Genomic DNA, 72,089 nt, shown 5'->3' with positions numbered 1-72,089 from the left:
AAAAAAAGAATAAATAAATAAATAAAAAGAAAGGAAATAGTTTTGTGTATAGTCACATACTTATGTAATACGGTCATAGCTCTACACTTTTAAAAATCTTTTCAATTGCTACTGCATGACTGAAGATTTACCTTTTCTTTGCCAAAAATGGAATGAATGATCTCTCTTTTTTTCTGTATTTATAGAGCACTTTAAAAAAATCAACCTGAATGGACTTACCATTTTTTATTCAAATTATTCCTGCTTGTGAATGATATGTCAGATTCCTTTGTGAGTCCTTTCAGGGGTCACGCTATATTTTGTACAATTATGTGCTCTTGTTTGAGCTAGGTATTATGTACACAGTGCCGCATAATAAAGTGCCAAATGAGTTCAGAAGCAGATGATAATACAGGGCTAATACCTACCAGGGTTTCTCAACCTCAGCACTGTTGACATTTTGGGCCAGATAATTCTTTGTTGTAGGGCTATGCTGTGCAATTATAGGATATTAGTAACAACTCTGACCTCTATTCACTAGATGCCAGTAGGACCCTTATCTCAAGTTGGAATAACCAAGAGTATCCAGGCAATATCAACTGTCCTCAGCGGGAAGACAGGAGACGGGCACATTTAATGTCACTGATTATATATATATATAAAATAATATATATATAATAACATATATATATATTTATACACACACACACACACACACACACAGAGATATATGTGTGTATGTGTGTGTCCAAAATGCAGAAAGAAAGGCTCCTATGGCATTTCTGAAGGAAGTCATAAATTATAAACACAATCTAAGAAGCATTTATCCCTATCAAATCACCTCATTGGTTATATTCACAAATCCTCATGTCTGTACCTTTCCCTCCTCCACACCTCTGTCACTGGTTCCTGGTAACACACTCATTTGCCCAGGTTTATGCTAAAATACGTCCCCATTATATTCTAGTGCTGTGAGTTTTTCGCCATATGCGCTTACCCTCATGTGATTTTGGGAGTAGAGTCTTAAGAGTAAAACGAGGTTGGCTTGGCTGGTGTTCTGTAATTGATATTGTACCAAGATAATGTATTTCAAAGAGGAATTAGGGTTTAGTGTCTGTGGAGTTTTATTTTTTTACATTTTCCCGATTTAGACTTAAGGATGTCTATATTTGAAAGAATTTCTAATACTGATTATAACATTAAAGAAGAACTGCGGAGATTTCAACAAAGGAATAATATCTGGGGAAAGAAAAATTAAGACAAAGAGAAAATCAGGAGGAAGGGAGAACTGGAGAATGTCTCATCAATAAAAATTAGTCATGCTTTGTGTGTCTTCCACATTCTTTCACAATTTCTCTCTAGCTTTAGCCAGATGCTTTTATCAGTCTCAGTCTACTCAGCAGACCCTGTTCCTTGCCTTTTGTCCTTGTTTAGAACTTTCAATATTATTATTGCTGTTATTATTTCTATTATAATATTTTAAAATATCTTTACAACCATAATTTTTAAAATCATGATTTTAAAATGAGAAAATAAATAAAAATGAGAATTTCAGAAATAATTTTAAGAATAAATGTAACAAAAACCTTGAATAGTCATTCAAAATTATTTATCTACTCATTGATTTATTCTCTGACTCTAACCTTAAAGAGAGAAAAGAAAAGAAAGGGGGGATCTAGGATAGTATATTTGACCACGTAATTAATGTTAATGTTCTCGTCATTAATGACATGGTCAAATATAATTCCTTAGACTTAAATCGGAGAAATCTAAAAGCAAAGAAGGTGGGTTGTGAAATAGATCTAGCAAGTATAGTGAACAAAATGAACCCTAGTACACTTTAAATACTTCCTGAAGATGAAGTGTAAAATTCCTTCTACCTTTCTTGCAGGTAATGTGAAAAGGAAGCCACCATGGATAAGATTCAGTGGCCTTTGGATGAGAAACAGATCATAGTTTTGGAAAGGCAGAATGACATTTTGTCCTGATATCAGACATGCATTTTTTCTTTTGTGTGAACTAGTTATAACAATAAAGGACTAAAATTAGTTTTGCACTTTTTAACAGCCAAATAATAATGAAAGCACTTTGGATCATATGTATGTTAAATGTCTTCCCAAAAGCAGAATGCAAAATTAACTGGAGAGAAAAAAAGTATGTCCCTGTCACTAAATTATAGGAAAAATTTGTCACATGAATGCTCATATAAGAGACTTCAGGTTACACGATGTTCAAAGTCTTCCACTAGCTTTTGTAAGATACAGAATGGCTCTCCAAATGGATGAATGACTATTCTTCAAAAATGACCTTTTATAAAAGCTGAGGGTATAAAATTAAATCATAATTCAGTGAAGGCATTTTTCCAGAAAATAAGATAATATAGTCCAGGTATATTACTTTCATATGCCCTCACCTAGGTCAGTAATAGCATTTCGAGAACTTTGAAGGAATAGAAAGTTAACATCCTTTACATCAATGGCCCTCAAATATTCGTCTCCAACCAGTGCTCAATAAATGAACAGGCAAAACATTTGAGAAGAGGAAGACAGGAAAGCAGAAAAATCTGGAAAGGAAATACACTGTTATAACTTCTGCATATATGTAAATTCTGCCATTCTGAATATTTTCCTTTTTACTTAGAAAGTTAAAGTTATTATAATATTGAACTCATGTCAATGGAGACCACAATATTCTCAAAGATTTAGGCTTCTTGTGGCCTCAACAAACCTGACAAACAGATTTTCTTTCATAAGTAATGGTCATAATGAAAATGATTCTCAACCTGGGGAGTTAGACTGGAGTGGAGTGGGGAATGTGAGAGAATGAGGAAGGGCAACGTTGGCAGGAATGGAACCATCTGGAATGTTCGACTTTCTGCCATTAGGGTAGGATCCGCAGAAGCTCTGAAGGTGATTCTCAAATGCTCTCCGATACTGCTGATCCCCCTACCCACTTCATAGTTTCTGCTTTCCTCTCAAAAATCAGTTCCTCAATTGAGTTTTTGGAAAATGGTCTATACCAGTCAAATCAAAGCTGAACTCATCAAGGGCTAAGGTGCCCATCTTTTGAGCTATTGATTACACGAAGATGCACATTTTTAACTAACTGTTCAAGTAGCAAATCAGGTGATGTTTGAAAAATTAGGAATTTCATAGGAACCCTCGCTCAGGTGACAGAAAACTCATTGTGGGCAGTGTAGAGGTATGTGTCTGGACAGGACATGATTTTTCTCAAAGAATGTCTTTAACTCTTCTGAAGAAGATACCTCCAATGAACTAGTATTCCAAGACTCCATACCATAAGCACAGATAAATTATAAACACCTAAATCACAAAATGAACAATAGGTAGAAATTATTTTGAGTGAGACTTTATTCTCACTGATTTTTCCAACATGAATCAGTTGCCAAATTTACCCTTTCATGGAGAGCTGGTACCCTACTGTGGGCGTCAAGCATGTAGAATTTATTAAAAATTCATGAACCTTACTAGAATCTTTTTTTTTAAAGGAATACTGTATGTTCCTGTTTATTGTTATTTCCTACTCTCTATTCTTGAGAAAACTGATTATTGAGTCAGAAAAAGATGTCCTAAAGTAAATACTAGAAGAAGATGGGCAGATTTTATGATTCTTATTACCATTCTTAGAGTCTTACTACCATGATACCCTTATGCAATGAATTCATGTTTGTGTAAGTAACTGATGATCTCCACATTGTGGTTAGGGCCTCTCAGTTTAAACTGTGTACTTCAAAAGTCAGAATTAATATTGAATTTTAAAAGAAAAATGTTAATGGAGCTATTATCTTTTCTGTTATAACTAAGTTAAACTTTATATGAAAAATTTTTAAAGGAAATGTTAGTCTGGCAAAAATAAAGTGATTAAGTATTTATTTTACATTCTCAATTTGTAAACACAGTTTACTTGTGGCACAATATATATTTTCTCACATGTATCAGAATTACAAAGAATAACACAAATCTTTCATGGGCAAGAAATATTGAAAGAGAACTTGTGATTTTCATTTTTTTTAAGACAGGTTCCATATGTTCTATTTCTGTCTGAGTTCCCTGTTCTGGGTCCATTTGTCTATGATACTACATCTCTCTCCACAGTTTCTGCTTTCTCTTTCTCTGGCTTGAGTGGAAGCTCCTGTTTTTCCACCTCTCATTCTGCTCTGGCATTGAACAGGTTGCCTCCCGACACTTCTGAATTGGAGCCTGGTCCAGTCCTTCCAGATCTGCCCATCCTTCAATCTTGACAACTGCCTGTCATTTTGTTTTATTTCCATGACCACTGTGAACCCAGAATTGTGGTGACTGGACCCCTTCTGGAGATGGGTTTCTGTTCTTCACATCCACAAGCCACATTCCCAAGGAATGATATTCTTGAAGAAATAGGGGAATTTCCGGACAGAACAAGAACAACAAAAAAAGATGTATAGAATTAAGACAGATAAATAAAAATCAACTGAAAATAATTGGGATCTCATCCTGGAGATCTCATAGTGGAAGAGGAAAAAGATAGACCAAGAAATTTGAGAAGTTTAAAGTGATCTTCAGAAGGTATGCTGAGTAAACGCATAGGGTTATAGAAACATTTAAGAAAGAGGGTCACTTTGTCAAACCACAGGCAAGGTAATGACAGCAGTGTTGGCAGTTATAATATAAGTGATTTCTTTATTGACTTATAAATATTACAAACAGTATTTTAAAGGTAAAATTTTTATAATATACTTTTGCCTCCTATGATGATAACTTTTCCTTCCTTATGGGACCTGGAATTGGAGAAATACTGTAAGTGAAGCATGCTTTTCTTCCTGCTGGGTCAAAACAAAGCATTATAGTAGCCTCTTAATAAATGTCAATTACCTTTCCTTTTCCCTGAGCCTGGTATTATGCTAATAACGTGCTCCTGAATATTCATAGACTCATAGAATGTTTGATCAGGAAAGGAAGTTAGAGATGCTCGCACCAATTCCCTCTGATAAGGATGAAGACATTGTGGCCAGAGACTGAAAGTGACTTGCTCAAGTTTGCCCAGCAAGTTAACACTAAACACTAGAAGCCAAGTGTTAGTGGAAGGGAGAAACACAAACAAAGGCTGAGATTGAAAGAAGGGATCCATTCTAGGGTATAAGAACCATGTTTCTCAGCTGGAGAACTAAGTAGGTCCTAGACCATGCAGGGTCTTAAAGGCCAAATGAAGACATTAGAGGCAAAAAGGATGGTTGCATTGTGTTGGCATTTTGAAAAGATACCTTTTGTTTGTTTGTTTCCACTGAGTAATGAGATCCTCTCCTTCTCATATGCCCTTCCTCAATTTAGCCTACAATCAGAAAGTTTTCTGTTCTTGTCCTAATGATGATTCCTCCCTTGTATCTTTCCCACAGTTCTAGTTATCCTCTAGACAGACCACTCTGCTTCTAGGTCATTTTCACCCTAAGTCCAAAACACAGGTAAGCTTTCCGTACCTGACTTCTCTACCTGCACAGGTTTTGTCTGTTCCCATTCTTTGGTTGATCCTACTTTACTTCAGAAAATTTGTTAGACTTCACTTCATCCTTAGACCCCCTTTTACAGGGATTTATAAAACCTCCAATACAGTCATTAAGTCAGATTCTGAAATTGAAACTTCCCCATGAATATCCTTCCCAACTAAAAAACTAGGAAAAACTGTTTTTGCCCATTAATGTGCAATTTTCATGTCCAACTTTTACTTCAAGTTTTTGGTAGGCATTTTCCCTTTTCTAGATCCTGGAATTTACATATTTAGCAGAAAGGCATTTGTAGTGATCCTTTTATTGCTTTGTACTATGTTCCTAACACTTCTATTGCCATACTCCTGAGGGTTCAGATTGCATTGCTGTTAGCTGTGTCAAGGTCCCCATGTAGCACCAGGGTTAGAAAAGGCAGTTAGCAATTATTCAATAATTGCAACCTAACACACTGTGCTGAGTTGAGCCAAAGTGGGATTCAGAGTCTAGATTGGCAAAATGTATGCAATAGTGATCTTTCTAGGTATCTTTCTGGGAAATCATTAGACAAGGGGACTTGTATTTTTGCTAAAGGCAGAGGGATGGGGTGGAGAGAAAGAAGATGGGAAGAAGAAGCAAATGGACCATGTGCGCAGAGTTCAGCCATCTGTCCTCTGCTAGCTGGGAAAACTAAGTTTTTATCCATAGCACGAACATGAGATGAGACAGAGATGGACTCTCAGAAATAGCCGGAAGGATTTCAAAGGAAGATCGTGTGATGCAGGTGGGCTCCAGGAGCCAAATGTGTTAGTATTATCTTATTTCTTTCAGAGAATAGGGTCAGGTGACATATATATTAATATAATTTAATTCTTAACTCTTTTGAAAATAGGTTTCTTAACCTCATTTTCAGATAAGGAAATAAATGCTTGGGTAGATATTTCTCAAGGTCACATGGTAGTTGTTCAGTGGTGGTCCTTGGATTCACACTCAAGCCTGGTGAATCCCTTTGTGGGTGTTCCTCATGACCATACTATATGCTTCTGACAGTTGGTCCTTGCTTTCTCATTGGTTGGAGTTCCAGGTGGGAGTTGGCCTGAACAGAATAAAGGATATATAACAGCTCTGATTACTTGTTTATTTATTTACTGAAAAGCACCATAGAATTTCAGGAAGAGCGTGAGCTGTGAAGTCAGGCATGCCAGAGCTCAGATGCCAACCTTGCCATTTACTAGCTGCAGGTTTCTGGAAAGTCGCTTTTCCTTCCTGACCTTTGGTTTATTTGTCTGTACATAAAAATATTAACAGATTATTTTGAGTTGGAGAGTTTCAATGAATTAATGGACATATTGTTTATGTTAGAGTGCCTATTACATAGTAGGTTCCCATGGAATGAAAACTATTTTTATTACTGGCAGTTTCTACAGTTTTGCCTGAACTCCTCAAATCCAGGAAAGAAGCCATGCAGAATATGTCAGTTCAGAATACCAACATATAACATGTTAGTGCTGTCAATTCTCAATTCATCTCACTTCTTCCCTAACATGTATTTTTTTCTTCCATATAGAAAATAACATATGGGAGTGTATTGTTTTGACTCCTCCTGCTAAGCACCAAACCATGTCTTATTTTCCTGCAAAGGGAAGGATATGGTATTGACCTACATCTTTTATCTTTGGAAAGTACCCACACTACATGTTTAACAACATTTAAGAGTTCTTTCTTAAAACACCTCTTTCCACAGTTAGAAAGAGTGTTTCTTTCCCTTGAAAGGACATCAAAGAGGCATTTCTGTATAAAATTCACTGAGTTTTTTCTTAACTATGCATTGTCATGAGACCATATGGCTGTAAATGATTTAGTTTTTCATGAAAAATGGTTTTAAATCAAGAATGAAACCTGCTAAAAAGAATTTGCATACTTGATGAAAAATAAAGGCAATAAAATGTTTAATCTGGCTGTGAGAAATGTACTGGGATTTCATAAGCAGCCTTTATATAATAAGGAAATGCATTTTCATTATGATTGCTGCATTACCAGTGTTATGGAAAGTTGGCCTCTTTATGTAGTGATACAGAAAACTGGAGCTCAAACAGTGTTCACCCTAAGATTCAAGCAAATCTGGCACATTTGGAAAATTTTGAAGTAAAACCTGCCAGAGTTTATGTAAATGAGGGGCTTGCAGGAGAACACTTAGACCAAGGGAACTGGGGCAGTGGAATCCAGTGTTCAGAGAGGAGAGAGTCTGATTGTAGCACTGTACACCTCATTAATAAGGACTGGGAAGGTATATCTGTAACGTAAGAGCAAGTAGGCATGTAAAGAAGATTTTCAGTAAGTTCTCTATCGGAAATTGACAGTGAAAGAACTCAGCAGCATTGCAGATAGTAGGCCATGCTGGCAGAGTTGAAGCAAGCCATCTTGACCCAGATGTGACTTACAGCCTTGCTGCAGGCATCAACCCTGGAGGGGGTACCTTGAGAGTGCATCGGCTAAGAAAGGAGAGGTCACCCTCTAAAAGAAACAGAAGAGAAACAGTCACCAATGCTGTGTAGTACGTAACCAGAAGTATTAGGAAGTAGAGACCACATGGCCCCTGGGAACTCAGAATTATGGGAAGAAATTGAGCTCATTGAATAAAAATAAATTTGGCCTAACCCAGCCTCTGTACTTGGGTGACAAGTTTTTCCCAAAGTTTGTCCCAAAGCAGCCTCTGTACAAAGTAAACTCTACCCTGGCTTGCTGTGCAAACAAATTGTAACCTAGCCTAAAAGGACATCCTTGTAACTAAGCAACCAATTCAATCACAGAAGTTGATCTTTAGCCAATTACAGTCTGTCAACTGATCAGACTATGTCCCTGTAAGACAGATATCAACTGCATTCAATCAGGTTGTTCTGTGTGTCCCTGTGACTTCCTTTCTATGGCTGTGAATAAAACTGTACATGTGTGTGGTGGAACAGTGACTTTCTAAACAATCTTTTGTTGGGATAGAATGCCTCCTGGTTCTAGAACTTTTGTCTAGCTCAAGTAAACTTTGTTACATTGTCAGTTTCCTTTTATCAAGGTGATTGAGGTTCCAAAAAATTGATGTGGTAGAAAAAAAATTATCATAACTCTAGTTTACCTTAAGAGGGTGTCCTAAGTTACATGTTGAACTTTTTCTTACTTTAATAAGCTAGTAAGTTACTAAATCTTGCTATAAAATGTAATTCATGGTTGTGCATTTTCTTTAACGGGTACACTGCAGGTCAAAGCATACTTGAAGTTTATGGTGCCACCACTTTGAATCTGTACTGAGAAACAACATTCAGAGAAGGGAAAATATAGAAACAAAGTAAAAGAATAGCAATATTGCAATTGCTATTCACATTGTTAAAAAACTTATTTCTCGAATACCTATCAATTGGACAGCATTGCTCCTTACAATGAGGTTCATTATGTGTCATTCAATAGGCTATGCAAGAGCTACAGCAGGGACTGTGCATGCATCCCACCTACACTATGCACCTACTTACACCATGCATCCACTTATACCATGAACCATGGACTAGCTCCATGCTGGAGAATTCTTCAGAATACAGCCAGCCTGGAGTAGATTCTAGGTACCTGGGGCAACTGCACAGAATATTAGGGAAGACAAGTCATTTCTGAGTTAACTTCATGGTTCACATCTAAAAGAAATGTTCAGAATATTGCATTCTTCCCCCACACCTTGAAGATAATAATTGATTTGTGTCTCTTCTTCATTTCTTTGAATTTTTTATAGTTTGGGGTCCCTGTAGATCTAAAGATATATTGAATCTTGAAAAATCATACAGGTAATTTTTTGGCCAACAAGAATCTGGAAGAGTAGAAATATAACTAATGAGAGATACAACCAATTAGGCACAACCAGTTTGCAGTCATACAAGCATGAAGCCTGGTGATTCCAACTGCATGTGGTGCTTTCCCAGGTTAGTATAAGAGCATTATTTAGTGATACTCTCTGTGTTGGTTCTTAAATGGCAATGTAGATTCACAGTTAAGAACTGTCATGTGAGAGCCAGGCTTCCTGAGTTCATGTTCTACTGCCTCTGTTGGTCATAAAACCTTGGGTAAATTATAGCAATCACTCGAGTCTTTAGTTTTCCTACCTTTATAATTGGAATCATGCTACTACCTATGTGGTAGGGTTGCAGTAAAGATGAAATAAGAACTTGGTACACTGTAAGTACTCAGTAGCATCAATGGGTCATGGATATTTTGATATAGAATCCAAAATAGTTCTCACAGCTATTCTAAAACCAAACATAACTAAGAATTGAAATAGAAAATTACAACAAGAAACCTTTTACTGTTTAAATATTATTACCTGGGATAGGAGTCATGGTGATCAACAAAAAAATCAACAGTTTGTGTGTCAGGCTACAGAGGTCACAAAAATTCTTTACATTATCATCACATTGCATAATTATAATTATGTGGATTTACATGGGATTATTGAGGTTAAGTGCTGGGACTGAAACCACATAATTTGTAAGAGGCAGAGTTGGAAAATGTACTAAGAATTTCTAAATTCCAAAGCCAGGGCTTTCCACTTCATTGCTCACCATGGTAAATTAATCTTTTGAAGTTTAACACATGCAGGGTTTTAGCAATTTTTGAAAGATATAGTTTGCATTGGTATCTTCAACACATCTGCTTTGACTCAGAGCTATGCCCTTTCTTGTAGTGGTGGATGAAAGGTTGCTACTGATGCCTAAGTCCTTGGGAACTCATGATCGGATTCGTGGAGGCTGATTGGTAAAGGTCATTTGGGTGGGACAAACAGCTGGTTGCTTAGGGAGCCTGGAAGTAGGACAAGGACTGAATCTGTCAGGACTTATGATATTTCAAAAAAGAATAACAATAATTATCATCTAATATTTCTCTTTTGTGAAATTTTGTCAAACTTTAAGTCAAACCAGTGGGTTGCAACACAACTTCAAGGTTATTAAAGCAAGAAAAGTTTAAGAAAATGCCATAGTCAAGAGGAAGATGAGGAGACATGGTGGCTAAATGCAAGGTGGCATTTTGGATTGAATCTTGGAACAGAAAAAAGGAGACTAGCTGGATCCTGGTAAACTGTGGAGTTTAGTTAACAGTAACACATCAATGTTGGATTCTTAATTTTGATAAAAGCGCCATAGTCATACAAGATGTTAACATTAGGTGAAACAAGGTGAGAGATATATGAGGATACCCTGTGTTCTCTTCACAACTGTTCTATAAGCCTAAAATTATTCCAAACGAAAAGTGTTTAAAACCAACGAAACAAAAAGCTTTCGATGGAGCCTGAGTTGAGGGAATTCTGTATTAACTTAGGTCATGGAACAGAAAATCTTTGGCGCATCCTCTCCCCTTTTTTCTATTTTTTTTTTTTCATTATTAGGGTCACACAAAAGACCCTTGCCACATCCTTTTTGCAATTACCTCTCATGGTTTGCATAGTTATTCCTAACTCATTCTTGATCTGTCTTCTAAAAATAGCAAAGCAAGAAGAAATGCTTACTATTCTTGGTAGAGGTTCTGAGAACACCCAGGAAGGATTTTTGGATCTTTTACTAATACATTCACACAGTAATCAATTCTTGAGAGCCTACTGTGTTCCAAGTACTATGTTAAGCAATAGGGACAAAAACGAAGTAAAACAAAATCTGTGTAGGGAGGTACACAATTCACAGACAAGTAGAAAAGACAGTAAGAAGTCCAGTAAAGAGGAACAGATACTTGGTACAGTCTGAAGAAAGTCATAGTGGAGACCCCTAAGCAGTCTTGATGGAGTGTGGGAAGTAGTTGAGGAGGTAAGCAGAGGAGAGAGAAAGTGTCCAGGCAGTGGACAGTGCATCCCAGGTCTTCTAATGAAAAACCTCTGAACCTGACTGACATTGGAGACAGTGAGAGAGGACACCAGGAAATGAGGCTAAAGGATAAGCATAACCTAAAGTGAAGGGGTTCAGCTCTCATAGCAGAGAGTTCAGACTTGATTCTCAAGGAAAGGAGCAGGCTTCACCTCTGGTAATATCTTCAAGCCTAATCATCATTCTCTCCTCTCTTCTTAAGTCTTCATCATTATTACATGCAGTCTTAATGCAAAGCATATTAATTGCTGCATACCATATTTAGAGCTCAAGAGAAAACTGGCTAAGAATATGGGATTTAGGATTATATTCTACCAGTTTATAATTTGTTCTCTACTGTCTCTGCATTGTTCAGGGAGTTAGCCTGCTTTTTCATATGAAAGGCAGGAATGTCTTAGTCTATCTTTGTTGCTATAACAAAATTCCTAAGACTGAATAATTTACAAAGAGCAGAAATTTATTTTTCACATTTCTGGAGGCCCAAAACCCAAGATCAAAGGTGTATCTCTGCTTTCAAGATGGTGCTTGGAACACTGCATCCTCCAAAGGAGAGGAATATTTCTCACACAGCACAAGAGTGGAAGAGCAGAGAATGAACCCTCCCCAAAGCCCTTTTTAAAAGGCATTAAACCCACCATGAGTGCAGAGCCCTGAAAGTCTAATCACCTTCTAAAGGCTCCAACCGCTGCTACCATCATGTTGACAATTGAACATCAACACGAGTTTTGTAGGAAGCAGGCAATCAAACCATGCAGGGGATTGTAAATAATGCAATCTATTTCATTTGGTTGCTGTATAGATAAAATTGGATACAGAAAGCTCTAAATCTCTAGCATCACATTGTGGAGAACTTCAGATGACTGACCAGATAAAGGGGCACATTCTAAAGCCAGATTGCCAGGAGTTGTGTCTCAGCACACAACCGAGGTTGTGTGACCTCAGGCAAGCTTCTTAAATCTGTACTCCTGTTATTACAATGAACAGCTTATTATTAAAAGGATTGAATGAGCTAATTGCTTATAAGACCTAGGGAACAAAGTGAGCTCTCCCAAAGTGTTAGCTACCGCCACTTATGCCTGGACCTAGAGTCCAGTGCCTCTGGTGCTGCTCACCCAGGAAATGGAGACTGAACTTGAGGCCAGCTGCTGGTCTGGCACACCTCACAGGAAAGCAGGTAGTCCAGCAGAGGTCATCCATCAAAGAGATTAGTTATTACCTCCCAACTTTGTTATTGTTGACCCCTGGTTCCAAATCAGAAGAATGTACCCAAAGAAAAGTGGAGCAGTTTTCAATGACTCTCAAAAGTTTCATTTTAATTTTAAGAGAGTGTTATTGAGTTTGGAAAAGAAGTTTCTCTACTTCTGTCACAAATCTTTATTCACTTGTTAGGACAATTTTATATTAGTTATCATGCTAAGAGGAAATGTTCTATTATTAAAGTACAGTTACATGACCACGTCAAAAATGCCTCAGATGGAGTTATAATTTTGAGTTATAAATGCAAATATATTATAAATGCAAAAATTGCATTTATTTAAAATTAGAGTTTAAATAGTCTCAGACAAAAGTGAGATGATAATTTCTTCAGCATATTCATACATAATTACCGACTAAAAAAAACTTCCAATTTAGTTCCTCTGTGTTTATTTTATTCAGGGCCTAGCATACAAGATAATTATTGTCCATGATATTGAGATGTACTGAACCATATAATAATAATTCTTCAAAGATATACTCTACAAACCACTGAACAACGTGAACAGGACTCTTGTCACAAACACACACTGACAGGTCATTCCTTGGCATTTTCACACAATATTGAAAATCAGTCTGAACTGGCAGGTGTAAAGTTCCTAGATTCACACTTGACAGAATAATTCAGTACTGATACTTTGTGACTGATAATAGGCAAAAGGCGTGCAATAGACAAGCACCACAGGACAGAAGGAAATTTTATTCAAAAGCAGATAAAAACATTTTTATATGAAGTCTCTCAATAACTTAGTGTGGTGGAATTCCAATTGCCATAACTCAATAGATTATCTCAAAGCATTGCAAAACAAACTCAGCAGAACTCTCCAAATGGGATGATAATATCTTTACAACAGCTTCCTCCTATGGACATCTCTGACTTTCTAGTAGGAAAATATTGATAAAGGCAAAGATTTGCCTTTTTTCTTTACATGACACTAGTTTTTTTTTTTTATCCCTCTGATGGTGCACACCTAACATAGAAGCATACCAGCTATCTCTCCCTTCTTGTTTGCCTATGATATTTTGTAATAACTCCATGCGCAGTGGGCTTCATCTTCTCTTTTCTACCAAGAAGAAAAAATGAGTCCAATAATCAATTAGAAAATTCATTTGATAGAAGAAACTATTTATAATCATGCACCCAAAGGATCCCTTTGGAGGTCCTCTGGTTAGGGATAGTCAACTGATATATACTATGACCAAGAAGTGACCCAATCAGCCTTAAGTTTGTATTCCCAGGACCAATTACCCAATTGAGCCTCCAGAGATGCTTCTTCAGACAGTGTTTCTCAAACTGAAATGTGCAGGCACATCACCTGGGTTCTCATTGAAATATGGACTTAAATTCACTAGATCTGAGATGAGGCCTGAGATTCTGCATTTCCATTAAGTGCCTATGTGATGCTGATGCCACCGGTCTAAAGACCACACTTTGAGTATTCAGGTGCTAAGAGAGGCAGAATCACTGAAGATAACTAGAGAAGGTACCTTTCTGGATTCTATCAAGTTTTTTTTTTTCACTATAATGTATATCCTCAATGTATGGTTATTATTTTTTTAATCTTAGAAAAGGGTAATGGAGTGTGAATTTCTGCTTTTAGAAGATAGGATAAACTGAAAATTGTTTTCGTTTATCCTTTTATACAGAAAAAAAAAGCAAGTAAGGAACAACAGGATCCAAAAGAGAATTTTCCTATCTAACCAAGCCCATTTCAAATACACCAGGACCAGACTTTGATGGCTAAGGAAACTCTCTGTTCCAGATTGGTAGGCACAGTGTGACAACTCATCCCCTACCCACTTGCCACAAAGACTGACTACTCAATATTTATATGTAGGTAAATATTTAATTTTGCTGAAATAAGTTAAGGCATGCAATTAGGAATAGTTAGTACTACTTTAATTATAAATCAAACAACTTATAAAATAATTCATAGAAAAAGACATCTTTCAAATTAAGGTATTCCATTAGAAGCAAGAAATATTTCACTACTAAATGTATTAAATATTAGGTGTGCTTTCCAGGTTGCTTAATGGTACCTGATTTTTCTGGCTTCTTTGCCCCTTAGTGATTCCAAGTTAATTGGCTCATCAGGGGCTCACGAAAGAAGACTAGGGGTTCCCCCTGTCTAACAAGGCTATGGTGGGGACCCCAGAGTTCCACTATGATCAATCCTTGACATGACATTCGTTTGACAATTACTTGCTCAAACTTTGTTTGTTTTTACTTGTTAATGTATTCAATTCAATCCAGCAAACATTTATTGAGCATTATTATCAGGCTCTGAGGGACATAAAGATAAATAAGCCTTAATTTTTATATTCATGGAGCTGATAATCATGTAGATTATGTTATAAATGCTATTGTGTTAGAACGTGTGCTTTTTCTTTGATTCGGTTTGTTTTTTTCTCACCAACTAATGTGTAAACTCTTTGAAAGAAAAGGTCTTTCCTTAATTTTCTTTTGTGCTCAATATTTGTGGAGTCCCTAGGCAGGAAGTCATATTGTGATTCTGGGAGAGATGCCACAGTCACTTTCCATCATGACCAGAATCGCCCTAGAATCTTTCACCAGAAAGCATGGAATCCCCCTGCCCAGTACAGAAGAGGGGAGAGAAGAGCCTGGAAAAAGAGCATCATCTTCTCTAAACCTCAGTCAAAAGTATCCTTAATTTAATTTTTTGTCTTCTTCATTAAAATGTATGACATGAGTGCTTCAAGTTTGGTTTTGTTTTTGTTTTTTGCAGCGTGTCTTATGAGACAAACCAACATTGCCAATTGACAACAACCCTTACAGTATACCAGTTACCATTCTAAGCACCTTACCCAAACTAACTTCATTCAAATAACAAGTCTATGAGGTAGGTCTTTGCGTAGAACTGAGCAAAAGGAAGCACATAGAGATTTAAGCACTCTGTTCAAATTTGAAACAATCTCCTGAAGAAGAGTGTAGTAATTAATGACTTTGGACTTCATCCTCTGGCATTAAATTTATTAAAACTAAGAAAGATGAAAACAGTGTAAATCTAAATGCATTTCAATGCACATGTCATCTGATGCCATCCCTACAGGTCTTTCATGTAGGAATGTATACATGAATCTCTGGCCCAATCTCACTAGACAAAATCTGCACTTTCTGAAAGCACAGGTACCCAAGGAAAACTAACCTCACTTGTGCAGCCCTTGCACACTGCAGTCACCAAGACTGTTCATGCAGTTGCTGAACTAATATGCATCTGCACCCTGGATGGTGAGTTCTGTGAGGGGCCATGTGTCACCAGAGCTACATAGTGCCTGGTCCACAGAACAGGCTCTGAGATTTTTGGTTGAACAGAATTGAATGAATCCCCATTTTACAAATGAGTTCCCATTTTACAAATGAGCAAACTCAGTACCAGAAGGGGAAAAAGGGCTTGCCCAAGATTACAAAACTCAAATGAGGTAGACCGAGGAAGGCTTTAAAACTCATTATTTCCACATTCAAAGCTCACTTTCTACCCCTTTAACTAGAGCGTTTATTTTCTGAATGAAGTCATTGCAGTATGTATAGAATGCGAGTGATATATATGAAATACCAGGGCATCGATTGGAGGATATTTTCCTTACTGAAGATTGTCATAACATTTATTTCAGTAAATGTGTTTTTTTATTTTTATATCCCATACTGTAGTACCAAGAGTTGTGAAAAATCCTCCCTGTTGAGTAACTCAGGCTGCAAATTTATTTAAATGTAGTAGAGTTCTTTTATTCTTTTAAGTATATTTTTAATTTATAGCATAATCTTTCACTTACTAGGGATGTAAAATATATTTGAGGAACTGAATTAAAGAGAATACCTGGAAAGCAAAGACTTATTTATATTTAAAATATTGTTGGTGAAAGTAAATTATGATGTTAGCACTTGGGGTTGATTGCTGAGGCTGCTTTCTCATTTTATTGGAACCATTTTTTTTTAATCTGAAAATGATATTCCTAATAAGGACATAGCAAAAAACAGCACCAGTCTTTCTATTAATGGCTTAGGAATAATTTAAATTGAAGTCGGCACAGTATTACATTGTTAAACTTTATTCAAGAATTATAGGAAATATGTTATTAGGTTCACTTAGAGTCTAAACTGAAGAATTCTCTTCTGGAAGATATTTTTGATTAGAACTGAATTGTTTTTCTATGTCACCATGAAGACAATGCAAATGCTGATTAAAGCAATTAAAACTTTCCTTTGTTTGCAGAAAGAGATGTACCCAGATATGGCTTTTTGTTTGTAGACATCTTAATAAGCACTAGCAGACTGAAATGAAATCTGTCATCAGTTATATTTTTCTCTTAGACAAACTGTCTACTTCACATACATATTAAGCAAGATTTGTTACCAAAGCTTCCTTATATTTCTATTTGTTGTTGTAAAATGGTAAATGTAGAAATAACACTAGATCTATCAATTTGATAATATAATGCAATACATCTGGCAACTGAACAGGAAAAAAAATGTAATGACATACTTGGCATAGTGAATGGTTTTTATTATGGGATTTTTCTTTCTTCCTTTTTTTTAGCACAATTGTGCAATTTGTTGTAGACTAATGTCAAGGAATATAAAGTATTATTGGGGATAGGGAATTCAGCTTTTGTAGAACATAAATTGACTGCCATGTAAATATAAACATTGGCTTTATTGTTTGTTAAATATTTATTTACTAAAATGTTTTGAACAGGAAAGCTTGCTGAAGGGAACCCTGTCTGATTTTAGCTCTGTATTGCTGAATTCTCTATGGACTTTGTTTTTTTCCATTTTCATATTTTAATTTTACATTAAATTTTATGGCAAAAAATATTGTAAAATGTAAGAAATAATTTTCAAAAATTTGTAGAATAATCAATTCTAAAGACCATCAGGGTAACTGAAATTTTATTTGCTTTAATAGCAATATAAAGCCACTATTTTAATGAAATACACTTTGTGTTCAAAGGGATATCCTCAATTTATTCATTCACTCCAATGTTCATAAAACTGCCTGACTACCATGTGTCAGGCATTGGACTTGCTTCTGGTTTAATGTCTATGAGCCATGAGAAACTCAGGCCTGCTGGAGAGAGGGATACACATAATGTGTTAGGTATTACAATAGAGAAGCTTGCACTGTGTGTCCAGATACACACATCAAAACAAATCAAGATAAAACACTCAGAAAATTGTCTTTAATTTTATTTTCACTTTTAAAAGTAAAGATAATGGGTATGAAGGAATATATTACAATTAGGTTGACCTCTTATGATCTTGAGAATATTAAATTGTGTTAGTTAGAAAATATCATAGGGTTGCCTGGGAGGGGATTGGTTTGAGATTGGGACTCCAAAAAGGGAGAAGTCGTATATGTGATAACTGTCAAAAACAAAACAAAACAGGTTGCAAAAATACATGTATCAACTGATCTCAGTTTTTTTCATATAAGTGTGTGTTTATGTATTTAGAAAAAGTGGAAGGATTTGACTATTAATAGCAGTTACTTTTGAGTGATGGCTTTTCTATTTGTATTATCTGAAAATTTTTATAATCAACTTGTCATATTTATATTTTTAAAGGCTATTTGTATTTTAGAAACATTTCAGTGAAAAATTTCTTCTAAAAAACAAATGGTTAGGACATTCTTCTCTAATTGCCATCAGTAGTTACATAAACAAGTAATAAAATTATAATATGAGATTGTAGAATAAATTTTTTTGGCATATTTAATCTTATCAGCAACTGCTTTAAAAATATTTTTGAGGTAGATGGTTTGAAGGGTTTTGATTATCAAGCTCTCCAAGTGCCATAGGCTTCTAGACAGATTTGAGATATTTAAAGATTAACTGCTTAGCCTTATTAGACAAATAATAAAGATATTCAAAATTTAAGTGTATTTTTCTCCTGATTTAATCACAGACCTAATTTGATAAAGAGGTCAGTACTTGGCACATTTGAGCAAATATCAAAATGGTATTGGATATTTATAGAACTAAATTAGATTTTAAACAAATTAAAATTATAATTTAGAGAAAGAAAAGATAAGATATTTATAGCTTATTGAGTAAAGAAGGAATCGTCTGAAAAGCAATTTCTAAAAATTATCATTTTAAAACAAACACTTGAAATATCTAATAAAATATTTATTTTTACCTCAATTATGGAGAATTTAAGTTACAAATTATTATTATTGCAGATTCACTCTTGTAAGTTGTCTTGTCATAGGAAAATTTTGAACAGAATGGCACTGAAGCAACATTGAGTCAGTGAACACAGAGATTGACCTAGTATGGTGCAACTTCTGGGCATAGAGCCTTTTTTAACCTTGTAAATGAAGATTCTGGATTTGCTATAATTTTCATTGGATCTTTCTGTAGTTCTGCAAAGTAAGCTACAATAATAAGCAGGGATAACCAACATGAATTTATTTTCTTCAATCAGGATAGAATTCACATTGTAAGAACGGTAACTGAGCAATTTCAGCTAAGAGTTCATTTCAACATGGAACCAGATATTAGCCAACTGTATCATTTGTTGTCCAACAGTGTTCTAGTGCTAGATATATTGGACACAATAATGCACTGTTCTATTTTGTGCAGACCTTAAGATATTTCAAAGTTAATTTTAACAATAGGTAATATTTGTAGTGTGCTGATTTGGATCCTAACCTTTGAGTAAGACTGACTGTACTCACAGAATAACCCCTTCAAAAGCTGAGGGGAATTCCTCTTGAGCGAATTCATCCAGCAATTCTTATGTTGAAGAATTTTATTTCCAGTATACACAATTTCTGAGTTTCTTCTACTGGTAATAAACAAAAAGTCACTGAATTATTAGGAAGAGTAAAGGAAGAACAGTAAGCCACATCTTAAAGGAGAGTCAAAAAGTTATCTTAGGATAGATTAAAGAAACTAATAGAACCAACTGAATCTTTTTAGTTCACTCTCCATTTGTTAGGGAGAATGAAGCTGAACTGTTTGCAGAAGGGGCTTGAGTCATTCAGGGAGTGTCTTTAGAGAGCGTATTTGAGAAATAACCTTTCTGCATGTCAGGAAGGTTAAATAGAGGTTAACCAAAGCTTTGTTAAATCTCAAATATCCAAGTTACTTTACATTTCTGGGATTTGGGAGGTAGCAGTCAATATGAGTAAATCCTAAAACTAGAAAGTTATTAATGTTTGGTTAGAAGATCAAACCAGAGAGAAAAAGAGAGAAAAACTTCTCTGAATTAAACATCATGAAATAAAACTAAATTATATATAAACATTTCCTTTAAACTTCTGGGATGGTAGGCCCTAGACCATTTCTCAAAAGCAAGAGATGATATTCATACAATTGTCTCTATTGTTACTTTAGTAACAATAAACTTCAGTGTTTGTACAAATATTTATAAAGATTGTAACAGGGTCACTCTCAACAATATTTTTTGATCCCATAAATATTTGAACCACAATTATACTATCCTAGGGGTTTTCAGAAGCAAACCTTGGTGTTGGGCAGTGGCTCCAGCACCTGATGCAGGCAGCAGGACTTTTTGTTTGTGAGTAAGGAACAGGGGGTCCTTATTCACTTTTGCTGCCTCTATTGTAGCTCTGAAAGAAGTATCCAGTCAAGGTCATTTGGTCGTTCAGGGCATTTCACCAGATCTTCCAAACTGGTCTCCATAGTTCCTGATGCCTTGCATTGGAGTTCAGTCTTGAAGTTAAGATTTATAACTTATTTACATCCTACTTGTCCCATCCTGGAACCGAACTTCTTGCTGCTCTCAGACTAGTTCTTTTCAACTTCACTAAAGTCTCCTTTACAGACTTGGGGCACCCTTCTCGCTGTCCCCAGTACTGTGAATATCAAGCAAGAACAAGTCAACAGTCCTTCTGACTCCCAGTCTTCACTTCTGATGGCTCCTCTCTGCAGCTGATTGGTACAACTGATGTGGCAGTTTGTATATCATGCCCTCACCTCATCCCTCCATCTCTTATAACTTCCAATCCCAAATTCTCAGGTGTCTAGAGCAGTTAATGGTCCTAGCATGATACCTTTTTTTGTTTTGTCAATCACAATGCAGATATTCTGGCTGGTGGAAATGGATTCTGAGAATGATGAATTTAACTTTTCTATAACACAAATTTTCTGAGAATAATAACCTTTTAAAAAAGTTTTATAATAGTATACTTTTCCCCACACATGACTATTATAGAAGGAAATTTTACATAATTTAAAAATTCCCCTGATTCAATAGTCACTTTCTTTTGTATGAAGTCTGGAAGAACATAGAATTTAATAAGAAAAAGAAGAAAGAAATTTAGAAAACCAACCTGTATGTTGATGTTGTTATTTAAGTACCTCTCCTTAGTTGATTTTTTTCTTGTTTTTTTTTCACAGTGATTCTCTTTCATTTCAATGGTGAATATTAATTGAATAAATTATTCATTAGATTTGAAATGAGATAATTTTATAGTAGACTTGTTTCTTATAATGCACTGAGGCTATGATTCAAATACCAATTTGGCTAAAATTATTACAAAAGTTCTATTTTACACATTAGTTCATGGAACCAATTAGTAGATAGAATCTGAAGAGTCAAGATTTGAATAAAAATGTTTACAAAAAACATTTAAACAAACCATTGGTTGGTTTGTTACTAATAACATTTCCCCCTTTGGGTCAGGTGTCCAAGTTGGATTCAAGGCAAGGCTATCCCTAAGTGACTAAAGCCCATTTCAGAATCTGAACAGTTATGGATAAAGGGGACAAGTTGGTCCCCTTTTTTCTGTCCCAAGGTAGGATGAGAATGTCCTGTGTCTCTACTGCTACTCACCCTGTTTCCAGTCCTAGCTCTGCCTTCTGGCTGAGAGCTGCCCTATCCCATTATTACTCCATCTGGAAGGTTCCAATTATGGGTATCTAGGATTCTGGGCAACTACTGCAAATACCTCTTATTGTGTTTTCCTGTAGATTCCGGATATACCTAGGCAAATCAAATCTCTAGAGATGCTGAGGACATTTCAGTTGCCCCGAAGGGCCAATCCAAGTCTAATGAAAATGGCCTCTCTAATCTAGGCAACCAGAACTTCATGATGATGGTAGAAGACAGGAACATAAAGTTGCTTTTGGTTACTATTTTTATGTAAAGAAAGATAAAACACCTGTGCGCTAGAGGCCTGAGCCAAGCTTTGCAGTTCACATGGTTCTAGACAAGTTAAAGCAGGAAGAGATCTCTACAGTCTAACTCCCTGTTTCCGCTGCTCCATGCCCAGTCTGGCAGGCAGGTTTGCCTTGATTAAAGACATTGGTATTTGTGAATCTCCCAATGTACATTCTTCTCTTGCTGATCATTCGTTGGGGGACTACTGCATACCTAGAATAGTGTATCTCGAATTTACAAAGAAGAATGAATGTGGCTTGTGTATTTATGAATTTCTCCATTTTCAACTAGGTGGATGCCACTGTGAATGATAAGATAAATCATGACCGTTCTTTGTTGACTTACCAAAAATGAAATTTTCCTATTTTTAATATTTTTCCTATTTTTAGGTAAAGTGTTTTATAATTTTGCATTTGTGACACTGTAACATTTTGAGTTTCAATAAAGTATACCACTGCCTGGACAAAGCAAATCCAACTAAGAGCAACCCTGTTTGCACTTTTGGTTTGTTTTTGGCATTGGGGCTTTAACCCAGGGGTGCTGTACCACCGAGCTACATCCCCAGTCTGTTTAATTATTGTTTTTATTTTGAGACAGGGTCTTGCTTAGTTACTTTGGTCCTTGCTAAGTTGCTGAGGCTGAACTCAAATTTGTGATCCTCCTGGGTTGCTGGGATTACAGGCATGCAACACTGTGCCAGCACTGTTTTCCTCTTTTGAAAAGTTGGGACATGATAATCATGAGTCCGTGGGTTGTCATGAAGGATATATGAAATAATACACATCACAACACCCAATGTAATACTCAGCACATAGGGACAGTAAAAATTGTAACTGTATCTGAGTGTTTCCTCTTCCGTCTGTCAGTTTCTAAAAGGCAAAAGTTTACATAATTTCTTATGTACCAGATACACTGTGCAAAAATCATGTGCTACAATATTTAGAGAACTTGCAAGACGAATACCACCTTTGGTGCACATATTCTATTAAAGAATAAAAGAACGAGGGGCTAGTTTCAGCAAATCTCCTATAAATAATCTGAAATGCTTTTTTTCCCTCCCAGTGTGTGTAAGAATTCCCACTATTATTATACTGCTCTTTGCTTTTCATTTCCTTTTCTGTTCCCCAGGGCAAGTGATTCAGCTAAAATACTCATACAAGTTAAAAATACACTGACTCAGAACTATTGTGACAACATTTCTACCTCATAAGGCTAGATACTTCTCAGGGAATCCCTAACCCCCAAGGAAACTTCTTGATAAAGGAATAAACATGAGGATGTGTGTGTGTACATTTATTCCAAGTCAATACATCTGGGGCAGGTGGGAGTCTAGATTCTTGGTGCTGAGTCCATATACCCCAAAGGAACAAAAGAAAAAAATGAAAAACAAGTGGTGAGATTGTGGTAGTGAGAATTCTTATAAAACTAATTTTTAAAATATTTGCAGATAGCATAGAATAAGCCAACAAGAAATCTATCCAGGTATAGTCTTTCATCTTGTTTCATTGTAATGGTCAATATAAAATGTGGTAAAGCAAATCAATTTGGATATAACTATGCATAGCTGAACATAGCATGTACATAGAAAATGGGACAACTTCTCTTGGATTACTAACGGCTGTAATATGAATTTAACTTTTTCAAAAAGGGGAAATTAAGTGTTTGAAAATATATAGACGTCTCTCCATTGTAGATTTTCAGTATATATAAAAACCAAGGTTTCTGTTTCCATCTTAATGCCTGTTCTCTGTTTCTACACCTGACAACCAATTTGTTGTTGCACAATCTCTGTGAAGAATTTCATGAGGTCTTTTCAACACTCAAGGCTTTTTTCTTCTTTTCATAATGTGTGCCATGCTTGTGAAATTATTTAGCTATTACCAATCAGGTCACAGGAACATTTGGGGCTAACTCCAGCCCTAGTGTTCTTTTTGATAGAGTGTCAACACTCCAGTTACTTTCTAGCACAAGTTTTCTCTGAGTCGTTACTCATGGTTTGTTCAACCTCAGCAAGTAACCTCAGAGAGCAGGAGCCCTCGTGGATAATAACTGCTGCACGTCAGTTTCCAACATGTGCTGTGATAAAACAACAACACCAATTGGCTAAGGAATTTAGACTCTAATACAAAAGTGTGGTTGGGATTTTGGGTGCATATATATTACAGAGAGAAGTGATCCCTTCTGTCTGGGAATTCCACAGAGCTGATAGGTGACCAATGCAAGACCCAGCCAGTTGTTATTTTTTTGATTTCCTAATTCAGCTGCTGGCACTGACTACATTGGGCCTCTATTGTTCATGTTAAGGTAGGACTATTGTAACCGGCTTTCTTTCCATGAGGAGAAATACTTCTCTTATAGACCCAACAAGCACCATTGGCCTTGGTCCCATCTCCCTGTTTCTGTTTCTCTTTGAGAAACAGGTCTAGGCCTGGTAAAAGTTCACTTACAAATGAAACAAATGGATCGTGTTCCCACTGGGTGAGACAGGACACAATTTCTCCATGCAGGAAAATATTTCATATAGATATCACCTTACCAGTGGAAGAGTATCCCAGTCCAGATTAAGATGGAGTCCTGATAGAAAAAAGGAACATAGCTAATGGACTATTTTTATCACAGTATATTGATGATATGCTTTCTACTTTGCATCAGCTGTGTTTTCCTTCTATTACTTTCTTTGTTAGCCTAAGAGCAATTGGTGTTTATTTAAATTATAAAAAATTAAATAGTTAATAAAATATAAAGACAAAGCTACAGTTTATAATTGAATTTTTTTTCTTATTCTCATTATTACTGGTGAATACAATGAGTACCGAATTTTAAAATGTGGTTTGTGGGGCGTACCAGTTTTTCTTAGTAGACAGTTACTACTAAGTGAACACATTGTCCTTGGCCTAGTACTCTCTGCAAAAGGTAGAGGCATGAAATGCCTTGCCAGAAAAACAAAAGCAAAAACAGAACAGAAGGGACATAAATAAATAAATAAATTTATAATATGCTATTTTTAACTTCCATCTTCATAAAAGTAGAAATAGACTTCTTAAAGATCCTTAGAAATCTAAACTCTGGTTTGTGGATCAGAAAATTAGGTTGAACATCTGAGGTAACATTTAAATGCTACCTTTCAATATTATAAAACCTTTTAATAAATGCATAACAAATCAACGGCTCCTAAATCTGCTGTTGAGAAAGGAAGTTCACATCTGTTGAACCCTCATATTATAGGCCTGAACAGCTCCTCATATAGAAGCAAGGTCTGCATGATTATGCTGCCAAGCACGAGTTGAGTTGGGCTGAAGCTGTTCCCTGGAAGCCTAATTGACAATTTTGTTGCCCTTCTTGCGACTATTTAAGAAGAGTTGTGAGGTCAATGGCAATGATACTTCTCTGAGTCATAAATGCCATCCAGCAAGACTTCTTTTTTTTTTTAACCTGTTCTTTTAGAAGACGCCAGTGTCAAATATTTAAAAATAAAATGTTTTACAGGAGAGAAGGAATCTGACAACACTGCTGACCCACATTTCAGAAGGAAAATGAGAAATATAGGGGTCAGCTCCCAGCCAGTGGAAACACAATGAGCACTTACGCTGTAAATGAAGTAGTGAAATCGTCCACTGGAACAAGCAATTTTCATAACCAGTACACTTCAGTAAAATGAATTTTATCATATCCTGTGACCTCCTCAAGTTCCCAAACCAAAAGTCTTCAGGGCACATTAGACTAGCAAAAAATACACAGTAACCTCAGTAAAAGGCCGAATGAGAGGCATCCAAATAACAATTCTAAAAAAATTGATCCAAATAACATACTGAGATTAATACTTGGAGGAGTTTAATTTGTTAATTGATCATTTATTTTCCTAGTGTTCTTTTTCCTTAAGTTTGTATAATATCATTAAAATTCCTAAATAAAATATAAAAACTGGAAGATTAAATACAAACCTCAAAATTAAGATATAGATTCCAAATATTCAATGATTAATAAGTGTTCAGGTTAAATGCATAACAACGTATCAGTTACTGGATACTTTCCAAATATTTGCTATTATTTATGTATAAGAAAGTGTATTTCATGTTTTTCACTTGAAATTTAAGTATTTGAAAAACCAAGACAATGAGAAGTAGTTTTGGTACTTCCTCATAAACTTTAGAAAAATATGAAAAGAATAGAAAAAATTGAAGAGCCATTGTTCTCCCCAATTCTTTGAGAAGTGTCTTCAATTCAAAATATAGTGCCATAACATTTTCATTTATCTTTTACATTTTCTTAGTTCTAAAAATGAAAGAAAATAGATACATTTGTTTAAAAAGTCCAGTTTCCCTTAAATTGTTTGCAGGTATTTGGTTTTTTTAAATTAAAAAATATTTTGTTGGTTCTTTTTAGTTATACATTTTGAGATAATTACACAAGCATGAAGTATATCTTATTCTAGTTTTCATGTATCTTAAAGTAGATATATGCTGGAAAACATCGTAAAATTATGTAAATATGAATCATATAATAAAATCTTTTTGGAACCTGAAGCAGGTAATGCAATTTGTAGTGTACTGTCTGAATAAAACTAATAACTTTTATGATTTCTAATTCATAAATTTTATTAAACAGAACTATATCTGTGATATTATTGAATAAATGGAGTCCAAATTTCATGGATGACTGTGAAGAAGGTAGCTTTCTTAAATATAATACTTTTCATAAATGAAAGGAGCTACTTGTAGAAACATTTAGAATAATGCAGGATGAATATCATCAAACTACAGTAGGTCTGCTTTTTTCAAATCCAATACAAATTCACTAGTATGTCACTGCTTAATCTCAATGACATATTTTCTAGGATTATCTTAGTACAGGCCTTATTTTGTACCTCAACAAGAGTGGATCAAATTCCTTAAATGATAATAAAAAAAAAAGTCATAAAAGAGATGGTCAATAAGTTACAGTTTTTTCCTTCATCTCCCAATTCTGGTTTTTCATTCTGACAGCATTTCCCCAAGTACACTTCTGTGAGTACTAAAAGAAAATGTAGTTGATATGCGATCTTAATTCTTCAGAGGTAATTTGTGACTGTATTTTTGCTTCTCTATAAGCACATGAATACTACATGATTAACAATAGCGCAATAATAAGTTTATTTTGAATTTCTTTTTTATAGTCTCATAAGAACCTCAACTTATTTTAGAATTTATACCTAAGGCACGTATTAGCTAAAACTAAAAAATATATAGTCTATACACATTATTTTATTGTTTAAATGGTCCTCGTTCATGTTTCATTTCAATAATATTTCCCCAGCTTGTAAAGCTTATGTTACATTGAGCTCCTCTTTAAATTCACAATGCATAAAACTGCCAGGTGGCCTAATAACAGAGTGCATTAACAGATTGAACTATAAATCAGATGGTTGTGTTCACGTACTGTAAAAATACCACCAATTTCTTTCAGATTATAGTTTGTACACTGATTCCACAGAGTGATCACAAATGCTTTGGGAAATTCGAAATGAATAAGGAGGTCATATATTCCAGTCTAAAAAATAATATTGTCTTCATTTTTACCATATCATTATTTTATCTAACTTGTACCATTTTTGTGAAATTAAATAAAATAATAAATATGATGTCCATGAAACACTACCTAGCCCAAAGCTATTATTATTATTATTAATACTATTATGTCTGTTATAAATGAGCTATTTTTGATTAGCAATTTAATACTATGGTAAACATTTATTCATCTTAATACTTGTTGAGAACATATAGTGAGTCATGTGCTGTGTTTATCATATAAAATAATGAAAATGAGAAGAATGTGTAAAAATTGCTGGTCTCCAAGACCCTTGAATAATTTGAAAAAATGAGAGAATAATCACATTTTTTTAAAAAGGTGGAAATTTTGTAAAATATTTAAATTAAGATTATAGATAGCTATATGGACTGTAATACCTTGAAAAATGAATTAAAATGAAACATCGTGGTATCTAATATATCAATAAGGAAACCAAAAACCAAAGAGTTGACTTAATCTATTTATGGCTGTGCAGTTCAGTGGCAGCAAAAACAGAGCAAGAGACCTGTCAGCATAGTGCATCAGGGTTTACAAAGTGCATATATAAACTTCATCTATCTTACAATAATAAACTGGTACAGTTGTACTGGGACCCAGTTTTTCTATCTTTAGATACAAAGCTCAAAGCGCTGTCTCTCTTCTTCGATCCAGTGCTCTCTCTATAACTTTATGGTACTTCTGTGCCCCATGAGTGTTTTCATGCTAACAGAATATATTTTACAAACCAACAGAAGCAAATAGAATTAGATTCACATTGCAAATTGAAATAAATATAACACAATTGAGAATGAGCATATATAAACTACATGTGAGTAGAAAAGGTCAAGTCAGTAATATAACCTTATTCATGAGTGTAATGAACTCCCAAAACAAAATTAGAATAATAAGAGATTAGGAAAAATATCAAAGATTGTTAATTTAAAAAATATATTGATTCATCAGCAAAATGAATTCAAGGAACAACTTCATGTCGGAGAATGGTTGGTTAATATAAACAAAGAACTATCGAAGTTTTAACAAAAACATTGACGTCATAAGTGAAATCATGCTGAGATAGATCAGCATTTTAATAGTAAGCAGAATTTAACTTGAGATTTTGAAAAAATATCCCTATGCATATGGTACTGAAAAATTGGTGTGTAGAATTTGATTAAGCAATGAGTACTTGAGCATATTACATATCTTTCCTGTGTTGGATGGAACTTATTTTGGATCCAGACTGATTTCATCAAGGGGCAGAAGAGAGAATTTCAATATCTCACACCAGCAATTCAAAGTTCTGGTTCAGAATGACTCATTTCTACCCATAACATGAGGGCCAACAGTAATCGTTACACTAAATTGCAAAGTGAATGGAAGGTATGATGTTCTTATTAGCCTGGAAAGGAAATCATGATAAACACTGGAAGACTCAATTGTGGATATTATTAAAATTAATATTTCCTTCCTAAAGGTAAAACCTAGTGACTCTTTTAGGTATTTCTGCAATCTGGTCATTACTAAATGTTGAATACATTACTGTCTGCAGAGCATTAAGGTGAACATTCTCATTCATACACTACAGCAGGTTTTCTCAATCCTGAGAGTATTTATACTTTGGGATGGATGATTCTTGGTTATGGGAACTGTCATGTGCTTTGAAGGATAGTTAGCAGTATCCCAGATTATACCCACTGGATGTCAATAACAGTCCTGACCCTTACAATTTTGAAAATCAAAACTGTCCTCGGATTTGCCAATATATAAAGTGCAAAGTTGTATACTTTATAGAGATGCAAATATAATATGCCAGATTAATCATCAGGGGTTTAAAAACATATTCTGGGATTTCAGAAAAGGAGGGGTTAATTTTGACTAGAAAGTTCTGAAGACTTTTGGAAAAGGTGAGACTGACTAAGAATTATGAATAAAGAATGAATTCTTTTTAAAAATTTTTTATTTGTTCTTTTTAGTTATACATGACAGTAGAATATATTTTGACATATACCTACATGGAGTATAACTTCCCATTTTTGTGGATGTACATGATGTGGAGTTATACTGGATGTGTATTCATATATGAACATAATAAAGTTATGTCTGATTCATTCTACTGTCTTTTCCATTCCTATCTCCTCTCTCTTCCCCCAAATTGCCCCTGTCTAATCCAGTGAACCCCCCCTTCTCCATACCCTCCCCCACTGCCTATTGTGAGTTGGCAACCACATATCAGACAGAACGTTCAGTCATTGTATTTTTGAGATTGACTTATTTCACTTAGCATTATAGTCTTTAGTTCCATTCATTTATCTGCAAAAGCCATAATTTCATTCTTCTTTAAGGTTGAGTAATATTCCATTGTGTATATATACCACATTTTCTTTATCCATTCATCTGTTGAAGGGCACCTAGATTGGTTCCATAGCTTAGTTATTGTGAAGTGAGCTGCTATAAAAATTGATGTGGCCATGCCACTATAGTATGCTAATTTTAAGTCCTTTGGGTATGTATTAGGGAGTGGGATAACTGGGTCAAATGGTGGTTTCACTCCAAGTTTTCTGAAGAATCTTTATACTGCTTTCCAGAGGGATTGCACCAATTTGCAATCCCACCAGCAATGTGTAAGTGTGCCTTTTCCCCCACATCCACGCCAACACCAATTGTTCCCATTCTGACTGGAGTGAGATGGAATCTTAGTATAGTTTCAATTTGTATTTCTTTAATTGCTAGAGATGTTGAACATTTTTAAATTTATTTGTTGACCATTCATGTTTCTTCTTCTGTAAAGTGTCTAGAACATATTTTGATAGGGTGAAATGAAGCTGGCCAAGGCATCAAAAGAGTTGAACCAAATGCTAATTCACACTAAGGGAGGGGATAGGGAAGAACAGAGTTACTTTATATTAGGTAGAGGGGAGTGAAGGGAGGGGAAAGGGTATGGGGAAAGGAATGACAGTAGAGTGAAACAGACATTATTACCTCATGTACATGTATGACTGCATGACCAATGTGATCCTACAATATGTATAATCAGAAAAATGAGAGATTATACTCCATTTATGTATGATTTATCAAAATGTATAAATGCATTCTACTGTCATATACAACAAATTAGAACAAATGAAAACAATTTTTAAAAAAGCAGTATATAGCAGGAAGAGTTCAGAGAGCAGCAAGCAATGTTGAGAGAGCTAGTCTGAAATTACCTTTGGTTATAGAAAAATGATAAAATGTCAAATCCACATACAGATATGTAAGTGATTACATTTAGCTTTTTATTATTTTTTTTCTAGAAAACTAACTTAAAATTTAATTTCCCTTTATGGATAGAATGGAGATCCATTGCAGATGGTTCAGAGAAGGATACTCACAAGGTTTGAAAATAAAATATGAGAAATTAAGTTTTGAAGGAAAGAGGTGTTTTAAGAAACAAACATATGGGAAAATTTGTAATGTGCCTTGAACTTTTGTACATCCTACATGGAAGGGTATGGCAGAGAAAATGGGATTCACCAAGCATCCCATGTGTTTCCTGGTTCCACACCTCTACATTTGGAAAGCTCAGTGACCTGACCAAGATGTGAAGAAGTGGTGTGCTGAAGTTTGTAGGGCCAGTATACAACTGCACAGCTGGGTCTTCTTTTGCCAAAGCAACATGGAAGAACAAGTATTCCAGAAACAAGTATTTCCAGAAAATGCAGCTGAATAATAAGTTTTCTTGATTAGCCTGGATCCCTGAGTGAAAATGGGAAGCAAAGTCCCCAGTGAACCCACAGTACTCTACTTTGAATGAGAAACACACTTTGGATGTTTTTAGCCTCTGATGTCTGGGATATTATCTTTTTACCAGAGCATTCATTAGTTTGTTGTGACTCATATGAAGCAACCCACAGGGCTGTATGTATTCAACACTGAGGAGAAAATGAATCCAAATAAAGGTAAGAGAAATGGGAGTTAATAAAATCACCACTTCTATAAAAATTACAAAGGAAATAAGTCTTCATCTAAATTTATCTTTTAAAAGTGTTATCTTAATCCAGAGGTATTAGAGCTAGATTCTGCACTAAGATTCTGAGATTGGTTTTAATCTTCCTCTTTAAATTTATTTCCTACCACTCACCCCCGTATGAACCACCTTCTCCAATCAATGACTTGCAGAATTTCCCCACCTCCACATCTGTTCATTCTTTCTTTTACTCTTAAAATCCCTCCTTGTTATCTCTACTTACTCCATTTCTAACTACTTCTGTAGATCTAATTAATCCCAACCCCTGGACCATAAGATCTTTCCATACCCTGACTTAAAATAGTTCTTCTGGGTTTACTAATCTTGTAATTTAATCACTTAATGTTTGTGAAAATCATTTATTTCTGGCTTAGCCTCTATTTCTCTTAATTTTCACACCATCTACAGAAATGTGTTAAAAATTCCTGAGAGAAAGATGTCCATTTGCTTATTTCCTTATAGTTCATCGCAGTAGACAACTTATTTTGTGCATAGTAGATACTTAATAAAGAAATTATAATAGATTGCTACTGTCCTGTGGTTTTCAACTGCAAGTATCCAATTTACATTCTATTTTTAAATGAAGCTTATTCATTTCCATTTGTTATCCACATAGTAAATGTAATATCTAATGTTGTACCTAATATCAATGGGCAGGTCAAAAAGACCATTCATAGAAAACTTTCTATATGTTTCCAATTTCACACAAATGGAATTGAAATATGCATAATCTGGACAAGGTACCTTCGTGACCCTTTTTTGCTCTTACATCATAACTGACCCTCTTCAAAGAAATTTATTGTTTATTTTCATTTTTTTATATTTAATATGTGTCTGACCACCCTAATATTGCTTGCATTTATTATCAGAATATTTTAAGAAAAACACTAATAAGAGGAAGACCCACAGAGGATAGATAGAAGATTCATGGAGAAGTTGGAACAACCATCTTCAGCTGAAACTAGGGTAGAAAATAAAGGACCCTGCTGAAGAACAATGTAGTTACTGTGTGATCTGCGATATCTTGTGATGTATCACAGAATAATTAAAACTCTATGCCAACCAACAAAACAATTGTAGCAGGCCAAGCCACTATTTTCTCTGCTCTCAAACAAAGGGGTTTTCAGAGGCTAACAGATATTTATTTGCCCACCCACAACTGGCAGCGTAAGTAACCATGAGAGGAAAGTTTGAACATGCTAAAAGGAACAATCTACTTATGCTTTTGCCTCACTCTTCAGGTGTCTGCAAGGTTTAGTTGGTTTAATTTCTACCATAGAGTCTATTTGTACTCACTTTCATACCTGAAAGTCCCAGTTATTGAATAAAGCCGTATAAGAATAATCAATCTTCAGTAATTTTGTTCAAAATGAAAATCATTGTACAGAAGTATTTTTCATGAATGTTTTCAATTCCAATGAATTTTCAGACATTTCTAGATTTCTTGATTGGTGGCAGAAATTAAATATCTGAGTCTATCTAAATGTGGGCATCACGTATTTACCTTTTTGTATTTGCCATAAAGAAAAAAAAGCAATAGTAATTGCATATACTAAGAAAGTGGCATTTCACTCCAGAGAAATGGTTTTGAGAAGTCGGGTATTAGCTGTTGCTGCTGAACAGGTGATCGAGAAAGAAATCCTCTTCAATGAAGTAGATTCAGGCAAATGTAGCAATAGTTCAAAATTTTTAACATTAATTATTCTTTACCTGGAGCTTCTCCTGATGGTAAATATGTGTAAAAGGATCACTGGAGATGCATTTATTATTCCAAACTTTTGAAATCTCATAGAAACTGTATTTTCAAGCATGAAATTAAATGTGAGCTTCTTAGTATATTGAAAGTCCAGATTTAATGTTTATTTTCTTAGAAATAAGGTCAAATCCACCATTAACGCTATGTCAAAGCATGATATAGTGGCAAGCTCTTTGAGTTTAAGAAGTAGAACAGGAGAATTCTTGTCATACATGTGATACATCATGACCATGGATAATTTCTTTGAATGTCGTTTCTTAGTTTTCTCATCTGTGTGTTTTTTCTTTAAAAAAAAATACCGGTTAAAGAAAATTTGAAACAAAGCAAAAATAAGAGACTAAATTTCTTTTGGATTTTAAATATCGGTGGTATAGAAATAGTACTGCTCCCTTTGCATTTGACAATAACCTCCAAACAATGAGGATCACAAGACACTGAAAGAGAAAAGCAAAGCAAAACAAAAATCTCAGTCTTTGGTGCAATTAGAAGACATTGTAACCCGAGTCATAGTAGATATGGAATGGATGCTGGGTACAGAGGAGGTCAAACAGCAGTGCAGGCACATTCTAAGAAAAGAGGCCCAAGAATGCAGATCTTCAGATACAGTTGACGGTGTAATTCTTCAGTATAGCTACCTGCTTTGAGGAGAGAAAGTGACATTATTTTGTTCAGAAAAGTAGGAACTGGTCTTGAGCAGGTCCTAGTTGCTTCTCAAGAGCCAGTCTGTTATCCAGGGGAAGCTGGCAAATGGATCTAACAGAAGGACAGTCTTGTCTTCTGTTGCCACATGGCTGTCTGTTGGCGAGACAGACCACAAGGAGAGGCAGGGCATCGCAGTGAACTCTACAACGATTGCTCTTGAGTGGCTAGAAGAAAAAGAAAAATCCACCTGTCCACATGCACAACTCTATGTCATTAGAAGTACTCCTAATACTGGAACATGGTCCTGACCATCCTCAGTTCCCAACATGAACTTCAATTGGTTTAGGAAGAACTCTTCTTGTTCTAAGAGAAATCTCATGTAAAACAATAGTACAAAATCTACACAAAGATACTGTCAGGGTAAAAAGATGAAAAGGAATCAGAAAATGGGGGGCAGCAAAAAAACAAAAAACTCATCAGAAATACTTGTCATGGAACATATGAAAATTATGATTAAACCATTTGAAATAAATATTTTAAATCCCTAATGCACCAAATCATCTCTATGAGTCTGGATCTCAAAGGGGGAAAACAAACCAAGGTACCAGAGTAAATGAAATATGAGGTGACAGAACTAAGAAAAATATAGAAGCAAAATAAAACAACCAATCAGAAATGAGGATCACATTTGAAGCAAAAGGAGAATGCTCACTGGTAAAGCCACAGCCTGGGTCATGGATGAAATGAGAATTGATGAAATGTGAATGAACTAGGAGTTAAAAGTGACTACAGAAATAAAGGACAAGAAACACAGGGAAAGGGATAAAACATATGCGTGATTAGTGTCCCTCAGGAAGAGAACAGAGAGAACAGAAGTTATTATACGAAATAATAGTAATAATCTAATAAAATATTCTAGAAATAATGACAAGCCTTAGGTGACAAAAAAAAAAAAAAGTAAAAGAAAAGAAAAGAAATGAATGAAGAAGCTTCTGCAAATTTCCTGGTAGTTATTTGTGAATACATTTAAATATCAAACTACCTTTAAAATAAGTATGGGAATTACAACTACTAAACATATTGCTAAAGTTATAAACTCTATCACTGAAGAAATAATTAACAATAGTTGAGGAGGGATGACAGGGAAGGGAGAGGTAGTATAAGTATGTTTAAATATCTTTTATAACCTGGAATCAGGAGACTTCATTAGGCTAATAAATCAAGTAATAGAGACATAGGTAGATTTAACAGTTAAAGGAACAGCAGAAAGGTATTATAATAATCTAAAATCTGATGGTAGAATGTAGGACTGAGAGAACAGGGAAATGGAAATTCACTAAATCTTCACTGTTTGTAACAGGTAGTTCATAGATACTACCTGAAGATGTAATAGGTTATAGCTCTTATATAAAGTACTTAAAAGGAAAAGCACTAGGGGAAAAAAAAGCATCTAATTTGTTAGAAGAAACACAAAAAAGCTCAGAGTGCAGAATCAAAATTGGGTTAGTGTGAAAAGAGTCTTCAACAACAGCAACACCAATGCATAGCATGCAATAATTTGACTTGTAAATGAAATCATGCAATCAGGCAGTTCAGACTGAGAACAGGGGAGGACCAGGTCAGGTCTTGGAAAAGCTTAAGAGAAGGAGTTTATTTCCACAGTGAGAAGAGGGGGTGAGCCCCAAGAGGGGTGTGACTGAGCCAAAGAAATGATGGGGAGAAATTCCCTGTAACATTTGGTGGGTTTAAATGTGTCCTCCATAAACATATGTTTCAGCCCCAACTCTCAAGACCTCAGAACATGATCTTAATGGAAATACAGTTGTTACAGAAGTAATTAGCTAAGTTAAGATGAAATAATGCTGGACTAGGTTGGGCTCTTGAGCCAGCATGACTGGTAGTCTTAAATGAAGAGGGAAATTTAGGCAAAGACACAAATTGAAGAACCCTGTAAGACAGAGACACCCAGGGAGACCACCCTGTGACAATGGAGGTGGAGATTGAAGCGATGCACCTACGAAATGAGGAATGCCAAGGATAGACGGCTAGCACAGAAGCTAGGGAGAGGCAAGAAATGATCTCCCCCTGCAAACCTCAGGCCCTGCAATGCTTTGGTTTGGGACATCTATCCTTCAGAACAGGGAGACAAAACATTTCTGTTGTTTTAAGCTACCTAGCTTGTGGAACTTTGTTAACCTAAGAAACTCAAACAGAGAGAGCTATGAGACTTTAACACCAGCAGTTTTCAATATGCTGTCACTGTCATTGGTTATCCCCATACATTTAGTAATTTTTTGTCACATGAAGCCCTGTACTATGAGTGAAAGAGGAAGGGAAAGCAGGAGTTGACAAGGTTTGTAGTCAGAGGGCAGATCACCACATGGAAGGACGTCAAGTATTCCTCAGAGTGTGAAATGGGAGCGGGAGGAACCAGGGGAACAGAGACAATTGGGAATACTCAGACATATTGCGAGGTGGGCCCCAGGCTTCCTGTTGCATGTTGGATGGATACTTGAGGAGTGTAATTGGATACTAAATAAAGAACAACCTTTTAAAAGTCTGGAGGCTTAGAAAACACTTGTGCACAATTATATTTTTATGTTCAGAGAAATGTGTGTGTTTCAGAAATTATGGTAAAGAAGAAACTGTTAGGAATCCGAGTGGAAAATTAGGAATCACTTTCTAAAAAGTGATTTTCTAAAAAGTGAAAGAAAAAGAAGGAAGGAAGGCATTGCTTAGTACTCAAAATGGAAAAGAATGGGAGTAACAGAAAGGAGTATCCATTTCAGATGGATTGTCTAAGGGAGACAAGAATTTGGGAGCTCCTCACAGTGAAGCCTTATAGTTCTCATCCATCAGTTACATCTCTGGGAACTGGGGTGGGGTAACCAGGAGATAATTGATCCTTTGTCCTAAGTGAGATATATCCTGTGCCCCAAAGTACACCACTAAACGTGATTTCTTTCAGAAACATCATTAAAGAAATGATTGGAAATATGACCACCATACCATTCTTTTGCATAATTGAGCTGTTAAAAAATCTTCTAGAAAGTCAGATTTTCTTCATCACCGTGTTCCAATGGTAAAAATCGGCACTCCCTGCCAACATTTCTTTGTGAGAGGACACGCGCATGAATTGAGAGTTCTTTCTTTTTATAGGTTTGTGTTTGATGTTGAATAGGCAAGTTTTACACACTCAACTCAGAATACTTAGGTTTTAGATTTGGTACTAACATGACTTTGGATAAAATGCACTGTTTTTCAGATTTTTTTTTTTTTTGGTACCAGGGATTGAACTCAGAGGTACTCAACCACTGAACCACATCCCAGTCCTACTTTTTGTATTTTATTTACCAACAGGGTCTCACTCAGTTGCTTAGTGTTTTGTTCTTACTGAAGCTGACTTTGAATTTGCATCCTCCTGCCTCAAACCTCCTTAGCTGCTGGGATTACAGGCATGCACCACTACACCCAGTTATTTTTCAGAATCTTGAGTTTCTTGTCCTTAAAATCGGATTAATAACAGAACTCCTGATGTCTTACAACTGAGAAATTTCTCAAATGTGTGTTTATAACCCTTCACACTTATATCAAGATTTGTTTTTAAACTCCAAGAGATGATTTTATAACTAAAAAGTTTAGATGGCTCTATTTGAGAAATTTCAAAAAGTCCTCTATCAAAGTTTTATTAAATTAAATCAAATCTTTTTATTTTACCAAAAGCTAGTACACTACAAGAGAGCAAAGGTCCAAATTGTAAGCAGGACCTGCAATAGGTTGTGATTCGCTGCATTTGTACAAATGAGAAACACTTTTCATGGTCCAAGCACATTGCAAATGTAATTGAATGTGGTATTAATGGTCATTGAGGCTTTTAGAAGAGGGAGGTAATGCTATAAAGACCAGCACAGGATCTATGAAATTTAAGATCATATGAGGTCAACAATTAAGGAACCCAAGGGGTCATGTTGATAACCATCATGTTTATGGTCACAGCATACTGATTGATGTTAACTTCTATTTTAATTGCTCTACGCTGTTCAACAGAGTTGAAAAACACATTTATGTTGAATGTTCCACAAGATGATTTTATTGTTGAAATTTCACCTAATTCCCTCTATTTCATAAAATTCAGGTTTTACTGAGAAATTTTTAAAAAGTAAAATAGAATTTGGTGAGAAAAAAATGAGAGGCAAAGCTGTGTAAATAAAGAAGGAGGAAGAAACCTATTCAAATCAAATAGTAGAAAAGAAAAAAATCTGGCAAAGGGCTGAGTTTATATTTGAGTTTGGAGCTATGAACCACAAAAATATCAATGTTTCATATGATGATATTTTGATCTATTTCTTTTCTTTTGGTTACTTTTCACCAAATATAGTTCTGATTTCTAGTGCTCAGTATGGGTATTTATTCAGCTTCATTTAATTTCTTATTATGTCCAAGTTTTTGTCAATAGTGAGTTTGGAGAGCAGGTTTCTGGGATTATATACAATATAGTCTTCCTTTTGCTGATGTCTGGGCAGAAACTGGATATTGGTGTCAGATTGCCCCTATTGATCCATGCTTGTTTCTTTTTTGAACTAAGCATCAGAGACATCTATGCTTTCATTTATTAACTCTGTCTCCCCAGTCATAATGGCACGAGGTGATAAGTCAAATGACAGAATTGATCTCAAGCTTCGAAAATCTTTTAACAAATGATCAGCATTCTAACATCAGGTGGGGTGCAACCAGAGGCTGATTTTGAAATCTCTGTTGCAATGGAGCTAAACTCCCAAGAGTTCTAACTATACTTTTGTAACCTTCAATAGTTTCTGTGTTTTTGACCTTACTGAACAGCTGTTAAAGGAATTATTCTTTCATGCTTGGCAGTTTTGTTTTGTGACTATCTTAAAATTCCCCGTAAACAGAGATATAGTGATCTGCATGAGCCCATTTCAGTAGAGTGAAGTCTGATTTTTTATTGCAGACATAGTATTTTATTGTATTGTCCTAGCTTCTGTTATCATCCACCTTTCTAAAAAGATTGTAAATGGAATGCTATGCTGCTGTCTGTCATAAAATTATAACTTACTACATTTCCAAAAATATGCAGGTGTCTCTGTGCATAGCTTTTTCTCCTGAAATGGAAGAATGTTTATTTCAACCAAACTATTAGATTATATATGTGTCATCCTCCGTTTTGAAAAGGAGAGACTGAGATGGTTCAGTACAGTATCTTATCAGAGCAGGGGAGATAAGTGGAACAGTGATGACCTAAGGAATAAGGACAGAAATATATTTGGAAGTATTGTGCATAAGAAATATTTCTAAACTGGTAATATGATAAAAGTTTCTGAAATTCTGATGACAGATATTACCAATAATGATCAGGATGTGCTACTATTTCAAGAAAGTATAAGAATAAAGTCTTGGCCAATAATTTATTTGCCCTGAGAGTCCTCTCAAATGGAAGACCTTTTAAAAATCTGAAAACTACTGAATTTAGAGATTCTTAGACATCGTTTATTTTACCCCAGTGTTCATACAGACAGAACATGACACCTCACTACTACATAATACCCAATCTCCTGGGCCTCAGAAGAAGGGGTTTCTACAGTGAAATACTTGGAGCCAATGCACAGTAATCCCCCCATATGCACCAGGGTTCCTCTGCTTTACCCAGGCTCCTCAAACTCCTCTGGATTTGGACACCTTTGCTCTACTCATAAAAGCTTTCATAGACTCCAAGATTGTAAAATTATCTCTGACTTCTCATTTAGAGGAGAAATAATTCTTGTTCTTTTAGTCTTCCCTCAAAGGTATTAGCCTTCAAATCTTTTATCACTTTCATTGCTCTTCTTTGGAACCTATCCAAGTATTTCACAGGCCCCTAAAGTTTTAGAACTTAGGACTAGAAGTTATGTTCTGACAAGTGAGAGGATGACCTCAAATTTAGCACAACATGCATTTCATACATGCCTGGAGCATTGAGTTTGCTCTTGTAAACTACAGATGATGCAAAGCAAAATAATTTGTTTTTCTGTATGACTTTCTGTTCATCTCAGATTTTCCTAAAATGTAGCAGACAGACATTTCCTGTTTTGGAGTTGCATGTCATGTTTACTTTTCTCTTCAAAAATATGAGAACAGACAACAAAACACCTAGAGTCAACAGGAGAGCAGTATGTGTAGTCTTCTCATAGATACAAGGCACAGACGAAAAAATGTGACAAAAATGTGAAACAAGCCAGAATAGGCCTGCCTGTTGTATGGAATAAAAGAACATTGGAATAAAATTCATAGACTGAAGTGCTTTTATCATTACTACTACTAGTTTAAACTTTTCAGCATCATTTTCAGTGTCCAATGCCATGCTCCATGCTGCACAGTGAGATTCTGGCCTCAGAGGAGGCCGCCCCAGCGGTCGTGAATTGCTCTGTAAGTGTCCATCATGGGACACTAAGGTGACCTCCCAACTAGAAAAGCTGCTCCATGGATTGTCTGCCGAAAGTAATTTGTTGGAAGTAGGGCTTGGGAAGTGTAGGCAGGATCTAAACAAAAATGAACTGATTTGCACTAAAGCACAAGGGTGATTCCAGATTTTGTTCATCTAGTTCAGTGATTTTTGACTATTTATTTGAATTTGCATCTTCTGCACAAGCAGTTCTGCTCTTCCTCTGCGAGCATCTGTCTCTGGGCACCCCTTCCTCACACTCCACTATTGACAGCCACTCTGCACTCCTTCAGCTCCCTTGGATGCACCATGCTTATTTTTGTCTGTTCCTCCTGGTGTGCTGGTGGCTCTGTTGGGAACATTCTTCCTCTTCCTTTCTCATGTCACTTCCGCTCACCCTTCAATGTAAAGTTAGTGCCACCTCTCTTCAAAATCCTTCTCGGAACGCCTGGAGTAATACAAGCACTCCTGCTGTGGGTGCCAATAATATGCATACCCTCATCCAGAAACTTATCCCGGTTTATTGTGATGGCTTGTGAAATTGTCTTCCCCAATATGCCTGTGAGGGCAGAATCACCTTTTTCAATTTTCCCAAGACATAGTGCTTGGTGTAAAGGAAAATTCAATACCTACACCAGCATCATCTTATAATTGACACCAGCATCATCCTTTTAAACCACAAATAGAAATGAGTTACTTGCTTGTCTTGAACCCTTTGATTATTTTTCATTGACTATAGAATCATGCATGATACTGTTACAAAGAAGGTTTTTGTCCCATACAATATGTACATGATCTAACTTTTAAGGTGATCGCTCTGAATTTTATACCCAAATTTTCACTTGATACCATGATAAGCACTTTAACCACATCAAAAACTTACCTTACATGTTGACACAAATTCTACTCAGCCTCACATCCTTTTGATCTTACATTTTACTCCATCCTTTATTGTAGCAATGGTTGTGCTAAAGTGTACCTTAACATCTTGCCCCACTGCAGAGAATATCTCTAGTTTCTCATCTGCTATGGCTTGAATAAGCACCCCTCATAGGAGCATATATTAAAGGTTTGGCCTCCAGGGTGGTGCTCTTGGGAGGTGGGGCTCAGTCATGGGCTGGAACCGCCAGAACTATGATCCAAAGTAAATCTTTTCTCCTATAAGTTGATTATCTCAGGTATTTAGTTATACTAATACAAAGCTGAATACTATACCATCCCAGGGCTTCTCTGCCAACAGCTCTTTGCTAAACTTCTGAAGGATATTCTATATGCTCTTCTGAGGGTCTCCACAGGGCCTGTGACTGTCCAAACAACAAGCTCCAGAAGACCTATTTGGGTTGACATTTCTTCTTTCAAAAATTTGTACTTCATTTTCTTCCACTTCAGTTTCAAGTGATCATTTTGAGTAATAAGCTACCTACAGGCAATTTAACTGGTTTTGGGAAAGCCTAGGGTAAAAATATCTTAATATCTTAATATGCCTTGCCTACCTTTATATTTATTGTTCCCTCTACCTGGAATTTTTACTTAGCCCCACAAACCCTCTTCTCTTTTGATGCTTCTGTTTGTCATCCAAAAACATAAATGGCATCCTTATAATGCCTTTCCAAACTTAACTACTCCATCCTCTGGGTTTCAGTTGAATTTCATACCCATTTCCTTTATTTCCAACATTGTAATCAAATACAACAAAGCTATAAGAAAATGGAAGCTCCAAAACTATGATCCAAAGTAAATCTTTGCTCCTGTAAGTTAAGTATCTCAGGTATTTTGCTATAGTAATACAAATACAATTATAGTAATACAAATAGAATATGGAAATAGTTATAGTAATATAAATATAATATGTATTATATAATATAATTTAATTATATAATATAATTTAATTAATTCATTCATTCATTCACTTATTATATGGTACTGAGGATTGGACCCAGGGCCTCACACATACTAGGTAAGTGATCTACCACTGAAATAAATCATTAACCCCTTATTTATAAAATATATATAGTTAAAAAGATCTACATTAAGAAAATATTCTACCATTAATATTCATGATTATATAGTATATTCAATAAGCTATTTGCATGTTTCCTTTGATTTAAGCTGAATTTATATGGAGCCCCCATTCTACATTGAACAAGATTCTACATTGATGATTTGGTGGTAATTCCTCTAGGGAGATCATTTTGTAATGCTTTTATTTACTTTTTTCTATTGGTGCATAATATTTATAAAGAATTAGTGAGTATCTTCATGGCATATTTGCACATGCATATAACATAATCTGATCAATTTCAATCTCCAGCACCTCCCCTTGCCCAACCTCTCCCTCTATCCTACTGGTCTCCTTGTATCTTCATGATTTTTCTTATTCCTTTTCTTTAACTTCCACCATGAGAGAAAATATATAACTCCCAAGTCTGGCTTATTTCACCTAATATGATGCTCTCAAGTTCCATCCATTTTCCTGCAAATGACAAAATTTTATTCTTTTTATGGTTGAATATGACTCCATTGTAGATATATATCACATTTTATTTTTCTATTCTTCTATTGATGGACACCTAGGCTGGTTCCATAACTTGACTGGTTATTGTGCTGTTATAAACATGGGTATGCATGTATCACTATAGTATGCTGACTAATTCATTTGGATAAATATTGAGGAGTTGTATAGCTGTTTCAAATGGTGTTCCCTTTGCTAGTCTTTTGAGGAATCTCCGTACTGATTTCCATAATGGCTATACTAATTTACACATATACCAACAGAGTATAAGAGTTCTCTACATTCTTGCCAGCATTTATTATTATGACTATTCTTGATGATTGACCTTCTATCTGAAATCAGATGAAATCTCAAAGTAGTTTTGATTTGCATTTCCCCAATGACTAGAGATGGGGAATACTTTTTCATGTTATTATTGATTATTTTTACTTCTTTAGAGAAGTGTCTGCTTAGTTTATTTGCGCAATTACTGAATGATTTATTTGGTGGCAAAAATTTTCTCCCACCCTGTAGATTCTCTCTTTGTACCACTAATTACTTGCTTAGCTGTGCAGAAGTTTTTTAGTTTGATACCATCACATTAATGATTCTTGCTATTATTTCCTGAAACACAGGAGTCTTACAAAGGAAATCAGTGCCCACACCAATATGTTGGAATGTTTCCCCTATGTTCTCTTCTAGCATTTGCAAAGTTTCTGGTCTCACTCATAGGTCTTAGATTCATTTTAAGTCGACTTTTGTGCAAAGTGAGAGATAAGAATCTAGCTTCATTCTTTTACACATGGATATCCAATTTTGCCAGCATACTTTATTAAAGATGCTGTCTTATTCATTTTGCCTTTCCACAACATGGGAGATTATTCCATCTCATGGTGTCCTTTTTTTCTTTTTAAGAGTTCTGTAATTTTCATCATAAAGGTCTTTTACCTCTTTGATTAGATTTATCCTAAGTAGCACCTGTGTATGTGTGTAAAGTTATTGTGAATAGAATTGTTTTCCTGATCCTGTCTCAGCAGATTCATTATTGGTGTCTAGCAAAGCTATTGATTTTTGCATGTTGACTTTTTAGATCCTTCTACTTTGCTGAATTGGTTTATCAACTCTAGAAGTCTACTGGTGTCACTTTTAGTATTTTCTAAGTATAGGATTGTATCATCTATGAACAGGGACAATTTGATTTCTTCCTTTCCTCTTCATATCCCTTTTATTTCCTCTTTTCACCTAATTGCTCTGGCTAGGGTTTCAAGGATTTTATTGAATAGCAGTGGTAAAAGGGTACACTTTTGTCTTGTGCCTGATTTTAGAGAAAATGTTTCCAGTTTGTTTTCACTCAGTATGATGTTGACTTTGGGTTTGTCACATATTGCCTTTATGATGTTAAGGTAAGTTCCTTCTATCCTTATTTTACTCAGGATTTTTATCCTGAGTGAAATCCTCCACTTCCTTCTGCCATGATGTTCTGTCTCAACTTGGGCCCAGAGCAATGGAGCTGGCCATCTATGGACTGACACCTCTGAAACTATGAGCATCAAATAAACTTTTCCTCCTCCAAAACTGTTTTTGTCTGTTCTTTGGGTCACAATGATGAAAAAGTTGAATAAAACAAAATCTCAGAATAAAATCCACTTGATCATAATGTACAAACTTTTTAATCCATTAGTTCTCATTGCCCAATGTGTGGAACATAAATAAAAATGTAAAGTGAGAAAAACTATACTACTTATGGTAAATTTTGAAATAAATATTAAGTTTTTAGCATTATATTCCTTTAAGAAAAGTAATTGGTGGATGAATACAGCATTTGAAAAATGTACATTTTTATTTAAATATATATATATATATATATATATATATATATATATATACACACACACTAGGTTATGATTTTCAACTTATTTTAGTGCACTTGTGTCAACCTCATTGACCTATTTGCATTATTGAAAATTTATGACTTAATGAGTTATGTGTTATTGATTTGCCAATATTTTATTAAGAATTTTTGCATCTATGTTGATAAAAGATATTGGTCTATTTTCTAAGTCCATTTGATTTATAGTATGATTTAACTCTGTAGTATCTTTGTTGTTTTTATGTCTGGATGTGTATGTTTTAGTAAGAAGGGTATATCCAAATCATGTACTAGTATTGCATAGGGGCCTATTTGAGTCTTTATGTCAATTAGTATTTGTTTTATGCAATTAGGTACATTGATGTTAGAGGCAAAAATATTTACTATTGTTATATCTTCTTGTTGGATCTTTTCATTTAACAATATGTAGTAACTTTCTCTTCTAATTAATTTTGTCTTGAAGTCTGCTTTGTTGGATATGGTAGTACCTATTCTTGCTTGCTTTCAGGTTTCATTTGCATAAAAAATCATTTTCCATCCTTTCACTTTCAGACTGTGAATATTTTTGCCTCTGGGGTATGCTTCTAGAAAGCAACATAGTTGGGTCTGTTTTTAAAATTTCAATTTGTCAGTATATGTCTTCTGCTAGGAAAATTAAGATAATTTACATTCAGTGTTATTGTGGAAGGGTGTATGTTACTTCCTGTCATTTTTATTCATTTCTAATATTTATTTTGATTCTAATTCTCATTTGCTAATCTGCTGTTCTAATTATATCATTATTAACCAAAGTTTGTTTTTGTTTGGTTGTTTTTATTTTCTTCTGTGTAGGATTCCTGTAAGTATCTTCTGCTATGCTGACTTGGTAGTCATGAATTCCTTTAGTTTATGCTTATCTCAGAAGGTTTTTATTTCTTCTTCCCTTCTGAAGGACAGCTTTACTGGATATCAAAATCTTGGTTTGTGGTTATTTTCTTTTAGGGTTTGAAATATATTGTTGCAAGACCAACTGGACTTGAGGGTTTCTGATAAAATACCTTATGTTATTCTGATTGGTTTTCCTCTAAATGTTACCTGACATATCTCTTTTTGTAGCTTTTAAAATTCTTTCTTGGACTCATAATTTTTGTATTTCAGTTATAATATGCTTGTGAAGAGGTTATTTTCTGTTCTTCTTTACCTTGGGATTTAAATGGTTCCAGTATCTAGATATCCATCCTGGTCCCAAGTTCTGAAAATTTTTCTGTTATTTCACTGAATAGGTTAACAATGCTGTTAGCCTGTATTTCTGCTCTTTCCTCAATGCCTATGAGCTTGTTAACATTGTTCCTGAGTTCTTGTATATTCTGATCATAGTTTCTTTCCTTTTTTTTCTTCCTTTTCTTTTCTTTTATTTTCTTTAATATTGTCTGAATATTCAAGGCTGACCACCTTATCTTTAAGCTCTGAGATTCTGTCTTCTGCTTGATCTAATCTATTGGACAAACTTTCAACTGAATTTTAAATTTGATTTATTGTTCTGTTCATTTCCAAGATTTCACTTGTTATTTTTCAATATCTCTCTTTATTAAACTTCTCTTTCACATCCTCTGCTGACTTCCTTAATTTGTTTAGATGTCTTTCTCTGTTCCCTAGGCATTAATTCATCTTTTTTTTTATAATCATGAGCCTTAGGAGGTGTCATGCTACCTTGTTTTGTCATGTTTCTTGTATAGCAATGTTGAGATTTGTGCATTTTGTCAGAATTGATTTCCCTTCTACTTTTATGTTGGGGTCTTTTAAGAGTCAGCCTAATATCTTATATATGGAGATATAAGATTGTTGTGATTTGTTAAATATATTTCTAACAGGGATTCATAGTGTAGTTTCCCTGTTAATTCTTTGGTGATCACTGACATACTTTGACACAGCATGTATGATGTCAAATCTTATGGATCTCACTTTTCTGAAGATCTCACAAAGGGATAGAAAGTTGTACTCTCCTCCATATCTCTGACTTGAATCCCCCCCTTGGATGTAATTTTATCTGTGTCTGTTTAAATATTGCTTTTTCCAGGTGCACCCTGGTCCATTTGGTAGGCAATGGCCATGACAGTGTGGCAATATTTGCTATGATCTCTGGGGTTCCTGCAGCAGCAAGCTCAGGTGTGACCTCTATATGATGACTCACCATCTCAGTTCTCTGTTTCGTAGTTGAGAAACAGCTTTTTTTAAATACTCTCAGTGTGCAGCCTCTAAACTGGTCAACTTCAGACTGCTTCTCTGTTCTACAGATGTTTCTGTGTCAAATTTGTCTGCTCTATTTTACTGTTTGCCCCTTTATATTACCTCTTCCCTCTGCAGTGATGCTGCCACTATCATGGCTTGGCCCTGGGTACTCTTTTTTTTTATCTGTTTGAAATACTAGAATTTCTGGATTTCTCTGAGTCTCTAACAGTCCAATATTGAATTTTAGGGAATTCTCTCAGTCTCCCATCTCCCCAAGAAGCAACATTCTTGCTGCTTCAATTCTGAGCTGAGGAGAAGCTGGAAAGTACAGCATTCCTCTAGTCTGCCATCTCTGTCTCCCCATTTCGTAATTCTTAGCATATAGGGTTATTTGTCCTCTGGGTTGAAAGAGATAAAGGACTCCAGAGGCATTTGTGGGAGTCCCAGTGGCTCTAAGGATTAGTTAGGGTTGAAGTCTGCCAGAATCAGTGATTAAGGAAGCAGAGTCCTGAGTGCTAGACTCTGTCCACCAGGCACAATCCAAGGGGTTATTTTTGTTTTGCTCAGAAATCCACCAGGCAAGGGGCTGGGAGATAGCTCAGTTGGTAGAGTGTTTGCCTAGTAAGCACAAGGCCCTGGGTTCCATCCCCAGTACCACCAAAAAAAAAAGAAAAAAAAAGAAATCCACCAGGCATTGTGGTGCACATCCATAATCCCACTAGAGGAAGGAAGATTGCAAGTGTCAATGAAGCCAGCCTGGGCAAATTAGTGAGACCTTATCTCAAAATAAAAATGAAAAGAGCTGAGGCTATATAGCTCAATGGCACAGGGTTTGTCTAGCATGTTCAAGGCCTTGGGTTTGGTTCCCAGTACTTCAATGAAAAAGAAGAAGGAGGAAAAGGAATAAAAGGAAGAGAAGAAGGGGAAGAGGAGGAGAAGAAGAAAAAATGCTCAGGCCATGTTGTATAAGTCCTTATGTGACAGAGAGTCATACAAGCAGGATGCTTGTATGTTCACCTCTTCTGTGTTGCTTGATGATCTGATGGAACAGGGCAGAATAAAACCATAATCCACAAGGCCTGCAGAAGACAATAATGCCTGGCAACCTGGAAGCTTCCTGAAGTACTCAGGGCAGCTCTATAACAGTGACAGAAAGAGTTCATTTTCCACAATGAATCTTTCTGTGACAATACCCAGACTATAGAGACCCAGAAAAACTGGGTGTACATTTAAGGGATGTTTACTACCCAGAGGTCCCACTTCAGTGGCAAGAGAAAAAAGATAATGTTTTTCAAATTCTCTAACTACATAACTACATATAGTTGTATGTAAGAGTATATAAAGATTATGTGATATTTTTCTTAATTCTAAACTGAACGTAAAAACTTTGTTTTGGCTTAAGCCTAGAAGTACTACTTTTAACTTAAAATATGCATATACGATGATTCCCTTTAGGCATGTATTATGAGAATATGGACGTGTCTTCTTTTCTCACCTCTGTTAATTGGTACTTTTTAACTTCTCATGTAAAACTACTTGTAAGGCTACATTTAATGCAGAAAACCTGCCTGACTCCTTAAATTATGAAAATCTTATTCCCCAAAAGTCAATAATCTCAGGGTCCTATGAATTTATTATAAATATTAAGTTTTGAATAATGTAAGCTGATCCTACCTGATGGGATTTGTCTCCTGTCTTCCTCTCACAACATATTAGAACTACCAATGATCCTCTAGGATAAGCCCCAGGGGATGATAGGGGCTATGCAGGGTGCTTCCCTTGTGAGCTTGAGGCCTCAGTGGAACATGGATATTCTCGAGCTACTCAACTTCCTCTTCTTAATGGAATTCTTAGTTAATAGAGGATCTCTTAATCACTCATTAGCATATTTGCTAGCTGGGTATTTTTGTGAAATATATTACTTCAGATCAGAAGTATGAGTCTTAGAGATATGTTTGATTATATTAATTATTTGGGAATGTCAGTTATTTAAGGTTTCCATCATAATTTACACTTTTGGTAAGATAATTTGAGATCCACGACTATCACAGATAATATTTTTATTGTAACAATCTTATAACATTATCATAATAACCAAGGCCTTGTTATAGAAGCTCAAACTCACATTTATATTACTTAAACTAAGAAAGAGTTTTTTTTTTTTTTTGTTAGGGATCCTGGGAATTGAATTTAGCCCTTTTCATTTTTGATTTTGAGACAGTGTCTCACTAAGTTGTTTAGGACCTCGCTAATTTGCTGAGGCTGGCCTCAAACTTGGGATCCTCCTCCTGCCTCAGCCTCCTGAATTGCTGGGATTACAGACTTGCACTACTATGCCTGGCCAAGAAAGAACAACTTAATAATTTATTCATCTGATTGGCATTTTTCAGCCTAAAAGATACTGATTTTTACTAAGAGATAATGTACTCTGAACTCCAGGCTGGAGAGAATGTAAGTTTTAAGTTATTTTTTAATTTTTTTAAAGGTTTACAATAAAGCATCTAAGAGCTACAAAATAATCCTTTTCATAGTTCCAACACTTACTGGAATATAGTATCCAAATACAACTTAAAAGGTTATTTGTGGACATTAGGGTTCTTAATGAAGTGACAATAATTGAATGAAGAACCATGTTAAAATAGTTGGTACAAGTCTGCCAACATAAGCCAAGGCTCAGAGACAAAGAGGCTGATTGTGTTTCTGCCACAGAGGAGAGAATTGTCTGCTCCAGACTTTCAAAGACATAGCCACATCTCTTTACACAACTGTCTAGTCTCCAAAACAGATGCAGTAATAGGACAGAGGCTGACAGCCCTGGAATTCCTCAGCAGCCGACCTTATGAGAAGCATCCGGTGAACTTTTACAAGGGAATGTATTCAACCCTGACTTGACCTACTGAATTGGAACAGCCATGTGTATCAGGAGAGGGGCTGGATATCTTAAAAATACTCTAGTTACTTGGGTAAGGCTGTACTTCTGAAACTTTACTGAATTGAAGAATTATCCAGGGAGTTTATTTAAATATTCAGATTTATTAGAAGGGAACCTAAATACTAACAGTAGCTACTTCTGAGACAAGTGACCAGTTGCCACACTTAGAGGAACAAGGGTTTGCCTCTCACCAGAGACTGCTTTCAAAAGACGTCATGTGGCACAGTACCCACCAAGCTCATCTTTAGGCAGCTTTTGTGCCTCAATTTCAAGGCACAGAAGAGTCACTCGCTTTGAAAATTTAATGGACACTTTCTTTCTTTCTGTATTATTTTTCTCTTCCTTCCTTCCTTCCTTCCTTTATTTATTAATTTTTCATTTCTTTCCTTTTTTTTTTGATTATCCACCCAAGAGATTACATTTATTTCCCTTGCTCGCTATTATCGCCTAGAGCACATACCCACTATGTGTTTTATATATATATATATTTCTTTAACATCACATCATTTAAGAAACTTTACTCAAATTGTATCATAGGTATTAATGCAAAAGATAAAACAACAAAATATCTAGAAATAAATGTAGGAGAAAGTATTTTCATTTAGGAATAGGCAAAAAATTTTAGGTATAACATAAGAACCACAAACCATAAAAGTTATAGAAAACACTTTCAATTAATATTGATTTATGATCGTTTTAAAATTGTATATTACAAATAATCAAACTTTATTCTTCTCTGAAACTATTTTCCTTTTTCCAGCTGGTATTCATATCCATATAAATTTTAGGCTTAGCTTACCAATCTGTACAAATGATCCTGCCATGTTTTATCAGGATTTCAATTTATTTGTAGTTCAGTTATTTTAGTAGTATTGCTTTGTTTACCCCCACGAAGGTGGTATATTCCCTCCATTTTTATGTAGATCTTTATTTTCTCTCATTAAGATTCTACAATTTTCAACATAGAAGTCTGGCATGCCTTTTCATCCACTTATTCCTAAGTATCTTGGTTTTTATTTTTCCTATTGTTAAGTTGGTTTTCCTTCTTTTCTTTTCTTTTTTATTTATTTATTTATTTTTCATTTCTTCAAGATTTAAAGAATCTTAAAAGATTTGTAGGTTTGTTATAAAGCATGTGTGTGTGTGTGTGTATGAGAGAGAGAGAGAGAGAGAATATCTCCCAAATCATTTTCCTCACCCCCAAACCAAACATTTTTCACTTTTTAAAATGTATCATTTTACATCTTCAACGAAGTGTCACTAAATAACATTCTTACATTTCTGTTGGTTTTTCAGTTGCCGTCATTATTTCTTGACTTTCTCCCCCCAGTCTCATAAAAGCAACTTTATAACCTTTCCATTCTCCCAGTGTAGTCATATCATAATTCAGAGTAGATAAATATTCCCACACAGTTTTTCTCTAGAGCTAATAACAGACTGATTATTGGTTCACTTCATTTCTATATTTTTCATGATTTCCACCAAACCCTTTGCTCTTGCCTGTCCCATCGTAATCTATTGAGATGCATCTGACAGACCACCAATGCTCCCTTGTTGGAGTTCTCTCCAGGAGCTTTCTGACTTGCTCTAGTCAGGATGGGCTGGTCTCACACTGCTGCACAGCTGTCATCCTAGGGTACCCCTCCCCCAGCTTGTCCCCCATCTCTGTCCATTATGGGAGTTCCAGCAACCTCTAATGAATGGAATGTCTTCTTTCTTTGTTTTACTCACTCATTTTGGAGGGACATCCACAAAGAACCCCTTTACCCTTAGTTATAGAGCTGTCTGGTGCATGTGATCCATAAGCCTTTTGATACTTTTGTGGTGCAAATTGAGTTTTGTTTTGTGTGTTTGGTTCTGGTGTTCCATATTTCCCATGTATGGTTCCATTTTATTGGGTATAAGAATTCCTACACTGCATGCCTATTTACTTCCCATTATCCAAAATTGTGTTACCATCATCTATTTTAATATTATCTTCATCTTGCCTTGTTTTTTTTTCTCATGGAGATGACATTTTATTTATTTTTTATTTAGTTTTACAGACTACATTTTGATTCATTGTGCACAAATGGGGTACAACTTTTTGTTTCTATGGTTGTGCATGATGTAGATCCATACCACTTGTGTAATCATACATGTATATAGGGTAATGATGTCTATCTCAATCCACCATTTTTCATACCCCTATCCCCTCCTCCCTCTCATTTTCCTCTACTTACTCTAAAGTGCCTTCATTTTCTCTTACCCCCCACCCCCCACCCCCATTATATATCATCATCCACTTATCAGGGAAAACATTCGGCCTTTGGTTTTTGGGATTGGCTTATTTCACTTAGCATGATATTCTCCAATTCCATCCATTTATTTGCAAATGTGATAATATTATTCTTCTTTATGGCTGAATAATATTTCATTGTGTATATATACCACAGTTTCCTTATCCATTCCTCTGTTGAAGGGCATCTAGGTTGGTTCCACAACCTAGCTATTGTGAATTGAGCTGCTATAAACATTAATATGGCTACGTTACTGTAGTATGCTAATTTTAAGTCCTTTGGGTATAAACCAAGATGTGGGATAACTGGGTCAAAAGGTGGGTCCATTCCAAATCTTCAGAGGATTCTCCACACTGCTTTCCAGATTAGCTGCACCAATTTGCAACTCTACCAGCAATGTAAAAGTGTGCCTTTTCCCCCACATCCACGTCCACATCTATTAATTCTTGCCTTGTTTTGAAAGCTACCTTTGTTTGATAAATCTTTTAAAATGAAGGATTCTGGGAGGGATGGAAAGTCAACACTGTGTTTTCTCTGCCAACTTTACCCAGAAGAGGCATATCTTATTCATCTATCTTGACCTATAAGCAGTTTTAGGAACAGTTTACCATATTTTCCTTCCAGAAATACTCTATTTTGCTTCAAAGACAGCATTCTTTTCCAGATTTTCTTTTCTCAGGTAGTCCTTTTCAATCATCCTTAAAACTCTTCATTCTTCTCTATGTGAACTTTAATGTTATAGCTTCCATGGATTCCATGGCTTTCTTTTTCTTTCTTTACTCTCTTCTCATTCAGCATTATATTGTCCCTTTTTTTTTCAAGTACCATGACTCATTGTTGATTCCCAAATTTGTACATTTAGTTCTCTCTTCTGAACATCTGTGTAACTTTCAACTTGATCTCACTGATAGATACCACAAAGGCACCTTAACTCCTGACTTTCTTGAACCTGCTCCATGACCCTTTCCCTTTTCTTGTTCTTCTCTTGCCCTTTATCTTAACAATAGCCCTGTGTAGTGTTACTCCCTTGTTTACTTAAATCAGGACAAAGCCTGGAGTCATCATTAGTATCTCTATTTTTCTAAGTGTACTTCTGTGGTACAACCATTATTAATTCCTGCTGATTTTCCACCAAAATCCTTCTCAACTTTTCCACTCTTTCCATTTGCATCACGACCTCTCTGGTCATGTCTCACCTGGAAGAATGAATGTATCAGCTAGCCAGATGGTCCTGTCACTTTCATTCTGGTGTCTCCTTGAACTTCTCTTCATAGGGAAGGCAAGGTGGTCTTCAAAGTGCCAGTCTGATTCCATCACCCTCACACTCCTCCCCCACTGCCACGCCCATGCCTCTCCCTCTGAAGTACGCAATCCTTGAAATGCTTTTCCACTGCTCTTTGAAAAACACCTGAGCTGGGTATGGTGGCAGCACCTACAGTCTCCAGTGCCAGTTAATAAGGAAGTTTAGACAGGAGAATCACTTGAGCTCAGAAGTTCCAGTTCAGCCTTGGCCACATTCGTGAGATACCACTTCAGAAATAAAACCAAACAGAACATAGCAAAACTAAAACAACCCAACAATCACAAAACACCCAACATGTGCCATGTCACTCCTGGCCTCATTCATCACTGTCCTTTTTGCTTAATTTACTTTAGTCACCCACAATAGATTTGCCTCAAATATGTCATTTTCTTCTTCTGCCTCCTGATGTCCATGCTATTTTCCGTTGAAGAAATGTTCTTCTCTCTACTTCCACCCCTTGAGCAATTGGCATATTCATTCCACAAGTCACCTTTTCTGGGGTGCCTTTCCTGACCCCTCCCTCAACTATCTTTGGTATGTCTTCTAGCTTTCACAAGAGTATATAGTCTTCTTTTAGGTCACTTATCATAACTTTAATTATACTGAATTATTTTCATTACTTTCTGTTACTCCATGAGACAGCATTCTTATAGAATATTTAGCATCATGGATTCCACTGACATTTGGAATTCTTAAGAGCAAAGAGTAAAAGTAGTTCAGTGACTTTTCTGGTGTCACACACAGACTAAGAAACTATGTTTATTGAGGACCTCATTCTTCTTAATCTAGAATCATATAAATACCATCCCTTGGCCAAAGGAAAATAATAATTAAGGCTCTGTCTCCATTACTAGTTGTATTACTTTCCTAAGGCTACCCTAACAAATTACCATAAATTTGGTGACTTTAAACGACAGGAACTCTTACAGCTCTGGAGATCAGAAGTGTAAATTCAAGGCATCAGTAGTGTCAAATTCCCTCTAGAGACTCCAAGTGGGGACCCTTCCTTGTGCCTCCCAGTTTCTGATGATTATGGCATTCCTTGTCAGCATGGCTCCTACCTCTGACTTTATCTTCCCATGACCTTCTCCTCTGTGTCTGAGTCTTTTCCTTTTTTGTCTCTTATAAGGACATTTTGTCATTGGATTTAGGTCCCACCCAGATAATCCTGGATGATCTCCTCTTTAACATCCTTGACATAATTATATCTACAAAGATATGTTTTTCCAAATAAGTTCACAGTCACAGGTTCTAGGTGGACACATCGTGTGAGGGCCATCATTCAAGCCACTATGCTGTCAAGGGGATGGTAACCTGAGTGTGGAGACTACAAAACTGCAGTTCTCAATTTGGTAGCAGGGTGGTGCATTAAGGGAGGGTAAAATTTGGGGGAAAGTCCATTGTCCATCAGAATTTGTTGAAGGGTGGGGGTGAACAGGGGTTAAACACACATGTGAGTATGTATATAATGTATTTAGATAAAGTTCCTATGGTCATTCTGTCTTGCTCCCGCTTCCAGGTTGAGAACCTCCAACAGAAGTCCTTCCAACCTACAGAAGTCCCCAACATACCTTATTCTCATCTGAGTTTGGTCAAATTCTACTTGCTCATGGGGCAGAGACCACCTTTACAATTGTTCACGGTAACCTTGAACCTAGCAGAGGACATCTAAGTGAAGCTTCTTCACCTGACTACACATGAATATAGCCTCCAGAACTCAAAAGACTACAAATTAGGAGAAGGATTACAGAAGACAAAAAGCAGTCATATTGAAGAATAGAAAGCTGTTTCATGACAATTAGGGAAAATGGCAGTAAGTTATTTCATGTAGCGTGCAGTTTAACTAAAAGAATAAATTTAATTCTCAATTAATGTTTATTAAATTTGACTTGAATTGTGAGTCAAAAGAGGTCCAATCTATTAACAATATCTTTGAAATCAAGGTGGTTTTTCAAGTTTACTTTTTTTCTTTTTAATGTTGCTAGGGATTGAACCCAGGGGTGCTCTACCACTAAGACACATCCACAGTCCCTTTTATTTTGTTATTTTGAGACAGCATCTAAGTTGCTGAGGCTGGCCTTGAACTTGCTATCCTCCTGCCTCAGCCTCCTGAGCCTCTGGCTGTGATGGGTTTTCATCTGGCAATGTAGCAAAGTTGTGGTCTTGCCTTAAAAAGAGAAAGAAAGAGATTAACACCCAGCAGACTCCATTGACCAAAAGGTTTACATCATCTAGGTGCTGAACAGAAGTTCAGAATCTTGGGCTGCAATCACAGACCTCCTGAATCACAGTCTGCATTTTAAAAGATCCCGAGGTGATTCATACACACATTAAAGTTTGAAAAGCACCAGACTAAATTAATTTTCTGTCCTTCTGCTGTTGTGAATTAAAGGAGCAGGTTTTAAATGGGCCACTTGTAGGTCCTATGGATGCCTGGCTGGGTTAAAGCCTGCTCTTTGATTAGCAGCATCAACATTAATTAATTCCCCAGGTTGGCCCAAGATGGTCATTCCAAGTGTTTGCACTGCCAACAACGACTGGGGGAAATGCGAAAGCAGGCGATGAGGAGAGTCTTCCGACAGGGAGCAGTGACGTTTTCTGTTCCTGGTGCTTGATGGAGAGTTCCCTCCACTGGGAAACAGGACCCCATTCTTTCGAAGAAACAGAAATACTGGTTCCCAAGTAAAACTTCTTTTCAGCTCTCGCAAGCTATACTAGGATTCTAAGTAACTTGGCTGCTTTCCCAGCGTCTCTACAGTTTTTCTGAATGCAGGCTGCCAGACCCTCTGACCCACAGGATCATGTTGCCTCTTTCTTTCAAAAATGGTTTTAGAACACAACAAAAGCCTTTTTCTCTCAGAAGGATAGCACTGGAAGAAAGTTATGGATACAATCTAGAATAACTGCACAGACCAGCCTGGCTGAACTTGTTTTGCTTAGGAGTTAATCAAATCTGTATCATCCTACAAACTTTTCTGCTTGCTTGGCCTTGTTTTAAAAACAATACCTTCTAGCTGTTGGGACTAAATCCAATATTACACAACACAAAAGGTGAACCTTTTAAAAATTATTGCTCAGTATGAACATGAACAGCGGAATTAGGCTTCCAATGCTGAGCATTTTCATCCTGAAGAATTGCTCAATAATTTTTCTGTAGTAGTCATAATTTTAATTAAAACATTTTAATCAGCATATGGTTAGAGACAGAAGTAGGAAGCCATTCTAAACAAATTCACAGGAGCCAGGAGGTGACAAAGGGGCATAAGGATGAGGTTTCCAAGTTTGTGGAAAAAATAAATAAACACTGTAAAAGTAAAAACGAAAACTTTTTCTGTTTTTTTGGCTCAATTTTTTTCTAGATGAAGGCTTTATTTTGTAAGAGAATAGGAACAGAGTTTATCACTGTCAAATATGTTTCTAAAATGTTTCTGAAAGAAAGAATTTTCTTAAAAACTGAGCAGTCTTTACTGAGGAATAATTACATTTAATTCCATTTATAGAAATATTAGAAGTAAATTGTTTACGAAACATATTTTAGCCCTCTGATTATCTGACTAATGAACTACAGAAAGGATATATTTGAAAAATAATTTTTATTACCATGTTTTCATATTTAAAAAAATCTCTATGTATTGAAATAGGGTCCAGAATCTACCCTTGTGGGAAAGGAAATAGATTAAGAATGCAGATTTTACTATCAGACAAAACTGGTTTGCATTCTCACTAAACCATTTCCTAACTGTGAGACCCTAGGCAAATTACCCAACCACTCTGTGCTTCAATGATATCTCTTAAAAGAAAGATAAATAAATAATATTATGTCTACTTGGGATTGTTTTATCTAGTAAGTGAGAAATAAGTATACTGTACTTGCTAGAGTAGCACTTAGTAAGTGATCAATAATATGTAAATATTATTTTAATCCCTCAAAATGCGTAAGAAGACAGACACTATAGTACACAAGAGTTAAGAATTATATTTTTTAAAATGCTATAAGTATATAAAATAATTAAGAATTGTATTCTGGTTTCTGATGAAGAAACTACCTAATAAAATAATTTAGTAATTTAGACCTATGCAAAAAAACTATAATAAAAAGAAACCTACCTTAAAAATTAAAGAGACTTTTAGCCAGATGTGGTGACACACGCCTGTAATTCTAGCAGCTCTGGAGGCTGAGGCAGAAGGATCATGAGTTAAAAGTCAGCCTCAGCAATTTAGTGAAACTCTAAGCAATTTAGCAAGATGCTGTCTCAAAATAAAAAATAAAAAGGGGTGGGGATGCAGTTAAGCACCTTTGGGTTAAAACCCAGTACCAAAAAAATAAAAAAGAAACTTTTAAAAGTTGAAAAAGAACTCAATAATTGAAGTTCATTGTAAAGTTAATTTAATGTAATTCAATAATTTTATTTAAAAAAATGAGCGCCTCCTTAAAATAAAATATATAATTGATGCATATGAACATATTTCATAGGTTAAATCACTTAATTTTCACAACAATACTGTCAAGTGCTCATTTTACAGATAAGGAAACTGAGACATAACAGGTTTTTATAAGTTTCATAAGAATTCACAGCTAAGAAGGGATGGGGCAGTTTTCCATCACAAGCAACTAGGCCTAGATCTTGTTCCAAACATCATGCTGGGCCACTTACCTAACAACAAAACATTAACAATAAGTAACAATAAGTAAATACCAATCTGTTCATCAACATCACAGTATCAGTAGTGGGGCTTTTGGAAAATGATTGGATCATAAAGGTTCTGACCTCATTCATGGATTAATCCATTGCTAGATTAATACTTTGATGTTATTAGTTGAAGGTGGGGGAAACAAGAAGGTAGAACCTAGTTGGAGGAGTGGGTTCTTGGGGGGGGGTCTTGAGGTATATATCTTGCCCCTCTCATCCCCACCTGCTTCCCAGCTGCCATGAGCTGAGAAGTTTCCTTCACCACACCCTTCTGCCATGATGTTCTGCCTCACCTCAGGCTCCAAGCAGTGGAGACATCTGACCAAAGACAAAACTTTGAAACTGTGAGCCATAATAAATCTTTCCTTCTCTAAGTCGTTTTAATTCAGGTATTTGTCACAGTAATGAAAAGCTGACTAACACAGTCCAGAGGTATGATGCTATACTGACCCGTGACTTGAAACTTCTGGTCTCCAGAATTGTAAGAAAATACAATTTCATTGTGTTAGATCCCCTAATTGGTCATACTTTTTTTATGACAGACTTAGGAAACTAATGCAGAGGCACCCCTACTTTATTGCTTTCATATTTGTATCCACTCTTCCTCAAATACCAAGATATTATTATTTTGGATCTAAGGTGTCAGAATTTCCCATATTGAAAAGAATGAGTCTCAGAGTTAACATATGGACAGAAGGCAATCTTTGTTAAAATTGGTACATTATAATTATACATAATAGTAGGATTCATTATGCCATATTCATGCATGCACCTAACATAATTTGGTCAACCTCATTTCCTAGTACCTTCCCTTTCCCTTCTCATCCCTCTCCATGATCCAATTACTCTACTCTGTTCATCTCCCTTTTATTATTATTATTACTATCATTTCAATTAGTGCATTAATGAAATAATAATAATAATAATAATAATAATAGATGGTAGATCCATAGAATTCATTGTGATATATTCATGAGTGGACATGACATGATTGGGTAGATTTTGTTCCCTGGTATTTCCCCATGCACTCCCCTCATCCGACCTTCTTGATCCCCTTCCTCTACTCTATTGGTCTCCCTAGAAAGCAACCTTAATAAATATCTGCTGTCTTTCTTGGAATGTAATTCATTTTAAACCATTCCTGTTGGTAAAAGTGTTTATTCATCTGTTGCCTAATCTAAAGTAGCAACTCTGCTGTCAAGAGTTTCAAAAAGTGCTCTTAAGACTTGAAGGACAATAAGGACAAGAAAGAATGGGTAAAGTGATACCAGTTCACTGTTCTTCAGATTCTCCTGCTCCAGTTATGCCCAGAACAACTTAGCAGTCTTCTTCAGACACCCATCAGAATGACAGGCACATGTTAGGAAATTAAAAGCCAAATTGTATGGGTACTCATATGTGGCTTTGCACATCTTTTCCAAAACCTGCCTCCTTGGTAACTAGAAGAGCAGTGTTTATTTATCTATTTTTTTTTTTTTATTTTAATACAATACTGTTTTACAGAACTGGCAGCCAAAGACAGCACCTGGAATCTTACCTCATTCTCCCTGGGTTCCAGCTTCCACAGCTGTCCTAAATTTTTCTTGAAGTTAAAAACATTGAATAATTCTTCCAGGGCTTTTAAAAAATCATTAAATACTCTCTCTCTCTCTCTCTCTCTCTCTCTCTCTCTCTCTCTCACACACACACACACACACACCCACACACACATACACAACAGATTTGTGTTAAGAGTCGATGGCCAATTTGAAAAGAGAACTCTAATTATTTTTCCCCTTTCTTATATATTTCAAATATTGTGGAAAGAGGGAGTAAAATCATTAGATAACATCTGTAGTAAAAGAACAAAACCAATTGGGAAAGATCCAAAAAGCTGAAAAAGAATGAATTATTTATTATAAAATAAAATATACAATCACTAAAATTGAAACTCAAAGAAAGGATTCAGGCAGCATATGGGCTAAGAGATAATTTTAAAACTTGGGAATGATATATCTAATCTTATCACCCATAGAAATAATTTCTTCCAACAGTTGTAATAAAGGAGAGGTTTCTGTACTGCCTTCCTTGGTGTAAAACCACCTCCTTATTTCCTAATCAAGCCACATCATTAGGATATTTTATCATTTTGAGGGTATCTCTGAAAAATTCTAGATCCATTTAAGCTATTTTGTATATCAAACATATATCTTAAGCCTAAACATCTCTATAAGGTTTTGCTATGTTTAGGGGATTTTTGTCATTATTTACTTCATGCATGAATTGGCTATTGGTTGGATTGTTAAATAATAATGGCTTCCATTTATTTAGTGTTTACTTACATCAGACTTTCTGTGAAGCACATTATATATATTGATCATGTAATTCTGCAGCAAGGCTCTGAAGGGTTATTAACTTTTCCTTTAGCAGATGAGGCAACTGAGCCTTAAGCTACATTTCCAAAGGTAGCTAGTCAGCCATGCTGGGATTTGAACTGACATACCCTGAATCAGGAGCCCTCACTGCCAAGGACCAGCTGATCATGCATGTGTACATATGGACAACTGGGAGCCAAAGTAATGAATTTTGAGCCAGTAACAAACTGTCAGTTTTCTCTATGTGAAACCCAAAAACTTAGCATCCCCCCTCCCCAACTAAGTGGATGGCATTTTGAACTCAACAGTTTACTTTTTTCAACAGACTGGATTCTACACATGCATTTGTTTCTGTCTTTTTAAATCTCTCTTCTTTTTTCTTGTTTCAAATGCTATTTCAGTACATTCGCCAAGTTAGTTTTTTTAATTCTCTTCAGAATGCCTTGACATAGTGAGTTCTAAAAAACAATATAAGAAGTCTAAAGGTTAAACCAATATCTGACTCAAGCTAGAATTTGAAGACGTAGAAATGCATTTTCCAGTCTCCTAGCTTTGCAAATAAACAACTGTTTTCCTGATCCACTTTTATTAGTCTACTGGTTTGAGATTATACTGCTGAGAAAGCAGAATCTAGAAACTTTTAGCTCTGAATCATCAATGAAGATCTTTGATTGCTATCAGATTCCCCTAGTGCAGGTAGATCTATCTTCAGGTTAATTTTAAGTCTTTACCATTGTGCTGAATCTTCAAAATGTCTACAATTTACATGTCTTTTGTGTTTATGTGAACGCTTCCAGAGTACAGTCATCAGCAACCTGAACTTCCTAAATGCCTGTCGCTAGAAATTTTATGACTCTTACAACCTCATAGGTGAAAAAGTTTTCTAAAAGATTGAAAATTCAGCCAAATAGTAGCTTCCAGGTTTCCTCTTTCATCTAAAGTGTGTTGTTTTTAGGAAGTGTTTTGAATAATAGTTTATCTCATACTGTCTGAAATACATAGTACAAAATCAACTTTGTACCTATCAGAGAAGATGATGGTCAAAAGTCCAGTATGTACTGAATAAATCAATTAATAGAGTGACACTCTGATGCTTGACAATAGAGGGTAGTAAATATATTTTATTAAATCTTAATAATCACTGAAGTTTAAATTATGCTTTAGTAGAGATCTAATACAGTGGAATTTGGTGACCTGCCTTATAAGATAATGTGTTTGAAAGTTTTTAGTCTTCATAGTATAATACTGATACTTCAAGACTAATGTGTTAATTTTCTACAAACTTAAAGTAATAATCTCCTGAATGCTTGCTATTTTTGGCTAGTATAATATTTTCCAATTATCAGTATAATATTTTCCCATGTAATTTCATCATCTTTGTCACATATACCCCTATGCTTAGAAAAAGTAATTAGTGGTTAATGAAAACAACTGGCTCATTAAGAAAGGAGAAAGTCCCTCCAAGGGAGTTTTAGAAATCATGGAAAATTTTTAAGTCTCTCAAATCTATGAACTTCCTTTGGTTTAGACTTATTGTACCATTCCTTTTTGAAAAAGGACACATCTTGCTGTAACATACAAGGAAGAGAATGGAGCTGGCTGAGAAGAGGATGCAAGAGGGATAATTTGCATACAAAATGCAGACAAATTTCATAGAAGTGGTTGTGCCTAAACAAAACACTGGTTATTTTTAATTTTTTTTTTTATTTTTTGGGGAGTGGAGAAAGCAGTTTATTAAAGGAGAATTACCAGTAACATGCAGAATGACAGAAAAAACAGAGAAAAATCTAAATCTTCAGTCGCAGTTAGCCATAGGCCCTCAGAAGATGGCAACAACAGAAGGTCCCAGAAACTGTTCTTGGGTAAAACACTGGTTATAAAATTATATAAGAGGAAGCATTTTTTTTTTCCTAAGGCATACATTATGACAATAACAAAGAACTGGCTTCCTTATATTAAAATTATTTAATTTTTTCTATGATATTTCTATTAATTATTGAGCACAACCAAAACAAAGTACCATAGAATGGTTGGTTAAAGCAACAGAAATTTATTTTCTCACAATTTTGGAGACCGGAAGTCCACGATCAAGGTGTCTACAGGGATTATTTCTTCTGAGGCCCTTCTAGACCATACAAGGCCACCTTCTCTGTTTCCCTTTGTTCCCTCTTCTCCTCTTCTTATGAGGACACTGGCCATATCAGATTAAAAACAACTCTAATTACCCCCATTTAACCTTAATTACTTCTTTAAAGACCTTATCTTCAAATACAGTCACATTCAGAGATTCTGCTGTAATCACTCTAAACATATGAATTTGGAGCACACAATTTAGCCTACAACAGTATTTAAGGTTTATATTAACTTTGTACATAGATTTACTTGTAAAGGGTCTTGGTATCATTCATATTTCTGGTATATCTCATGTTTCAGTAAACATGACATATTGAATTCTTGGATTCAAAGAAAATCCATTTTCTATATAACAGATGCTTGAAATACTTGTTAGATTATATTTGTATTTCACACATGCTCCCTGATTTATTTTAAATATTTGTAAATTTAATTTTACTTTTTTGCGTTTGGCCCAAATGTTCTACTAAATCCCTCAAAAACATAATGATGACCCATCATACATATTTTGGTACATTGGTACCAGCTAGTTTATGTCCTGAAATAAGATACTTCATAAATACTCAGTGAAATGTTAAAATAAAATCATGGAAAACTCCCTTCAATTCTAAAACAATCTGAATATATTTTAAAAATGGAACAGAATAGTTGTACATTTGAGGTGTATTTGTGTATATTTGAGTATTTTCTGTGTTTGTGTGTGACTATAAGAAGGTACTTGGATTTTTAAGTTCTTGGTGAAAAATTAATTATCATCTTTTTATCTTATTTAAAAATGTTATATATACAACAAAAATATTGATTGGAACAAGGTTTTTCTATATATTTATAATAAATTATGACATAATACATTTAGAAAGCATGGTGTAGAAAAAGTAAATCTATTCCTTTGAAAATTTGTTGTCTTTTTTCTTCAGTATAGCATTCAAACGTTTTATTCAATGCTGCATTCAAACAACTTAACCCCCCCGAAACTTATACATTTTATACAATAAAGAGAACTACCCTATTGCTTCCAGCAGATCCTGAGAAATTTCTGCACAAATCTTGCTATCCAAAATGCCCTCTTTTCTGATAAATTTTTAGCTCTTCCATAAAAATGTGTTTATAAAACATTAATGGGCAATTTAACTTCAGTTTCCAGAGAGAGATTTCTGCTGCATCAGATCTTATATTTGCCATGATACAGTATTCCCTTTCCCAATACTTGTACTTATTTCCCAGTAGATCTCACCATCTGCTATTGATGCCTGTCTAGAGTAGGAAATCTCTCCTCCAGCAATTCTTGTTCAAATATTACTCTTCAATACCACCATCTTCCCAGGTTACAAATTGTTCCCTTATATTTGTACCCCAAAGTCAAATCTGCAGATAACTATCTTCAAAGATATTTAATGACCAAACTGCCTTTTAATCTGTTGAACCCAAAAGCAAAAAGGAAGAGTTTCAAAACTCTAAAGAAGAAAGCTGCTTAGCATTTTACATATTACAAGCAGGTTTTTCTTAAAGAGCTGCCCCCAATTTTTTTCATAAAATCCTTCAGGAATTTATGTTTCTTCTATGCAAATGTATGCAACTTGATCTTTGAGGTGGTAGTGATGTTACCCTGGATTTTAAATCTCTAAGTTTTACTATGAAATTATATATTTTCATTGAAAATAAGGGATGCTATTTTTATAACATTTTTGAAATGACAAAATTTTTAGAAATGAGGAATAGATTAGTGGATCCCAGGAGTCAGGGATTCGGATGAAAAGAGGTGAGGAGGTAGATGTTATAACATGAAGGGTCCTTGGGGTGATGCAACTCTCCAGCGTCTTAACAATGGTGGTAGATGTGATAAAGTTACGTAGAATTAAATAAACACATATACACAGGCATACACACATGAACACATGTAAGACTGGAGATTACCAATCAGATAAGTGAATTTTTTTTACCAATGTGAATATCCTGGTTATGATAGTAGTTTTGTAAAATGCTAGTATTGTGGAAAACTGGGTAAAGAGCATATGAACTCTCTCTGCACTGTTTCTTATAAGTATGTAAATCTGATATCACTCCATAAATATTTCAAATAAAAATTATGAAACATATCAAGGATTAAAAAAGTAAAGAAGGGATAATCATCACAGATATATCAGCTATCAATTGCCACAGTAATACTTATTATCAAAAACCCACACCACAGCAATATGCAAAAGCAAGGGCTATGCTTAGGTGTCTGGAGTCAACTGGGAACCCCTGATCTTGACTGACCTGTTTGCCTCTTTGGAGACCCCCACTGGCCACTGGCCTGTGTGGACTGCCTCAGCTCACAGGGCTAAGGTGACTGCACTTGCTACGTGTTTCTAACTTTCTTCAGCAGGCTAGTAAGAGCATGTTCTGGAGGTGACAGCAAGATCAAAGAGGAGAAGCAGACACAAAATCTCTGGATTGCAAGCCATTGGTATAGCCTTGATTGGAGCATGAGTGGATGACCACTGGAAAGTTGCATTTCAAAGTTAAAAGGCAAATGATGTTAGTACAGGAAAAGTTAAGAAACTGGTGCAATTTTTCAATCTACCAAAATGTAAAAGAGCTTTCAAGGAGTTTCTGAAAGCATCCCTGTTAGAATAATCTCTTAGGATTTCATTTGTAACAGAACTGGAAACTTGAAACCAAGTCAATGTGGACTTTCTAAAAAATAGTGTAAACACAATTTTAAAGCAGAACATGTGATAGAAGAAACTAGTTGCCTCCTAATTTCTATTTCCTTTTATCCCAGAAATGAAAACAGAGGCAAATTGTACAGTTAAAGGATTGTATTCTTAGGCTCCCTTAGATTTAGGTATGATCAATGAAATGCCATTGTCCCTCTTAAAAGAATGTTAGGAAAGTTTCCTTCCTAGACAGTGGGTGTAAGCCCTTTGTTCTTCCTTTCTTCTTTATTGAAGCCATTGCAATTCAGACCCGATAGCTAGAGCACCAGCAGGTAAATCTTGGATCATAATGGTAGAGTAAAAGGTGAGAAAGTCAGTCTGATTCCCTGATGAACATGGAACCACCATTCCAGCTTAGGTGGCATAATGCAGAGTTTTATAACTATAAGTGAACAAATGTCAGTATGCCTGAACAACCCTTTTGAGGTCTCCCCTCTTACAACTGCATCCATTTCTGATCCGAAATGGCACGTTGCCATTACTTGGCTCCACGTGTGTACCAAAAATTCTTCCCAGTGTAACCCTAACACAACAGACAGAACGTGCCTGCTAAAACATGAGGAAAAATCATGCCATGTTTTTCTCAAAATCCTAAAATGGTTCCATCTACAGTGACATCACTCCACGTATCTTCACGACACTCCACCCCTAACTTCTCTTATGTCATCTCCACTAATTCTTCTTTCAGGACATTCCAGCCATGCTGGCCTCTTGCTCTCCCCTGAACATGCCAGATGTTCAGAAACCTTAAGATTTCTGCCATAGCTACTCCCTGGCATTAGAATGTTTTTTCCTGGATATCCTTTGATTTATTCATCTTCTTCCTTCAAGTCTTAGCTTATCTGCCACCTTTCTGCTTATATGTATTGCAATTGCAAGATTAATTGTACAATCTTTCATCATCTTTTTTAGGATTTTCTTTGTCCCCCAGAATGACCCCATTTTTCTTTTTTTTCCTGCCACGAATTATATATGTTTAGATCATTATATAATTTATTTTGTTGTATGATTCACTAAGTGGCACTAATCATAGATTAAGAAATGTAAATATTAAAAATTATTATTCAGAAGTAGCAATGCAACCCTAACCACTGAGGAAGGATGAGATATCCATTAACTTTTTCTCTTCCTAAGCAATTTTATCCAAATTCTTCTTTAGTAATCTTCTTTTAGGGATTTCCCCTACTTAGTTCTAATTGTTAAAAAAAAAAAACATAGTAATAGAAATATTAAAACAATGTTTGCCTTCTGATGTTTTCCATTACTTAGAGAAAAATAGAGAAAACATTATCCAGTAACAAAAGAGGAAATAGGCTAAAAAATTGATAGAGACTCCAAGATGTGTAGGACTATAAAAAGTCTAACATTCATAGTTTTAGAAATCTATGAGGAGAGGGGGAAAGACAGGACTGACTAGAATATTCTCAAAGAAATAATGGCTAAAAATTTCCTAGTTTTGGCAAAAGACAAACCTACAGATCTTTGATGCTGAGTGAATCTCAAAGTTTATCTCAAAGAGGATAAACTTAAATAGATACTCTTCTATTTCATTTAATTTTTTAATTTTTTATTTGTACATTATAATTACACATGATATGGGGTTCATTATGCCATATTTGTTTATGTACATAGCATAATCAATCTCATTCCCAGTATCTTCCACTTCCCCCCTTCTTTCTTCCCCTGATTTTCTTGTTCTACTCTATTGATCTCCCTTCTATGATTATTAGTATCAGTATTATTCCAATTAGTGCATTAGAATTGTATATGTAAGCAGGATTCATTGTGGGATATTCTTACATGGACACAGCACAGTTTGATAGATTTAATTCCCCAGTACTTCCTCATGCTTTCCTTCTTCCCTCCCTCTTGATCCTCTTCTGCTACTCTATTGGCCTCCTATTTTTGTGTGATGCCTTCCTTTTTAAAATTCTTTCCCTCCACCCCATTTTTTTTCTAGCTTTCCCATATGAGAGAAAGTACTTGTCTGGATTATTTCATTTAGCCTGATGTTTCCAATTCTATCCTTTTACCAGAATATTAGATAATTTTAATCTTTATGGCTGAATTCCATTGTGTATATATATACACCACATTTTCTTTATTCTTTAGTCTGCTGACAGAAAACTAGGCTGGCTCCATAACTTGATTATTGTGAATTGAACTGCCATAAATATTGGTATACATATATCAATTTAGTATGCTGACAGCTGTTTTGGATAAACACCAAGGAGTGGAAAGCTGGGTCATATGGCGGTTCCATTCCTAGTCTTTTGAGGATTCTCCATATTGCTTTCCAAAGTGGTTGTACTAATTTTCAGTCCTACCAATAATGTATAAGTGTGTGATTTCCTCCAAATCTTCATCAGAATTTATTGTTATTTTTATTCTTGATGATTGCCACTCTAACTGGAGTGAGATGAAATCTTAGTTTGGATTTCCATTTCCCTAATAGTTAAGGATATTGAACATTATTTCATAATTTTTTTCAAAATTTTGTTTTTCTTCTTTTGAGAAATGTCTATATTTAGTTCATCAGTCCTTTTATTTATTTGGTTGTTTTTCTTTTTTTGATGCTGTTTTGTGTTCTTTTTATATTCTTGATATTATTCCCCTGTCAGAAGAACAACTAAACAAAGATTTTCTCTCATTCCATAGGCTCTCTCTTCATGTTCTGAATTGCTTCCTATGCTGTGCAGAAGCTTTTAAGTTTATGCCACTGCACTTATTGATGCTTGGTTTTATTTCTTGAGCTTTTAGAGTCTTATTAAGGAAGACATACTTGCATCAATCTGTTGGAAATTTGAGCCTATTCCTTTTTCTAACAGTTGCACTGTTTCTGGTCTAATTCCTAGGTTTTTCATCCACTTTGAGTTGATTTTTGTGTAGGGTGAGAGGGAGTTAGTTTCATTCTTCTACATATGGATATCCAGTTTTCCCATCATGATTTTCTAAAAAGACTATTTTTTTTTTTCCTCCAGTGCATGTTTTGGGTACCTTTGTCAAGAATGAGATCATGGTATCTCTGAGGATTTGTCTCATGTCTTTTATTCTATGCTACTAGTCTTCTTGTCTGTTCTTATGACAATACTGGGAGGTTTTGGATACTGTAGCTCTAGTATAATTTGAGATCAGGATTTGATGCCTCTCGCCTCCATCTTCTGACTTTGGCTATTCTAGATCTTTAATTCTTCCATATGAATTTTAGGACTGTTTCTTCTAGTTCCAAGGGAAAATGTCACTGGTATTTTGATGGGAATTGCATTAACTCTGTAGATTAGTTTTGGTAATATGGCCACTTCGACGATATTGATTCTTCTCATCCAAAAACATGGGAGGTTTGTGCATTTTCTAAGTTCTTCTTAAATTTCTTTCTTCAGTGTTCTATAATTTTTGTTGTGGAGGTCTTCACCTACTTGATTAAATTTATTTTCAATTACTTTTTTAAGTTATTGCAAATGGAATTGTTTTCCTGATTCTTGTCCTCAGCAGATTCGTTAATGGAATATAGGAAATCTATTTGTTTTTGTATGTTGATCTTGTATTCTGCTACTTTGCTGAATTTGTTTACCAGCCCTAGATGTCTTCTGCTGGAGTTCCTTGGGTCTTCTAAGTGTGGGATCATGTCATCAGTAAACGCAGATAATTTATAATTTTATTTCTTCCTTTCCAGACATTCACCATCACAATCCAGCTTTTCAAATACAAAGACAAGGAAAAAATATTGAAAGCACCAAGAGAGAAGAGACAACTTGTTGAACAGGGAAAACAATTAGGGCGACAACAGATTTCTCATCTGAACCAGGAGGGCCAGGAGAAAAAGGCACAGTAAGTATCTTTTAACTATTGAGAAATAACTGTGTCTTTTAGTAATTAAGAAAAAATCAAGACCTTCTTAAATAATTTGTCATCAGAAAGGGGAAAAAAAAGTTTTCTAAACAAAAGAAAACAACCAAGGTTGGAATCTTAGAACATTAGGAAGGATAAAATGAACCCAGAGAAAATATGACTGAATACTCTTGGCTTCCCTCTCTTGAGTTTCTAAATTATGCTTGATGATTGAAATAAAAATTACAGCAATGTAATGTCCACTCTCATGATTGTCAATATATTGCCAGATTTTCTAGCCCATTCAATAGGGAAGGAAAGAGGGAGAGTCATTTGAAGAAGAAGGGAAGAAATAAAAAACGTTTCTATTTGCACATGGCATGTAGAAATTCCCAGAGAATCTCCAAACATCTTTTAGAATTAATAAGTAAACTCAGCAACTTATAAGGTAACCATACAAAATCAATGATATTTACATTAATAACAGTAAACAATTGGACAGTGAACACAAAAATAATGCTCTTGATAACCCTGAAAAGTAATAGTTTAGGGTTGGGCTCAGTGGTAGACTGCTTACCTAGCATGTGTGAGGCACTGGGTTCAATTCTCAGCACCACATAAAAAATAAATAAATAAAATAAAAATTAAAAAAAAGGTAATACTTCAACATGAACTTAATAAAATATTTGCCAAAATTGTATGTTTAAAAAATATAGCTCTGGTGAAAGAAATTAAAGGAACCCTAAATAGAAAACTATTGTTTTTATAGATCAAAGAATAAACATAATATAAATGTTAGTTCCACCTCAAATTTACAGAAAGATTTGATTCCATTCCTTTCAAAATCCCAATAAGAATTTTTTGTAGTTATTGAAAAGATTAATCTAAAACTTATATGGAAAAGAAAAGGAACTAGAATATCTAAAACAAATTTGAATAAGAAAAATAAACTGAAAGGAATCATTCTACCTACTGTCCAAACCAAATATATGGATAGAGTACCAAATTGTGTGGTAAAGAGATAAACACATATATAAACAGACAGAAACACACATATAAAACCCCAGAAATAGACCCACATGTAGATGCCAAACTGATTTTTGATAAAGGTGCAAGAACAATACAGTTTTCAACAAATATTGCTGGAGCAAGACAAAATCATAACAGCAATAAGAAAACCAAAATATTTTGAGTCCATCCCATTTATTGATTCTTGTTTTGATTTCTTGTGCTTTGGGAGTCTTGTTGAAGAAGTCTGATCCTAAGACAATATGAAGAAGATTCAGGCCTACTTTGTCTTCTATTAGGTGCATTTCTAGCAGCTCAGTTCACAATAGCTAGATTGTGGAACCAACCTAGATGCCCTTCAACAGAGGAATGGATAAAGAAACTGTGGTATATATACACAATGGAATATTATTCAGCCATAAAGAAGAATAATATTATGGCATTTGCAGATAAATGAATGGAATTAGAAAATATCATGCTAAGTGAAATAAGCCAATCCCCCAAAATCAAAGGCTGAATGTTTTCCCTGATAAGTGGATGATGATATATAGTGGGGTTGGGGGGTAGGGTGTAAGAGAAGAATGAGGAACTTTAGATTACGTAGAGGAAAATGAGAGGGAGGAGGGGATGGGGGTATGAAAAATGGTGGAATGAGACAGATATCATTACCCTAGGTACATGTATGATTACACAAATGGTATGAATCTACATCATGTACAACCATAGAAACAAAATGATGTACCCCATTTGTATACAATGAATCAAAATGCAGTCTGTAAAAAATTAAAGTGAATAAATTTTAAAAAAAGGAAACCAAAATAATAACAAAGCCTCTGATCTAACTATACCTGATACAAAATTAAACATTGATCCAAAACAGAGTATGGATTTAAGCATAAAATATAAAAAATAAAACTTTTAGAAAAAACAGGAGAATCTGGTGGAGTGGTGCACTCCTGTAATCCCAGCAACTTGGGAGTTTGAGGCAGAAGGTACGAGAATTCCAAGCCAGTCCCAGCAACTTAGTGAGGTCCTAGGCAATTTAGGGAGAATCTGCCCCATAAAAAAATTAAAAAAGGGCTGAGATTGTCACTCAATGGTTAAGCATCCCTGGGAGAAAGCAGAAGAAATTCTTTGGGATACAGGCTAGAAAAAACCTTTTTAATATCAAAATCATAATCCATAACAAAAGTCAATGAATTTGGCTTCATCATAATTGAAAACATTGTTATAAAAGACCCGGTAAGAGATTTAAAAACAAGTTACAGAGTAGGATGAAATGTTTCAAAGCACATGCAACAAAAGACTAACATTTAGAATATTAGTCTGCAACTCAACAATTAAAAAACTAACCCAATAAGAACAGAAGAATAATCCAATAAGATAAGACATGAAAAGACCTTTCTCTGAGAAAGATATACACACCTGATTAATATGTACCTTAAAATATATTCACATCATAAGCCATTAGGGAAATGCAAATTAAAACTACAGTGAAATATTACTACACATCTATTAGAATGGTTAAAATATAAAGTATTAACACCACCAAATGCTAATGAGGATACTTAACAACTGGGTTATTTACTCCTTATTGGTAGGAATGTAAAATTGAAACTCCACTTTGGAAAAGAGTTTGTTGTTGGTTTTAAAAACTATACAAACAAATAACATACAGTCCAGAAATTACACTCCTGAGCATTTATCCCAGAAAAATGAGGACCTACATTCCCACAAAACCTGTATACATTTTTTTTTTTTTTTGGTATCCGGGATTGAACTCAGGGGTGGTTAAGCACTGATCCACATTCCCAGCCCTTTTTACTTGGCATTTTGAGACGGGGGCCTCACTAAGTTCCTCCTGTGTCAGCCTCTAAGCTGCTGGGATTATAGGTGTGTGACACTGTGCCAGGCTACTATATACAAATGTTTATAGCAGTTTTACTCATAACAACAAGTGACTAGAAAACAACTCAAATACCCTACAATAAGTGAATATTTAAATAAACTGTGGCCTACTTATACTATAGAATACTACTCAGCAATATAAATTAATAAGTTATTGATACATGTTACATCCTGAATGTGACATCCTGAATGTATCATCAGTGAGTTATGCTGAGGGGGAAGAAGTCAATCCTAAAAGTTATATATGATTCCATTCGTA

At 35.3% G+C, this 72,089-nt stretch overlaps 1 non-coding gene across 1 annotated transcript; it reads left to right on the top strand.

Moving 5' to 3' along the window:
• The first annotated feature begins 47,282 nt into the window (after nucleotides 1-47,282).
• On the top strand, nucleotides 47,283-47,352 carry Trnat-agu (transfer RNA threonine (anticodon AGU)). Its single transcript has one exon. It is a non-coding gene; the product is annotated as a tRNA-Thr (tRNA).
• The last annotated feature ends 24,737 nt before the right edge of the window (nucleotides 47,353-72,089 follow it).

This window comes from Sciurus carolinensis, chromosome 5 (assembly GCF_902686445.1).
Source record: "Sciurus carolinensis chromosome 5, mSciCar1.2, whole genome shotgun sequence".
Taxonomy (NCBI): Eukaryota; Metazoa; Chordata; class Mammalia; order Rodentia; family Sciuridae; genus Sciurus; species Sciurus carolinensis.
The sequence above is the reverse complement of the archived record's forward strand: the minus strand, read 5'-3'. Positions and strand labels throughout refer to the sequence as shown.